The 70,126-nt window shown below is 37.2% G+C and overlaps 1 protein-coding gene across 2 annotated transcripts; it reads right to left on the reverse strand.

Moving 5' to 3' along the window:
* Nucleotides 1-13,667: 13,667 nt before the first annotated feature.
* On the reverse strand, nucleotides 13,668-45,897 carry SPOPL (speckle-type POZ protein-like). Of its 2 annotated transcripts, XM_006834570.1 has the most exons (10): nucleotides 45,820-45,897; nucleotides 45,475-45,596; nucleotides 45,042-45,193; nucleotides 42,360-42,487; nucleotides 34,263-34,440; nucleotides 34,126-34,181; nucleotides 31,958-32,080; nucleotides 18,755-18,897; nucleotides 18,615-18,668; nucleotides 13,668-14,333 (listed from the first exon to the last, which is right to left on the reverse strand). In XM_006834570.1, the coding sequence occupies exons 1-10, from the start codon at nucleotides 45,895-45,897 to the stop codon at nucleotides 14,189-14,191; spliced, it is 1,179 nt and encodes a 392-aa protein (XP_006834633.1). In that variant the 3' UTR covers nucleotides 13,668-14,188. The 2 variants fall into 2 exon arrangements, with proteins under 2 accessions (XP_006834633.1, XP_006834634.1); XM_006834571.1 differs by lacking the exon at nucleotides 18,615-18,668 and having other exon boundaries at nucleotides 14,189-14,333.
* Between the last annotated feature and the right edge of the window lie 24,229 nt (nucleotides 45,898-70,126).

Consider the following 70,126-nt stretch of genomic DNA (forward strand, 5'->3'; position numbering starts at 1 on the left):
AACAACAACAACAACAACCAGTCCCTGGAGAAGTACTTGGTAAAATAGAGGATCATCAATAAATAGGAAGACCCTGAAGGAGATGGATTGACACACTGGCACCAATCATGGGTTCAAACACAACAACAATTGTATGGATGGTACAGGTCTGGGAAGTGCTTCATGCGATTATACACAGGGTTGCTAACAACAACCAAATAGGAAGTGATCAGAATAAAATTTACAACTTAACAGAAATCAAGAGAAATGAATTGTGTTCCTCCAAAATATGTGTTGTAAACTCTGTGATTATAATGTCATTTGGGAATTGATTGTCTTTATTATGTTAATGAGGCAGGTCAGTGTAGAGTGTATCTTGAGTTAATCTATTTTGAGATATAAAAAGATTTAAAAAACAAGCACAAAGAGAGAGAGAGAGATGGGGTAGCTAAGTAGATTCCAGGAAGAAGATTTGAAGAGATAAGGACTTTCCTCCAGGGAAAACAGAGAAAGCCTTCCCCTACAGATAGTCCTCTCAATTCAGACTTCTAGCCCACTAAACTGTGAGAAAATAAATTTATGTTTTCTAAAGCCACCCACTTGTGATGTTTTTGTTATACAAAACTAGAACTAAGAATTAAATACTCTGAGAAATACAACTGTTCCTTATGCAAATGAAAAGACACTGAACTTATTCTGCATTCAAAATAATTATTATGCACTCAAAATAATACAGATACAAATTAAAACCACATTAGGATACTACTTTTCCTTAGCCCCTTACAATAATTTCAACCATTCAGCAAAAAATATCTCTGAAGAGGTATCAGATTCATTCACTATTTGGTGGGAGTACTCACTGCCATGTGGAGGCAACGTGGCAGTAACTATCAAAATGGCAAATGCATTGATCCCTTGGCTCAGCACCTCTATTTTTCAGAACTTATCTTTAAAATACTTCTGCACATCTATGAAATGGTAATGTTATTCCTACAACATGGTTTATAATAGTCTGAAGATGCTAAGCAGGATGTCACTTAACCTGAGACAATTTTAGAAATTGGTTCTCAGCACCCTTTTCTCTGAATGAACTCTTTAAGAAGTATCAGCATTGACCACTTGAAGATTAGATACACAGATAAATATTGTTGTATCAATAGATATCAAAGTAATAATACATAGAGTTAGCATTTAAGGGCCATTTTCCAGATCTGAAAAAAAGAAAGAAAAATTTTGGCAATGAATGAAATGCTTCCTGATTGGAACACACAAACAGGCAGATGTCTGATCTAGGCAGAAGGAAGAGAGACCATGTGAGGAACATTTAACTTACAGATTAGCAAAATGCAGCAGCGTCATCTGTTTGCTATTCTGGTGTTTCATTCTTGTAGCTTCTAGTTTAGGAAGCTGTTTCAACATGGTTTTTTTTTTTTTTTTTTGAGAGTTAAGAAACCAAAGCATAGGTCTTCTTATTAAAGGGACAGATTGCTTTAGTCACAATAAAGGAAATGAATGCCAAGTAGAAAAAAATTATATCTTCCCTAAATTGATCTGTTACTGTTCGCCTACTCTGTCTTCATAATCTGTGGTCTTGAAAGTCATTTTTCTCCTTGGGAAACATCTAGGGATTTGCCCTTAGAAAAGTAAGAGACAGATAACAGCAAACCCGTGAGTAAAGGAGATCGCAGCAAACTGCAAATGCAGAATAATAAGTGTCCCTTAAATAAGAAAAGATCAGATCACCAATTAATCTGTTAGTCTAACTTGTTCTTCACAATTTGAGGAGGAAAAAAATATATTGCAATGGAAGCAACCTTTATTCCTAATTTTCGTTTCTCAGTGAGCTTAAACAACTGACTCTTTGGTTAGCAGTCCAATGCTTAACTCATGGCACCACCAAAGATTCTTAAAGGCAAGTAACAGAGATAAGTTGCATTTGAAATATTACATTGCAAATATCAACATTTTATTTGCAACCAGTGCTACAAAGAGAACCTGTTTTGTTTTGTTTTTTATCTCAGAAGTAATTGAGACCCAATTTCTGCTTTGTGATAGGAATTTCTGGTGTGGCAATGCAGGATCAAACACTGGATCGCAAGGTCTGTTTGAACCTCAAAGTCAGCAGTTCAAACTCAACAGCGCTGCTTAGAAACACTGCGTGGGGTTGCTGTAAGTAGGAACTGATTCCATGGCACTTAACAAAAATAACAAACATCTGTTAAAAAGGGAGAGTCAGAAATTTGAGAAGGCTTCAAAATTTCATTCCATATCTGTTAGTTTCATTTTTTCACAAACTTTCTGCACCCCTAGCTGAGGGAACATTACAAAGTTTTCTTTTGGTATCTCAAGACCCTGTGTCCTGTGCCCCATATTGCTGGGAGGAAAACAGGGAGGCTTGAGAGGCCTCCCGCTCATTTAAAAGTGCAAGTCATTAAACACAAGCATGCCCAAAGGCTTTGGCCAACATCTGCTCTAGGATACAGCTGATCCATTATAGAGAATTAAGCGTCCATAGCTAGGCACTAAAAGCAAAAAGTCATTTCTGCAAGTACTTGTGTCTCTGGACTGATTCATTCGAGTTCAGTGATTAACTGGAGGTTCACAGATGTGTGAGGAGTGAACTAATATCCCTTTCTAGAAAAAGGGATATTTTTTATCCTGTTCTATCCTGCATTATCTCGTTGTCAGAGGAGGTTTCAGAGTCTGAGAGACTTGAAGTTTATACAATTTAGAGTGGGAGGGGACTCTTTAGGAACAAAAGAACTGAATTATTAATAAAATATTTGCTAGAAAAGTGAATATTTCTGAGAAAAGAAATTAACAATAAATTGCAAAAACTTAAAATCTGACAAGTACAGATACCACAAGATCAAGATCCGTAAGTTATTTTTTTCTTTCTTAATTGCTTGACACTCACTGTAAAGTACCTTCTCTTCCCCTGTCCCTACAGCTTTTTAGCTGCATAACACTTTTTTTTTTTAAAAACATTTCCTCATACTGATAACTTTATAATATTCTCTGACAGAGATAGAAACATAATGCAGCCTGAAACATAGCTGATGCAATTTATGTTATAATACTGTGATTTTAGGAGAAAATGTTTTCTGTTTCACAACTTGTTATTGGTAATGAGATGTAGTATGTGAGAATGCATGAAACATGATTATCATCCAGTTGGACCACTGTCTATAGTATTGCTATAGGTTTTATAGCCTACATACTCAGAAATTTTGATCTATTTCCACACAAGTCCCATCAAAAAAAGATAACAATTTTATGTATATAATAATTATGGAGTAAATTCTATACAGGATAGAATTTCCACTGTGTCTATGTATCAATGGGAACTGAAGTTGCTTCTTTTGATATTTTACATATAAGATGGCTGGAAGAATTTTTCCACAGGCAATTTGGCTCCATATATTTCAACATTGTTTCTCCTTCAATCCTCATATACTTCAATGTCAGGTACTTTAGAACATGTTCATATCCTGATACAACACCTGGCCCTGCATCTTTTGTCAGCGAATTGGCATGGTGGACAATAGGATTATTCCTGGAAGTCATTGTTTCAGCAGAACAGCTAGCAATACTTTCTGTGAATCACATATGTTGTTGTTGTGTGCCGTGGAGTCGGTTCCGACTCATAGCGACCCTGCACAGGCTTTCCGAGGCTATTAATCTTTACGGGAGCAGAAAGCCTCATCTTTCTCCTGCGGAACAGCTGGTAGTTTCGAACTGCTGACCTTGAGGTTTGCAGCCCGATTCGTAACCACTACGCTACCAGAGCTCCTTGTGAATCACATATACATGTCTCATAAACTTCAAACTAAATGTATTTCTACCTTAGTTTCCTTAGTTCTTGTTGTTGTTAAGTGCCGTCGAGTTGATTCCGACCCATAGCGACCCTGTATAGGGTTTCCTAGGAACAGCTGGTAAACTTGGAGCTCCCCAAACATCTATGACCAATCCAACGTCACTTAACTCTAGGGGAAGAATGGAAAAGTTGGAGTGGAAAGAGGCAGGAGTCTTAACATTTGCAATAAAATATTTTATTTTGCAAAGTTTATGAAAACATAAATATGTAATCACACTACCAGGGTTTCATTGAGGGACTTTGAAAGCACTTACCTGCACATGTGAGGGGCCTTGAAGTTTAAAAGTTACTATGGTAAATCACATTTTCACAGTGGCCACATGGTTGTTGTTGTTAGGCGCTGTCAAGTCGGTTCTGACTCGTAGCGACTTTGTGTCCAACAAAACAAAACATTGCTCAATGTTCCACAGTCCTCACAATTGCTATTATATTGAGCTCATTGTTCCTGCCCCTGTGTCAATCCATCTCTTTGGGGAACTTCCTTTTATTGGCCCTCCAGTTTACCAAGCATGATGCATTTCTCCAGGGACTGGTCCCTCCTGACACAATGTCCAAAGTACAAGAGACAAAGTCTTGCCACCGTGGCTTCTGAGGAGCATTCTAATTGTACTTATTCCAATACAGATTTCTCTATTCTTCTGGCAGTCCATTGTACTTGCAATAGTCTTCTCCAATACTATAATTCAAATGCATTAATTCTAGTCTTCCTTATTCATTGAACAACTTTCACATGTATATGAGGTGATTGAAAATCTCATGATTTGGGTCAGGCCTATCCTACTCTTCAAAGTGACATATTTGCTCATTAGCACTTTAAGAGGTCTTTTGCAGCAGATATACCTAATGCAATATATCATTTGATTTGTTGACTGCTGCTTTCCTGAATATTAATCATGGATACAACAAAACGAAGTCTTTGACAAATTCAATCTTTTTTCCATTTATCATGATGATTTTGTTTTTGGTCCAATTATGAGCATTTTAATTTTCTTTACAATGAGGTGCAATCCATACTGAAGGATTGTGTCATCTGCATACCACAGGTTGTTAATGAATCTTCCTCCTATCCTCATGCCATGTTCTTCTTCATATAACCTGGCTTCTTAGATTATTTGCTCAGCATACAGCTTGAATAAATATAATGAAAGGATACAATTCTGGCACACACCTTTCCTGATTTTAAGCCAATTAGTGATACACAGATGACACAACCTTGCTTGATGAAAGTGAAGGGACTTGAAGCTTTTATGGATGATGATCAATAACTACAGCCTTCAGTATGAGTTACACATCAACTTAAAGACAAATTCTCAATAATTGGACCAATAAGCAACAACATAATTGGAGAAAAGATGGAAGTTGTCAAAATTTTCTTTTACTTGGATCCACAATCAATGCCCATGATGCAATAATCTAGAAATCAAACTACCTATTGCTTTTGGCAGATGTTGTAAAGGACTTCTCTGACGTTTTAAAAAAGCAAAGATACATTGAAAGGACATAGGTGAGCCTGAACCAAGTCATGTTATTTTAGTCGCCTAGACAAATTTACAAAAGCTAGACAATCAATACGGAAGTCTGATGAAAATTGATGCATTTGAATTATGGTGGAGGTGAAGATTGTTAAATATACTGCGAACTGTGAGAAGGACAAACAAATCTGTCTTGGAAGAAATGCAGTCTAGAAGTGAGGAGGATGCTTTGAAACTTTGGACATGTTATCAGGAGAAAGCAGTCCCAGAGAAGGACATTATACTTAGTAGAGTGTCAGTGAAAAGAGGAAGACACTCAACAAGATCAACTAACACAGTGGCAGTAACAACATATTGAGACATAGCAATGATTTAAAGATTTCTCAGGATAGGGCGGTGTTTTGTTGTTGTATGAGCTGGAACCAACTCCATGACACAGAACCATCACCACTACTGAGTTTCAGTTACTCAAATCACCTTGTTTCTTATCTCTGAGACTTTAAACTTGTTCTTTCAAGAACTGTTGAGGTATGCTTCACCATACCCTCTATTTCCCCTTTCACAGTGCTTTACATTTTCTTCAGTTTCACCAGAACAGTACATGTCTCTGTCACTATTCTTACTGAACTAGAACAGTCTGATGAATGAGATCATTGGCAAATAAGTAAGTTTTGTTTTAGTAGGTGAGTTTGTTGTTGTTGTTAAGTGCTGTTGAGTCGGTTCTGACCCATAGCGACCCTGTACAGGGTTTCCGAGGGTGTAAATCCTTACAGGAGTAGAAAGCCTCATCTTTCTCCCGCGGAGAGGCTGGTAGTTTCGAACCGCTGACCTTAAGGTTCGCAGCCCGATTCGTAACCACTACGCTACCAGAGCTCCTTAGTAGGTGAGTTTAACCAACTACATTTGTCATACTAGTTCTGCTTGTTGTTGCTGTTTAGTGCTGCCAAGTTGGTTCCAACTCATGGGACCCTGTCTAAGGTTTCCAAGGAGCATTTGGTGGGTCTGAACCATAAACCTTAAGGTTAGTAGCCTAATGCTTATCCTACAACGCCACACCAAGACACTTGTAATTTCATCTTTGTCTTCTTTTTTTTTGGGAGGAGATGTATGACTACGGGACCAGGGTCAGGACAAAGGTAAGCCCAGGGCTTCATATAGGTTTATGAAAGAATTAAGGTAGTGTGAGTATAGAGGTGGACTTGGTCTAGTTTTAGGGTTACAATGAGGTTTTGATTGACTGAAATCTGTTTTCCTCTTCAATTGGAAATCTGGTAACTACCCAATTTCTTTTTACTTTGAGGCTTTTTGTTGTTGCAAATTGATACCTCTCATTCCCTATTTTCAATCTTGCAGCTTTGTTTTACTTTGGATACTTCCACATCTGGGTTGGAGTGCTGGCGTGGCACTATGGGATAAAGCACTGGGCTGCAAGATCTGTTTGAGCTACAAGGTCGCCGGTTCAAATTCACTAGTCACGCCTCAAAAACCCTATACAGGGTCTCTATGGGTTGGAATGGACTCAATGGCACATAACCACAAAAATCAACATATCTGGGTTAAATTCTGGGTGATGTTACCATGCATGTTAACCTCAGGCTATCATTTACTGTTGCTAGATCTCTGTCCAAAGAACTCCCCTTAGTACTTTTGGTAAATCTGGTCTAGTTTGTTTTTTTTTTTTTTGGTGGGAGTGGGGGTCGGAGTAAGGATTTAAGGTTAGTATTATAGCTAGATCTGTCCTGGTGTCGCTGTAGGATAAGCACTCAATCACAAGATCAGTTTGAACCACAAGGTTGGTGGTTCAAACTCACCAGTCCCTCTTGGAAACCCCACACAGGGTTGCTATGAGTCAGAACCAATTCATCGGCACTAAACAACAGGCTAGGCTTATATTTTGGTCACTTGTTTGAACTACTCTGCCTTCTTTGTGTAAGTTGAATTTGTTTGTTGTCTCAGACATGTGGTGTCGTATTTATATTTGATTGTTTGCTGGTGTATTCTTAGGCATTTACCATCTGTCTTAGTGGGTATGATAGACACTAGATGTGTATACACAGTTCATTTTCCACTGTTTGTGTACTGCAGTTCAGGAATAGTTTTTGCCATTGGCTGCTGATTATCATTGATCAGGTGGGACAGGAATGGGTAGTAGTACCTGCCCAATGGTTGGAGCTGCAGGCAGTAGCTGTGGCTGGGTTATGTAAGTACAAAGGTACAACTGCTATCTGCCCCAAACAAGCAACAGCAAAAAGAGATCTGATGAAGTGGAATCCACATGCCTGCAGTTTTGGGGGTAGTATGCCCAGTGCCCAAGTTCAGGTCGAGGTCATGCAGGAAGGGATGTCATTGGCTACTGGGTGGGTTAGAGTGGGGTCTACCCATGCTCCCAGGCACCACAAGGGCTTAGGGAACATGGGAGAACTACGCTTCCTTTGCCACCAACCTCTAGTATACAACCTGTGCCCAGTATTGGTAGATAGCTGCCTGCAAACACTAAAGATAGCTGTGTTGCGCCAGGCCAAATGACAGTTCACCCATCTCCTCTCTCTGCTCTCAGCCTCCTCTCCCAGTCAGCACTCCATACACCTCATTATTCCTTTCTCTGAAGCACAGATTTGCAGAATCACCATCCATGTTTCATTTGGTCTCCTGTATCCTTGTTGCAGAGATTCTACTAAAAAAATCTGGTACCTCACCTCACAGATTAGAGGACGTTTCCACTTAACAGTTTAAATTGCACTCAATCTCTATTTGGAGATCACTTCCTTAGAAAGGCTATTTGGGACCTTCATACCCACCCCAGATTAGGTTCTTCTCTTGCACTTTCATGAGACATTAACATACACTGTTATTATTTACTTGTGCCTTCTAAGACAATAGTCTTCATGAGGACATGGACCTTTTCTACTTTACCACTGTAAACAAAGAGTTCAACAGAGTGTCAGTCATTCCATATAGCCAATTGTTGATAGTAAACTGAGTAACTGCTTTCCTCTCCTTTTCTTGAGAAGCAAGTTTCAGTGTCTCTTCTGACATCTATTTTGATCTTTCCTTCTTTCTTGTCTTAATGACTTTTTGCTTCCTTCCTGTATGATGTTCTTGATGTCAACTCACAACTTTTCTGGTCTTGAAAGAGGACTGGAGTCAGAAACAAGATCATTGGAGAGAGAGATTACTGAGGCGATTTAATTTTTCTAATGTAATGGAAAGACAGATGAAGCTGATTTAGTTGTTGCAAAAGAAGCTAATGTGAACTGTCCACAGATTGGGATAGCATTGTATGAAAAGAGACTGACCCGGCATTGTAATACGAAGGATGCAGAAGATAAAGAAACAGCAAAGAGGTAATGGAGGTGGTCTCTGTCCTTTCTCTTTGTACATAATGCATTCACTTCCCTGCCTCTTTTCCCTTCCACCTACCTCTTTCTATCCTAAACAAATACATAAAAAATGTGCTTACCACTATGCTCCACAGGAGAAATGTTGGTATTGTCTCTCTTGTAACATAACGGATGGTCTGATTCATAGTTAAGTGTCTGTGGGAAATTTCCAGTCTTTTCCTTTGTCCTGATCTCTTCCTTCAGCTTTCCTGTGAATTCGAGTTTGAGTTCTAGCTTTTTAATCACTTTAGAGTCTTGACCTTTTCAGAACTGGACATTTTTAGACGGGGATTTTGTTACAATGATGGTGAGTTTTGGTTTCTTGCTTAGGTTCTTATAACATTTTGATGGCCACTGGCCTTTGTTTTGAGATGGTGGGATGGAAAGGATTTTGCCCATCTTTTCAAAAAGCCAAAAGTAACTGCTGACCTTTTGGGGATTTCCCCATCTTATTCAGCTTTACCCAGGAGAATACAGGGTTTCTGGTCTTTTGGGCCACCCTCTATTGTTCATCCTTACCCATCCTCCCAAAATAACTCTAGCTTTTGGAGGACTAGAAATTTTACAGTCAAGTTTGTTGAGTTACTTCTTTAACTCCAAGATTTCTGGCCATGTTTCTTAGCAATCCTTGATGCTACTTCTGCAAGGTGGACTCATTCCACCATAAAATGGCAAGATGATTAACTGGAGAGTGTTAGTGCTCATACATGATGATGAGGTAGGAGTAGGATATAACTGTTTCTATTATAATTGGAGTCCTGATGTGGCACTGTGGGATAAAGCACTGGACCGCAAGGTTGGCTTGAACCACAAGCTTAGTGGTTCAAACTCACCAGCCACTCCTTGGAAACCCTGTACAGGGTCGCTATGAGTCAGAACCGACTCAATGGCACTTAACAAGAACAATAGGAGAGCTAGGTAGAAGGTAAATGTAGGTGTTACATATTATTGGTACACGATGCTCGATTAAGTTATTCAGTATTGATGGTATGTATTTGTTTAAATAAATGTATGTGTAATCTCATAGTTAAGAAATGTCTTCAGTAGGTTTAAAAAAATACTGTATGTCCTATGTTGAAAAGATAAATAATATGAACAATTAAAAAGTTAGCATATCAAATATGGCTCTTTTGCAGGACATCATAATACTGTAAAAATAAAGAGTTCATATTTTTCCAAGACACAAAATAAACAAAGTCAGAATAAGTAGTAACAACTTTTATTTTAACTCGACGTGCTGAAATGCAAAAAATATTTTCAGCAACAAGATACAAAATGTATGTATCTCATCATTAACATTAACTGATTAAAAACAAGGCTGAAAAGTCATTTTAAGTCTTTATACATTTTCATCTTGAAAACCAATTTCCCCTAAAACTACCTTTTAAAATAATTCTAGCAGAGTTTTATTTTTAAAAAATGGGACTCACTTCAGTTATACCTTCATTTTCAAAACCCAAATGCAAAATTAACTGTGTTACAGTATACAATGATAAACTCTAACAGAAAAAGATTTAAATATAAGAATTCCTCTTCAAACACAAAGTCCACATACTGCAAACAGAAGACACAGTGTGGTGACTTCATTCCTAGTGAGGAGGAAGTCTTGCATATGGTAGGCACTCCATATTTATTCACTGGACCTAAAATTTACATCATTCCATGAACACTTAAATAAAGCATAGCTCATAATCTGTACAAAAAGGCTTCCAAAATATGTGTTTATGTGCTGAAAGTGCTGTCTTTATAATCTGAGAAAACTGAAACCTGCCCACCCACCAACCTTATTTTGTAAGAATAGAGAATATTTTTATTTTATTCATCAAAGGAATAGCATGAATGGTATTCAAGTATGGCTGGCTATGAGAAAAGCTTGTTGAGTTGGATTTTCACAAAACTTTACTTATTGAACAAAGTTCCTATTCTAGTTAGAAACACTGGGTAGTATTTATAACTTCATAAAGAATTCTTAGATTTTAAATTTATGCACAAAAGTCAAAGGGACAAATAAATTAGTAATCATACTTTCTAGTTTTTTAAGTGCTAACTTAGGTTTAAGTTTAAAATTAAGCCAATAATGTTCATGACAAGTTTTTAAGAGACTGTTAATATTTTGAAACCATTTTAAAACTGATGTTCTAAAAGGCACTATTTTCACATTTCATCATGCAATAAACTGGTCACATTTTTAAGAATTATAATTTCCTCTATCAATTGTCCCCCCAAATAAAGCACATTCAAATGAAATATTTCAACTAACCTGAACTTGCAACATTTAACTATTATCAGAAATTCACTCTTTGAAACACCACACACAAATGAATATGTATACACACAGACACGCACAAAAATGACCACATCATACATGCAAGGTTCTCCAATGACTATTTCAAGACAATGGCATATGAATATTCAAGGAGGTAACATTGGCAAGCCATAATATTATGGCACCTTCATATTTGTGCTCCAAAAACCAATGAATGTTAAAATTGAGAAAGAAAAAAGGCACAAATATAATGTTTCTATATTTTACTCTAAAAGAAGAGTTCCTCAATGGTTATTTTTACAAGCAACTCACTACATTTCTAAGAAGAAGCCCTATATAGGTGTCGTAAGAGAACCAGGAGCAGGCAGATAGTTCAAAAGGCAAGAGTGTTCTAGAGAAAATTTGTTCCTATTGAAAACAAATGTGTGGTCTAAAAGTTAAACAAAAAAGAAAAGAGAAAAGGCCATCAGAGCACTCATTTCAGAATACATGAACTTTTTTATCATTGCCTCAAGAACCCACAATACCAAAAATATACATAATAAATAAAAAAATAAATCAACTTGTATACAACTTTGTTAGTAGAATGGTAGGCATTATATTTTCAGAAAAGTGGACGTATCTACAAATGTGGATATTCTTACATTTATAGCACAGTGTTTGACATTTTTGGTAAAAAATGTGCTACCAAACTTAAAAAAAAAATCTTTATAATAAAATCCTTAAGATTTGCAATAAACATTAAAGTAAGGACAAGCTGAAATGTTCATAATACCATATTAATACCAAAGTCACTATGGTTAGAAACTATAGATTCTAGCAGGGAATTCATTCACAATTTGCCTGTGTGCATTTGATATAAACAGAGACACCAGTTGTTTTTAGAATATATGACAACAAAATTCTACAGCCTGAGGAATGAGTTTTTTTCTTCTAAGACCCTAGAGCATTATCTTAAAAATTTGTTTTAAATTTCACATTGTAAACTTAGTGGGCTCATTCTTATAGTGGAGTTAAGAAAATGAGCTTCTGAAACTTTATTTCTTACACAGAATGGAAGAGTCCATTAACATGTAAAAATCTTCCTTCTAGCCCAAGGGATTCTTCCCATTGCAAATTTAAGTTAATGCAGCAAAGATTCAATTAAGTTATACAGAAAGATGCTTAAGATATCTGAAAATATGAATTTTTCAAGTTCCAGTTTGTTGTGGATTAAAAATTACTAATTTGACAGTAGTTTTTCAAGGTAAATATGAATACTCTTTTGACATATTAGACACTACTGTGAGTACCTAATAACAAGATAGCAAATATCAAATCTAGTTTAAAACCTCAAACTTTAGTTTTTCCGTTTGTTTGGAATTCAAACAATAAATAAATTATATAAATTTCAATCTGGAGAATAAGGTTATATGGTCAAACATCCAGGCCTGTGCATTTGTTTGCAGTGAAACACATTTATTTACCTTGTGGTGAAATAGGAATCTCACCTCAGAAGTATACTGTCATATTAGAGTGACCTGACACTGATCTTGTCTGCTTGGCTGGGACAGTGCACCAGAACAGACTACCACTGTGAGCACTTATCAAACACTGAGCATGTGTATATGTTTAAAGCTTAAACTCATTTATAAGAAAGAACTGGCCCATGGGAAGCAGTTTATATAAATAGTCTATCCTGTTCACATTATGCAGAATTCCAATATCATCCACAATGTAAGTAAGGTAACTGAAACAGTAAGGAGAATTGCGGGGGAGTGGGGGGTAGATTCCATACTGAGGTATGACATATTCTAAGAACTCTCTCCTTCAGTGTACACACCCCACAGGCAAGTAATATGATTTCACTGTTTTTAGGAGGAGAGCAGACTGTCCAGGATTTCTTTATTGTTGAGGTGCCTTTTCCAAAGTGTGAACACACAGGAATCAATTAAAGAGTGAATATTTGAAATTCAAACCAATTTAACTATACTCAAGGATACCTTTTTCTCATGTTACCACAAACATTCCAGTTGCCTCCAACTGTCTTAAAAAATTCTCTCAAAAGTTAAGACACAATTAATTATACCTTATTAGTTCCCTCAAAAGCAAAAAAATATATGTACCATTCAGCATACAAAAGTTACACATTAAAAGTGCATATATATATCTTTCTTAATTGGCCCACTCATTAAGTTTACATTTGGTCATCCTTACTTTTAACATCTACAGAATTCTTCATATAAATGTAGGTGAAAACATAAACATTGAACCCCATTGCTGTTGAGTCTATTCTGCCTCATGGCTACACTACAGGACAGAGAAGAACTGCACCATAGGGTTTCCCAGGCTGAAAATCTTTACGGAAGCAGACTGCCACAGCTTTCTCCCACAGAGAGGCTGGTGGGTTCAAACCGCCGACCTTTCAGTTAGCACCCAAGCACTTTAACCAATGATAACTTAAAACAAAAACTTCTGCGCAAAATATGCTTTCTTGTTGAAACCTTACCTGCAATGTTTCTCAGTCACTGTAAACTTGGATTAATCCACAAAGAAACGTAAGCAAAAGTTTGTTATGTTTATCTTAGTTTGTTGAATAGGTAACACACCAACACCACAAATTTTACTAAAACTTCAGGCCAACTCATTGCATATTTGCCCCCTGATATGAGAAATAAATTAGACTGAAGCAGTGTATTGCCATAACTTACCTTGAAGGTAAGCAGGTTCACCTGTATTCATAGAACTTAGACCGGAGACATTCTCAGTAAATCTCCAATACAAGTGCTTTTAAGGAGAACCTAATTTCAACCTTTGAAAAGATAACAGGACAAACCCTATAAAAATTCACTTTGCTTTCCTCAAAATAATGGAAGATCCTTTTGAAACTTAATATCTTCAGTTATCAGTATTACTGCATTATGGAGCTAGTGCAATCCTGCATAGCCTTGGTCAAAATGACAAGGCACAATAAAAAATTAAAGTATTATATGAACAAGAGAAGTCACTGAAGATAATTTAAGGCCTTGAAGTGAATTAGAGTACAATCAGTCTAATTTAAAGCTGAAGAATAAACCATAAATTATCCACCCGAAAAGCTAGCAATATGCTTTTTCAGTTTCTGTTTTGTGGACAAGAAAACAGAAACTACTCTTGCTTGTGGTTCGTGTATTAGAATTCTTCTGGACCTGGAGTAGTAAAAGTCATTTCCATTTCCTAGAGTTCATGGAAGATTTCAGGACTGTTTTAGTCGTTTGCGTGGAATGCCAAACTGTGGACACTGTGCAGATGCGAGTGCTCGGAAGGCTTCTGCTACCAGATGAGGGTGAGACTGAACCATGGACTTCCAGCCTGCTGTTTCCATTATGTCTGTTGCTTGGCTGAAAAATAAAAATAAAAATGCTTATGAATATTTTCCAAAATGTATTGTTGCAATGTCATTAAATTTTTTTTTTTTTTTAAATTTCAATTTGTGTTCCACCTGTATTTATTTAAAACATTTTGAATTCATCTTTATCTTACTGGCATTTTATTTTGTAAATGAAACTATTAAAATTTTCTAGAAGTTCTATCCTGCTGAAATATGTGATACCTTTTTCATAATTCTACTCCCATTAGCACAATTTCTGTATCAGATCTTTCAAGAACATCTCTTTATCTGCTACATTCACCCTGGTTTTTCTCAGTTTCAACCTTTGCCCTCTGTTTTTCTCCCTTTGTGTAGCAAAAGGTTGGTGGTTCACATCCATCCAAAAGTGGTTGAGACCCCCACCCCCATCCTCCCCCCACAAAAAAACACCTGCTTCTCAAAGCTGTGCAAACCTATGTAGAAGCACTTGGCAAACATGAGTAGCCATGAATTGTAAATGACACAACAGTAACAAACAACTGTTATCTTTTCATGCTTTATCCAATCTAATTCACCCACTGTTCACAGTTTTAAAGATTTTATTTGATCATAACTGTTGGTTCTCAAACTCTCAGGATGCCGACAGGTTCGGTTCCTCCATTTGCTATCTCTAAGAACCATAAATTCAGGGTTGCAAGATAAGTACTCATCACCTCTGTCCCCCAAACCTATTCTTCCTCTCACATATCCAATCAGTTGTTTACACTCCTGGTTCTAATGATTCAAATCAGAAACCTGCAAATCATTCTAGAGTCTGTCCTCTCCAGTTAATTTTCAAAAACCTATCATATTCCTGAAGAACAACCTGAATCCCTGGCTAAGGCTGACATCATCTCACATCTGCATTATAACCACAGTTTCCTAATTTGTCTTCTCAACTGCTACATTGTTGCTCTTCAACCCAGCTTGCATGATGCTAGCAGCATACACAGGATCAGATCGCAGCCTCTGTTACTGCTCTCCATTGCCTGGACCCAAGTTCTCGAGGAAGGGAAACAAAGTCCTCTCTTATAGTTTCCTCTTTCCTCTTTCTAACTTTGCACTTTCATGTGTTGACACTTTATAATGTGTTACAGATTTGCTTATTATAATTGATGTATGAGGTGAGTAAAAAAGTATTGCTATTAGGATTCCAGTTCATACACACACAGGTTTATTCTACACAAATGTGTTTAAGTATCTCTATTGTCAGTGGATGGTTACAGACAAGTTCTTTCAGTAATACACTGATCTTAGTCTTGTTAGGATATCTTAAAAAGAAAAGAAAAAGGGTTCTTTTTGTGCCATAGAAAAAAGATCAGGGCTGACACTAAGTTTTTAATAAAACTAAAGCAGACATATCTTCCCAAATTATTGAAGCTTTGCAACAAGCTTACAAGAATCTTGTACCACATAAAAGAACAATTTTCAGATGGATCATCAAGGGTTTTAAGAAAGGTCAGGAAGAATAACAAAGATGAATTCAAGGCATCATAGAAGTCAGTTTGGAAATTTATGGAGACTGACTTTATTGGATTCCAAAGGGGAAATCATAACAGATTTTATCATAAGGACACAGGACAATTATGGGGGCTTATTAGGAAGAAGTTTAAGAAAATGGAAAACTGCATTCGTGAGAAAAAGGCCAGGAAAGTTGCACCAAGAATTTTTTTTCCCATTACAACATTGCACCTGGTTCTTTCTTCAAGTACAACAATGGCTATCCTAAAAGGAAACGTCATCCCAACACTCTACATCTCTGATATTGTCCCTTCAGACTAATTTGTTCTCAACACTCAGATAAAATTTCAAAAGAACACGATTTGAGTCCTTCAAAGATGCCAGAACTGCCATTTTGACGTGGTATATACAACTATATGTTGAGAAACAATAGCATCACCTTTTGATGTTTTTGTTTAATAAAGGTGTCTATGATTCTGTAGCTGTACTTATGACTCAGCCTTGCATAACATATTCTTACTAAGCAACCAAAACAAACCCCTAAATGTACAGATAAGAACCTAGTTACCCTTGCTTCCTCCCTTTCACCCAGCCACCATAACATAGTATCTAAATACTGCAGACTCTTCCTCCAGAAACATCAGACCTCCTTCGTTTGCCCAAGCCACACTGTCATTAATCAAATCGAATTTCATCCTTCATATCTCTTGCCTGAACTACTCCAATAACTTCCTAACTGGTCCACTTTGTTCCTCAACTCCCTCCCCTTGGCACCAATCTCTCCACATGCCCTGTGTAAATACAGACTGTTAAAAATGCACATCTGATCACATCCAACTTCAGGTTAAAACCCTTTACTGATTTCCATTACTCAATGCAAATGTCTAAAAGTCAAACTGTTATTTACATCGTCTTTCAGAATCTGACCTCTATCTGCTTCTCCAGTTTCGCATAACATCCGTCTCGCACACTGTTTCTTCTCATCATCTCACTGAAATCTTACCAAAAATTTGCCCATCTTATTCCCTTGTTTTCAGGATATACTCTCCATATTTTTTCACCTTTCCATCAGAATAAATGCTATCAATAAATACTGCAAGTCTCTGTCTACACATTTTTCTGAACCCTACATTAGGTTAGCAGTTTTTTTGTTATATGCTTCCATGCTATAAATGCCCTACCATTACACTTGATTAAAATTATTGTGTAATACCTATTTGCTGCTAAATCATAAACTCCACAAAAGCAAGAAAACACTGTCATATTTACCACCATATTCACGGGTCTGAGCAACATGTCTTGTAAAGTTACTGGACAATAAACAAATCTGTTCAAATGAATGATCAACTAATGCTTCTTGTTTTCTGACTTGTAATGAACATTACTTCCTTCTAAAGTTTTTCTAAATCCATTTCAGGTTTTAAGACATAGTTCAAATCATTTCCAGGAAGTCATTCATAAACCTCCAGGTTTAGCTAAATGTCCTGCAAATAGCCTTCTCTAATAGTACTTACCATATTATATTGAAGGGATTCTGTAGAAAATTTTCTCAAAAAGAATTTTCTCTCAAATTTCTTTTTATACTCAGCACCCTAGAATACTACTATATGGAGTACTACTGGTGTGGTGCTTCAGGATAAGCTGCTAACCATAAAGTTGGCAGTCCAGACCCATTTGCTGCCCCTTGGAAGTCCTATACAGGGCTGTTATGAGTTGGAACTGATTCAACGGCATTCAACCACAACAAAAGAAGAGTGCTTGAGACATAACAAATGCCCAGACAGATGTATGCAGAACTAAATAGTAGCTTCTAAAAACAAAATTTTAAAAAAATTTTTTACCTGATAGCAAATTGTCAATATGTTTAAAATTTCAATTAATTGTTTGGAAAAACATATATATATATACATATATCTTAATATACCTAATATTTATTTTCATTTATTTATTCAATAAAAACCTTTTTAAGGCTTGTTCACACAGCACAGCTTCTCCAGGGGATATAACGTAAGCTGAAACCAGGAGATCTAAAGTAAGCTAACACTTTTAACATTGAAAAAGATATTTTAAATTTTGTTGGCAGTATAATTAGAACTTGAAAGTAGCTAAGTAGAAAGAATTAAGTTGTTCATATTTATAAGATCCAAGCTTAGAAAGATATGTCAACTATTTCACCCTTTACAGTTTTACCAGGGAGCATACGTTATTAGCATTTTTGGAATATCAGGCACCTATCAATATAAGAGTCCTGCTGTGGTGCTGTAGGATAAGCACTGGACTGCTAACTGCAAGGTCAGCAGTTCAAACCCACTAGCTGTTTTTCAGAAACTCTAAAAAGGGTCGGTATGTGCCAGAACTGACTAAATGGCACTTAACAGCAACAACATCAATATCACTAAAAGCAGCAAGTTCACATTCCAATAGAAAGAGTTTCTACGCAAATCTGTAGAACACACTCCTCATGGGAAAAAAAAGTTTCCCCCACATTTTCAGGAAGACTTTTTTAAAGGGTAATGATAAAATCTATATCCTTAGAATACCTGGATTTGGATACATTCTATCTGAATATATGTGCTTAAAAAATAGAGTGCCTGTCCCAGTTCATATTCGAAGCTGATCTACACAGGAGTATAGCCTCAAGAATCTACCCGGTAGTCAAGTACTTCAAAAAATAACTGCTTGTTTTCTTCATACTGCTAAAATATAATCAACATCTGGATTCATATTTATTGTACATGAACCAAAGGCTATGCAAACATTTAATCTCAATTATGCAGATCAACTTTTAAGACAGAAATTGATGTCATCTTACTTGCTGTTCCAGTTTTTCCCATCTTTACACCCAAGCTGTCGAAGTACACTGCACCTGCATTGAAGATTGAAAAACACTTAAAAAAATCTGGTGGAAGATGTTGAAGGTGTTATGCCCACTAAAATACAAGCATAGCTTACCTATTAATAAAATCTATGGCTTGTGCTTTCAACTGTTCTGCACTGTGCAAATCAGCAAGGACAAGGGTATCCGCAACATTTTCTACTGAGAGGTTACTACACAGAGCTTCTTCACACATGACCTTCAGACGTTCCAGTGCATACTATCCAAAAGACATAACCATTAAACATTTACTCAAACTACTAAGTTTTCATATGCATATTGTTAATTCAGAAAATAAAGTTACTGTAGACTATTCTTTGGACTGAGGAACATTAAGTCTTTTAAATCATTGTTTTAACCTAATGTGAAGACAACATCAGTGGACACATTTGGGGAAAATATTAAAATTTCAATTTGCAGAAAGTGCACAACATATTCTCTTAGTAAGTACATGTACTTCTCTTTTCTACTATATCAAGTACCAGCTTAATACACTGAATGTTGTCACAACTCAAACTCGAGGAACTTATTATTTATTAAGCTAAACAAATATATTCATAACTACTACAACTTCCTGGGAATGTTAGTGTATGTGTTGTATACTTTATGATTCACTGAAGTCAAATAAACATATAAGAAACTGGATATATTTAAAGTTTATATTTTTATGTATTTTATCATATACAGGCGTTAAGAGTTTATGGAAAATGGAAGAGAAAGATAATGGAATGTTTCCATGAACTTTTCGAAGGCATATAGTCAAAAAATTATCAAATCAAGATAGTGAACATATACAACAATCATTTCCAAGTTTATTGCTGTTGACATACAATTCTTCTCTCCTATCTCACATCAGACACCACCTCTGATATGCTTTCTATCACTATAGATTTTTGCATTTTCTAGAGATTTCTATAAACAGTATTATGTTCTCATTTTTCCTCTGGCTCCTTCCACTTAGTTGTTGTTGTTGTTAAGTGCCGTCAAGTCGGTTCCAACCCATAGCGAACCTGAACAGTGTTTCCGAGGCTGTAAATCTTTACGGGAGCAGAAAGCCTCATCTTTCTCCCAAGGAGCAGCTGGTAGTTTCGAACTGCTGACCTTACGGTTCGTTGCCCGATTCGTAAACAAGGAGCTCTGGTAGCGTAGTGGTTACGAAACGGGCTGCGAACCACAATTTCAGCAGTTCGAAACTACCAGCTGTTCCGCAGGAGAAAAGATGAGGCTTTCTGCTCCCGTAAAGATTAACAGCCTCGGAAACCCTGTAACAGGGTCGCTATGAGTCGGAATCGACTCGACTGCACTTAACAACACCACTACCAGAGCTTCTTTCCACTTAGTATACTAGAATAATTATTCTGAAATTCATCTATGTTGTTTTATAATACTCCAACCTATTGCTATTGCTGAGTAGTATTCCCTTATGTCCTGGCTGCCACCAAGACAATTCTGACTCATTGCAAGTGTACAGCACAGGGTATAACAGCCACATAGGAATTTTAAGGCTGCAATTGTTATGGAAGCAGATTGCCCTATCTTTCTCCCCTGGCGCAGTGGATGGTTTATACTGAGGCCACGCTTTATTTTTAGTAGCCAAGCATATACCTACTGCACCATCAAGTCTCCTTAATCTATTGCATAGCTGTACTACAAGTTGCTTAGTCATTCACTTGATGAACATTTAGGTTGTTTCAGATTTTGATTAACAAAACTAAAGTCACTGGGACTAGGCAGATACATTACACAGAGCCTCTACAACAAAGATTGTTGTTGTTGTCATGTGCCGTGGAGTCGGTTCCAACTCATAGTGACCCTGCAGAGGGTTTCCGAGGCTGTAAATCTTTATGGGAGCAGAAAGCCTCATCTTTCTCCCGCGGAACAGCTAGTAGTTTCAAACTGCTGATCTTGAAGTTAGCAGCCCGATTTGCAACCGCTACGCTACCAGAGCTCCTTACAACAAAGATAGAAGAGAATAAATGAAACAAAGATGAAAATTCAGAAACCCTGGACTTCAGAGAAAAGGTTAGAGAAGTGGACTGAATGTTTGCTGGGAGAAGCTGAGCAGGGACGGTGAGAGAGGGCAACTGACTAGTCAACCCTCAGCTAGATACAGCATGACCATCTCATGAGCAGCTTTGGCGACAGAAGGTGACCTGTAAGAGTAGATTCACACAGACTTCACACTATTCACACACACACAAAAGGTGTGATTTCTTTTTTCCCCATGATTCCCTGGTGACCGGCGGGGTGGCCAGCCTCTATTCTCATCCATACCCAGTGCACATTCTACTCACTGGGAATTTGGAACCACGTGGTTGGGAGCCATGTCAGTGTAAGATGGGGGCTGGCTGCACAGCTTTGCTGTCTGGATTTAGGCGGACTCGGATCCAGACCTATAGAGCACCAGACTAGCATTTAACCAGTCACCTTGCCTGCAGCTGCCCTGTGGTCCTAACATAGCTCTCTCAAACGGCTTCCAAGAACTACTTCTGGATTGAGTTCCTTAAACATACATAACACCGAGGCTGTTAAGAATTCCATCTAGGGCCAGCAACTCTGCAGTCACATCCTTCCTACAGCAACTTTGTGAGCTTTGTCGATTGCAGGAGCCCCACAAAATTTTCTCACCTTTCAGTTCAAGAGCTATACTGTCTTGTTTGTTTTCAAGTTTGTTTTTATTTTGTTCATTTATTCTTTCTTCTTCTACTACTTTTCTAGCCATTCTCTTGAATTTTTATCCTTTAATTTCCACTTTTGTCTTTCCTTATTTTCTTCTGTTTCTCATAGCTCTTCTTCCTTTTTTCTCTCTTTGGGTCTTTCTTTACTATTTTCTTCTTTATCTTTTCATCTTCCCTTCCCTGGGTGTTTCTTTTCTTTCTTTTTTTTTAAATTTCTTCCTCTTATTGTGCTCTTATTTTTCTCTTCTATAGTTCCATTTCCCTGTCCCTCCTTTGTCTTTATACTTAGTAAAAAAATTTTTTCTGGTTGTTGCCTATTTTTCTTTTTTTAAAATTATCTTCTCTTTTTATTGTCAGTTCCTTATGTTTGTTCTGCTTTGTTTTCTTGCGTGTGTGTGTGTATGAAAGAGAGAGACAGAGAGAGAGAGAAGGGCTTTCTATTTCCTACCCAAGAGAAGACAGCAAAGGTTTCCATACAGCCCAGTCACAATCATATCCTCTTTAGTTCCACCCAATGGTCAAGAGCCAAGACCAGCACCTACACCACCTGATCAACAATAGACAGCAGCCAACACTACCCAAACCGCGAATGAGAATAGTGTACATGCTTCCGAGCTCTAATATACCTACACTAGATAGATGGTGAGAGCCTAAGAATAGATCAACATAGAACCATCAATTAAATACAAATATGATGACACCATAATGTCTCAAAGACAACAGACAATTTTAGCTCATATCAAGGAACAAGAGAGAATTAATAAAACAAATGACCAAGATGCAGAGCCAGAAAATGTTTCTGAGGAAGAAAAGGTAATAGAACTAACTGAAAAATAAATCAAAGGAATATTTGGGTACCTTCAAAGAATTGACAGAAAAATTGAGAAAAGCAACAAGAACACAGAAAAAATTGTGTCAAAATAAACGTAACTTTTGAAGCAACATAAAACCTGCAATTAGAAATCCAGAAAGTTATATCTAAGATTTCAGAAATAGCTTCAATATCTTCAAAGGGCAAAGGAGTAGATTCAAAGCAATGAAACCCTAAATTAGTGACCTTGAAGATAAATCTTCCAATATTAGTATGCTAGTAGAAAAATCACAAAAAAAAAGAATGAAGAAATCCAAAGAAAGTCAAAAAGTTAGGTGGGACACCATGAAGTGTAACAACTTATGTGTGATTGTAATTCCAGAACAGGAAGAAACAAAAGTATAAATATTGCATGAGACCAATATTGTAAAAATTTAAGAATAGGTTTCTTAAAATTATCTACGAAAGGAGGGAAAATGATTCTTGGGCTAGAGGGTTGTTGTTGTTGTTAAGTGCCGTCGAGTCGGTTCCGACCCATAGCGACCCAGTACAGGGTTTCCGAAGGGTGTAAATCCTTACGGGAGTAGAAAGCCTCATCTTTCTCCCGCGGAGCGGCTGGTAGTTTCAAACCGCTGACCTTGGAAGGTTCGCAGCCCGATTCGTAACCACTATGCTACCAGAGCTCCTTTGGCTAGAGGGTAGCAAACGTTAACAAGGAAGACAGGGCAGGCAATATACAACAAGAGGGAGGTTAGCAGAGAAATGAACGAAGCTATTGGGAGACACAGGAAATAATACAGAAGTTAAAGTGAATAGAAGTAAATATTGTTAATGGATGGTACATGGACGGTATTGCAAGGAGGGTATTGCTATCATTGTAATGAAGCAAAGTATATGATTTGCTGAATGTAAAACTGATGATTTGTTCTGTAAATCTTTATTCAATTCACAGTATTTTTTTTTTTTTTTTAAATAAATAAAAGTTGCTATGAACATTAGTATGTAAGTCTTTGCACAAACATATGCTGTCTTTCTCCTGGGTAGAATCACTGGATCATGAAAGTGTGTTATTCAGCTTTTTAAGAAGCTGCCAAACTGAGTTCCAAAGTGTTTTTGTTCTTAGGTGTTGTCAAGTTGGTTCCAACTCATAGTGACCAATGTACAACAGAATAAAACACTACCAAATCTTGTGCCAGCTCACAAACATTGCTGTTTTCAGCACACTGCTGCAGTTATTCGGTCAACCTATCTTGTTATTTAGGGTCCTCATTTTGCTGGTCATTTACTTACCAGTCATGAGATCCTCCTAATATCATGTCCAAAGTATGTGAGACTAAGTCTCACTATTCTTGTTTCTGAGGAGCATTCTGACTCTATTTCTCCCAAGAAAGATTTCCAAGGGAATATTCAACAGTATTCATCAACCATAATTCAAAGGCATCAATTCTTTGTCTTCCTTATTCATTGTCTAACTTTCACATGCATATGAAGCAACTGAAAATACCGTGAGTTAGGTTGTTGCTTTTGTTGTTAGGTACCATCAAGTCGGTTCCAACCCACAGTGACCCCCTGTACGGTTTTCTGAGTAGTGGTTGGTGAGCTTGACCCACTAACCTTTTTGTTCAAACTGACTTTGGAGTCCAGCACATTAACGCACAGCTCCACACTAGGACTCTGTGAGTTAGGCTATGCACACACCTTTTAGTCCTCAAAGTAGCAACTTTGCTTTTTAACAGTTTAGAGAGGTGTTTTGTGGCAGATTTGCCCAATGTAATAAGTTTATAATTTCTTGACTACTCTTGCATGGCCATTGATTGTGAAGCCAGGTAAAATGAAATTCTTGAAAACTTCCATTTTTTAAAATTGATGTTGCTTACTGGTCCAGTTGTAAGGGTTTTTGTTCTTTTAATGATGATGGGTAATAAATATAGAAGGTTGTAGTCTTTGATCTTCATCACTAAGTGCTTCAAGACTTCTTTATTGTCAGCAAGCAAGGTCATCTGCATACTGCAGGTTGCCAAAGACTCTTCCTTCAATCCTGATGCTGTGTTATTCTGGTATTTTACATTATCAACCAAGATCCGTTTGACCTCAACAATGATACCCATTTTTCCATATCCTCTTCTGAGTCCAGCTTGAACTGTCAATTTCATGTTGATATATTTCTGTAACTGTTTTTTAATTATCTTCTGTAAAATTTTACTTCCATGTGATACTAATGATATTATTTGGTAATTTCCATATTCCACTTTCCTTGGAATTGGTACAAATATGAATCTCTTCTAGTCAGTTGGCCAGGTAGCTATCTTCCAAATTTCTTGACATAAAGGAGTGAGTGCTTCCAGCATTGCATCTATTTGCTGAAATATCTCAATTGATATTTTGGCAGTTTGGATAAAAACAAATTATGGCTAACATTACGAAGACTAGGAATTCTAAAACACTTAACTGTGCTCATGTAAAACCTGTACATAGAAGAGGAGGCAGTAGTCTAACAGTGTAAGGGGATACTTCACTCTGTTCCAAAGTAGGTTTATCATTTTACATTCCCTCCAGCAGTACATAAATCCTAGTTCTTCCTCATCCTTGCCATTTGGTATGGTCTTTTTAATTTTAGCCATATTAATAGGTGTGTGAGGGAGCCTATGATGGACTTAATTTATATTTTCTAATGACTAATGATGAGCATCTTTTAATACACTTGACTTGCATGCTGTGTTTGTTTATACTTGACATTATCTCATGACGTGTTCTTCAAATTTTTGGCCCATTTATAAAAAATTTTTTAATATAATTGAGTGTTGAAGTTCTTTCAGAATACAAAAGTTGTGTATCAGATGTATTCTGATTAAAAGATTTCAGATAAATGCTTTGCAAATATTTTATTCCAGTCTGAGGCTAGTCTTTTTATATCCCTGTAACTTTTGAAGTACACACTGTCTTTATGCTCAATGCAGATTTCTAATGCACAGCATAAAAGGTTTTGCTATTTTGTCTTTGCTTGTCACGCAATCTTTGTTTTTATATGTTTACAACACTTAATATGGTTAGATTTAAGCCTGTTATCTTGCTATTTGTTTTGTTTCCTCATCTTTTTCTGCCTTCCTTTGGATTAATGGTATCCTTCTTACTCCATTTTATCTATATTTTCTTATTAGCTATAATCCCTTGTTTTATTATTTCAATGAATTTAAAGGTCATCAGTTTCACTATTCTTTTCAACCAAAATTCTTCATCTGCTGCTAGATCTAACATATTTCTCAGCTAAACAAACCTAGTTTGAAACTTGCAATTCAGTGAATTACTTCATACAGGTTTTTTTATGCATAGTCTTTATAACTCTCACCACACATTTTTTTCCCTGATGGGTCGGGGAAAGAGAATGGGGGAGAAAAGATGCTGATAGGATCATATGATTTAGTTGTGAATGGTTGTTAATAGGGTTAGCTTGTTATTCTAAAAACCTGAAATTCTAATGTGGCTACAAAATATGTCATCTTAGAAGTCAGAATGGGGATTTTCACTACCATCAAGTAAAAGGAGCCGGACATGGACTGCATCTTCTGAACCCTGAGAACACTGTGCATTGAACTTCCTTGACCCAGGGAAGGACAGAAAGCAGTGACACTGGAAGAGAGGCAGGAGTGGTAAAGGAGAAGCAACACCAGACAAAGTGGGTCCCAGTTCATGGAGCAAGTAAAGCTGAGTGCCTTTGTGAAAGAGGCTCAGTTGTGGAGTGGGGTCCTCCAAGCACTTAACTAGGGAACAAACAAGGTTTACTAACCCATGGAGCTAGGGCTGAGTGCCTCTGGCCTGGTGCTTTATTGGAGGGAAGTGCCCTTTGGGTACTTATCAACACCACTAAAAGAGTAACACTATCTAAGCAGAGCAGAGCCAGAGAAAGGCCTGCATGATGGCATGGCTGGGAAAAGCTGTCCTGACCCAAGACTGTGACCTAAGCATTTCTGATCCTAAATGGTAACCTACTAACTTCCCTAATTAACTCAGTAACTGTGAGTATGGTGTCTGAGTTGCATGGCCACTGAAATGAATTATTGAACCCAACTGAGTAAAAAGTGCTGTGGGAAGAAGGATGGTTATTATCAAATTTGGAATTGAAGGTTGTTGACATGTCTGACCTCAGCCTTATAAGAATCAGCCTTGGACTGATGCTGATTCTTTTTCATTATCTTGTGAAGTAAGAATCCAGACAATGCCCTAGTGCCTTTTTTGTTTTTATTTCAAATCTTTCATGTCTTTACTTAATTTGTGAACACTTACAATACAGCTTTAATGATTATTATCGTTTGCTAACTTCTGACAGTCCTTGGTTTGCTTCAATTGCTTTTTTTTTTTTTCCTCCCCATTACTTGCTGCATTTAACTGCTTCTCTGCATTCTTGGTAACTTTTTAAATCAAATTCCAGACACTGAATTTCATGTTGTTGGGTGCTACATATTTTTTAATAATCTATTCTTGACCTTTCTTCTGGAGCAGGGTATTACTTGGAAATGTTTTATTTCTTTTAACTCGTACTTTACAAATTTGCTAGGCAGGATCAGAGCAACATTTATTCCAGGGCTAATTATTCTTTACTACTAAGGCAAAGAGGCAACTCTGAAGCAAGACCATTTTTTCTTCTGTTTAGTCCCAGATAATCAATAAAGTTTTCCAGACTGATGACTATGAAGAGACAATATCTGTAGCCTTTATGAGCTGTCAGGCATGGCTATATGGAATTCACTCACATAGTTCTTTCTCCAGTCTGGGTAACTTGCTCACACACATGCATTGATCAGAACTCTGCTAATTATTCCAGGGAAGACCTTTGTGCAACTTTCTCTCTGTTAAGTTCTCTATTATGCAGTACTTTGTTCTGCAAACTCAATTCACTTTGTTCTTCTCCAGGACTCTCAGCTATGACTCCTCATCTCAAGAAATATGCCGGCTACTCACATGAATTCTTTCTCTGTGCTTCATGGCTTGGAAACCTCTCTCAAGGTAGTTAAGTGTGGACAATCATAGGTTTCCTAAGGATTAGTGACCATTGTTGCCATAAGTCCAATGCATTAAAATTTTTTCCTTATATCTTAGGTGTTTAAAAAAAAAATTATTGGGGGGGTGGGATCTTTTGCTTTATTTACTTACATAACATCATTTCAAGTGAGACAATAAATCTGGTTCCTATTACTGTTATCTTGGCAAGCAGTTGTTGTTAAGTGCCGTCGAGTTGATCCTGATCCATAGCAACCCTGTATAGGGTTTCCGAGGAGTGGCTGGTAAGCTTGAACTGCCAACCTTGCAGTACAAGCACCTATATCATGTTTAACTTCTAGTTGCTTTTTAATAATCTTTATCAAAACCAAATTAGTCTACAAAAATGATGAGGCATTATATTAATCATCTAGTGCTGCTATAACAGAAATACCACAAGTGGGTGGCTTTAATGAACAGTAATTTATTTTCTCACAGCTAAGGCGGCTAGAAATCTGTCTTCAGGGCACTGGCTCTATAGGAATATTTTACTCTCTGTGTGGGCAAAGGAGGGATGTCCCCGTCTCTATTCTCCTCCTGTTTATTGGTTCCTTGGAAATCTCTATATGGTTTAGCATCTATCTTCCCCCATCTGTTTCCTTAATCTGCTTCTTGTATTCTCAAAAGATTTATTCAAAACACACCCTGTTAAGTGTCATCGAGTTAGTTCCAATTTATAGGGACCCTATGCACAACAGAACAAACATGGCCTGGTCCTGCGCCATCCTCATATACGCTGTCATGTCTGAGCCCATTGTTGCAGTCACTGTGTCAATCCATCTTGTTGGAAATCTTTTTGGCTGACTCTACTTTGCCAAGCACCTCAGTCCTCAAAGTGATATCTTTACCCTTTAACATTTTAAAGGAGCTCTTTTGCAACAAATTTGTCTAATGCAATATGCTGCTTGTTTTAACTGGTGCTTCCATTATGGTTGACCATTCCTAAATGGGATTATAACCATAGGTATGTTGTTGTTGTCAAGTGCCACTGACTAGGTTCTGACTCACAGCGAGCTTAGTACAGAAAATCCTGTATGGGGTTTCCAAGGAGTGGCTAGTGTGTTTGAACCACTTGGTAACTTGAGGTTAGCAATCCAGTGCTTATAGTACAGCACAACACCATGACCTCACTATAGGAACTGTGGTGGCTGTGTACCGTCCAGTCAGTCTGACTCACAGTGACCCTGTATAGGGTTAAAAAAGCTGTAAATCTTCATGGCAGCAGAAAGCTTCATCTTTCTCCTGTGGAGTGCCTGGTAGACTCAAACTGCTGACTTTTCGATGAGCAGTCCAGCTGGTAATCCACTATGCTACCAGGCTCCTCACTACAGGAATAACACATGTTTTGAGGGAACACAATTCACTCCATTACAACTTTAGATAATGTTGTTAAGTGCCGTCGAGTCGGTTCCGACCCATAGCGACCCTGTACAGGGTTTCCGAGGGTATAAATCTTCATGGGAGTAGAAAGCCTCATCTTTCTCCCGCGGAGCAGCTGGTAGTTTCGAACCGCTGACCTTAAAGTTCGCAACCCGATTCATAACCACTATGCTACCAGAGCTCCTTTAGATAATAGAAGGCATTAAAGTTCAATTATTTAAGGTAGTAAATTTATAAATTCTGATGGTAATCTTTATAAGAAATAAAGAAATAACCATAAGGTCTATTAAGATACGAAATGATAATGTTCACTGTTGCCTAATCAGTGATCAAATATTTATAAGAATCAAGGCCATTAATTTTACTGATTTATGTTGGCATGACAGAATTTTAATCAAAACAACAAGTAGATGCAGACTTTTAAAAAGAGACTTTTTAGTTTAAGTTTTTCTTCTTCTTTCTTTTTTTTTTTTAAAGGAAAGCTAACGCACTTTTGCTTTGGAGAAAGCAAAGTTGCTGACAGCAAATGAGGGAAAACAAAAATACAAGTGAAAGAATAAGACTATTCCCAAACCGGCACTAAAATATTTAGGAAACAAGCAGTATTTCCAACCCTATGTAAGTGCTAGACACTGTTACACATTATCTTCTCAGACCATTTCCAAGCCTTAAGCTGAAACGCATAAACAAACCAATTTTATTAAAACCTAAAAATGTAAGAATGATATTTTCAGAAATTCAATAGTTAAATAGAAAATTGTTGTTAGGTGTCATCAAGTCAGTTCCAAATCATAGCAACCTAGTATAGAGTTTCCAAGAAGCAGCTGGTTGGTTTGAACTGTCAAATCTTGTGATCCACAGCCCAGTGTTGATCCTATGCTTTTCTTAAGTATTTTAATTGTCTTCAAATCTGAACTATCTTTTTTAAGTAGCTCAAATAGAAAATATTCCAAAGGCAATACAAAGAACAATTTGTATAGTACTTCATTTAAGTTTATAGACTTGTTAGTAAAATGCCTCTTAGGATTAATTTCAGTGATGAAATACATAATGTTTACATTTAGCATTTTCCAATCACAAATAAAATATAACAAATTATTACTGCTAAGAAATTAGCATGACATTTTCATAAAGTTTTTCTTGTAAACTTTTAAGAATAATGCTGTTTAGATAATATAGTTCTAGATCAAAGATAAAATAATTCAAAATTTCCAGAAATCGCTCAAATTTCACCTATCTTTTCTCTATGCTATGAATTCAGTTTAGCAAATAGACAGAAATTTGAGTAAGTCACCAAGTGGGCTGACTTGTCAATGTATGTGTTTGTATTTTTTATACGTCTATATCTGGGCTGCAAGGTCAGTTTGAACCACAAATCAGTGATTCAAACTCACCAGTCGCTCCTTAAAAACCCTATTCAGGGTTGCTATGAGTCGGAATCGACTAGACGGCACATTAACAACAACTACACACACACACACACACACACACACACACACACACATCAAGGAACCCTGGTAGTATTTGTTGTTGTTGTTATGTGCCATGGAGTCGGTTCTGACTCATAGTGACCCTGCACAGGGTTTCCAAGGCTGTTAATCTTTACGGGAGCATAGTGGGTTACAAATTGGACTGCTAACTGTATAGTGAGTACTTCGAATTTACCAGTTGCTCCATGGAAGAAAGATGATTTACAGCCTCACAAACACTATATAGGGTCACTATGAGTCGGAACTGTCTCCATGGCACACCACCACCACTACCAACAAATATATACTAGGCAGCATTTTGTTCTATTGAACATAGGGTAGCTGTGATTTGGAACATACCCATTAGCACCTAATAACTAAAACATCCATCCATCCAGCTCTAGAGCTATATATAAAATGTTGGTAATAAAATATAAATGATAGATTTTCAAAGCATTAATCATGCTAGAATATAAATTAGGTCATCAAAACAAAATCTGTTCATTTATTATTTGTTTTATTTTAACATTTTCTAGTGAGAGTTCCTAAATGACACAAATGGTCAAATATTAGGCTACTAACCAAAAGGTTCAAGCCCACTAGACTTCCAAAAAAGAGGCCTAGCAACCTGCTTCCAAAAAGTCAAGCCATGAAAACCGTATGGAGTACAGCACTACTATGGAAACCATTGAGTCACAGGAGAGAGGAATGACGCCGTTAAGCTCTCCAAAATGCTATTTTTATATACTGTGTATAGACTGTTAGTTCCACATTCCTTGTTTTTTTATACTTAGTATCCTTTTGGTTCTTTTAGTCAATTTGGCCTAATAATTGATTTATATGCACGAGATAAAAAGAACATGAAATGGTTTAAAAGAGTTCAGAGCAGTAGTTCTCAATCTTGACTAAACCTCAGAACTACTTGACAACTTTTAAAATAAGTATTAACGCCTAAGCCCTCTCCCTCTCATACTATGAACATATTAGCAGGAGGAACTAATCCCTGGAGAAGTACATCATGCTTGGTAAAGTGGAGGGTCAGTGAAAAAGAGGAAGACCCCCAATAAGATGCATTACAAAGTGGTAGCAGCAGTGGGCTCCAATATAACAATGATTGCAAGGCCAGTGCAAGGACTGAGCAGTGTTGAGTTGTTGTGCAAAGGGTCACTATGAGTAGGATATGACTCAACAGCACCTAACAACAACCACGCCCTCTCCCCACATGAATTAAATCATATTTTAAAGGGAAAGGGCAGCGGGAAGCAACATGGACATCAGTATTTTTCTAAGAAGTTTCCCCAGGATGCGTGCTTTCAGATTACAAACCACTGACTTTGAGACTTTCTGATATTTTTGTAGCTTCCCTAGCCCTATGAACCACTATTATAGACGATCACCATACAATCCATAATACTGTCTTTCCTGTTTCTATGCTGTGCTATTAAAAGATATAATTATATAACAAAGGTCCAATATTCTATACTTTTGAAAAAACAAAGGTCATGCACTAGCACATCATGTTTTTGAAACAAAAGCCTTTTTTTGGAGGTACCTCTCAAAAACAGATTAAAGATACCTGAAAATTACAGTAAGATATATGCTACTGGGTATGTGTTCTTATAAAGGGGAATAAAGATTGATTTAAAACTATTTTACAGTTTGAATTTCCATGAAATACTTATTCTTTTCCATATGCTCTAACTAGCGCAAATTACATCTCCTTGATTTACATGATCTCATTTCCGTATTATCCCTCTGTATGCCAGTTCATAAAATCCTCAAGAACCATACACAAACAGTACAAACTAATTCAATATTTCAAGTTATTTGGGGTTTCCATAAGATAACAGCTTTCTATATAAATCAAGCTTGAGGACATTTTAAGTTGCATACGACCTAATTACTTACTTTGTCTGCAGCTGCTAACAAGTTGTCAGCCATTTTGTCAAGGTTCGGGGCTTTCCCTGTGTAAATGAATCTCATCATTTCTTTAAAAACCTCAGGATCTACATCATGTATTTCCACTCGATTCTGTGATTAGAAAAAAAGGTAGTATTTAAAGAACACACAAATAAACCAGTGACTCTTTGGCAGTAATTTAAAATCCTCAAAACTGTACTAAACTACTTTACAACTCAAATGTCAAATTAGAGATATTTCTCAACCTTATAAACATAGTGCAGTGAGCAGGTCTAGTAGGAGAGGCACATACTGCATGAGACATGGGGGCTATGACCAACTGAAAAAGTCAGGCCAAGCACTGCCTTATGGGAAAATGAGCCCCAATCCCTCAACTTAAAGCAGTTAAATTTTTTTTGTTTTTTTTAAAGCCAAACAAAACAATTCAGATTTTGGTATCTCAAGAAGATGAGGGCAGTTAACTTTTTCTAAGATATTGTAACACACGGTTCTATTTCCAACATTAAACAAAAGTAGGGCCAGGAATTGCAAAACACTGTCTTTTGCCAAAATGGCATGCTTTCTTCTTGTTGTTGTTAGGTGCTGTTGAGTCGGTTCCGACTCATAGCAACCTTATGCCAACAGAACAAAACACTGCCCGATCCTGCACCAACCTCACAATCATTGTCAGCCATGACTAGTCTACCAGTTTGCTGTACTGTGGTGGCTTAAGTGTTGTTGTGAAGCTGGAAGCTATAACACCAGTATAGAAATACAAAATGGCGGACATGTTTCAGCTGAGCTTCTAGACTAAGACAGACTAGGAAGAAAGAGTAGCAGACCACTTCCGAATGTTTAGCCACTGAAAACTTTATAAATAGCAGTGGATCCCTGACACATAGCAGCAGAATGTCTACCTGAATTGAGGCATATTCAAGTCCAAAGAAGGAAAGTTACTTTTTGTTCTTTGTCACTAGTTTAAAATTCCTTCCTGGGAAATAATAATCCCACTAAATAATCCCAAACTTTTCTGATCCTTGCTGCCATTAAATTCTGACATCAATGATACCTCCCCAATTAGAAGTTTATCATAGCATTTGCCAATACCAATCATCAGAGGAAAGAACACAGTTATTTTATCATGGCACAAGACCTCTTTAAAGTGTTCAAGAGCAAAGATGTGAGTTTGAGGACTAAAAGTGTACCTGACCTAAACCATGATATTTTCAACAGCCTCATATGCATGTGAAAACTGGACAATGAATAAGGAAGACTGTAGAAAATTTGATGCATTTAAGTTATGGGGCTGGAGAAAAATATTAAAAACACCATGGATTTACAAAATAACAACGAATCTGTTGGAAGAAGTACAATCAGAATGCTCCCTAGAAGCCAGGATAGTCAGACTTCATCTTTCAACTTAGGACATATTAGCAGGAGGGACCAGCCCCTTGAGAAGGACCATCATGCTTGGTCAGCAAAAAAGAGGGAGACCCCCAACGGGATGGATTGGCACAGTGGCAGCAGCCCTGGACTGAAGTGCAGCAGCAATTTTGAAGACGGAGCAGGACAATGTAATGTTTCATTCTGCTGTGCCAAGGGTTGCTATGGGTCAGAAAATACTCGAGGGCACCTAACAACTAGTTCTGTGGAAAGGACAAGGCGAGTCCAAAGAAAAAGCTCTATAGTTATTCAGAAGGACATTATGCAACCAGCAGAGACTAAGCCTCTAATCTAATCTGACTACAATTCAAAATGATAGGTGAAAGAGATATCTGAAGAAATCAAGGTAAGTCTTCTTTAGTTATGAAAAGACTATAAGGTATTTTTTATTTCTAGAAAAAAATTCCAGAATCAACCCACAAAGTCTAGAAATGGGGAACATACATTTTAACCATAAACCTCTTAGACAGTTACGGCCCAGAACAATCCTTTTGGATAACTTTAGCCATTATGGTGGCATTAAAATAACTGTTACTTGGAATAGTTACTGACTATCCACATTGGGCTACATCTATTATTCTATTGTAAGAACACAGGCTTTCCATCTTCTGTTTATTTCTAAATTTCCCCCCTTATAGTAGTATGACAACGAGACTTTCCTGTTACTTTAAAAATTCATATTCTGTTACTCTAAACTTAAACAAATGAAATATTAGCCTTTGAACTATGTTTACCTTTTTGCTTTCTTCCATTTCATGTTCAAACATTGCACTAAAAACTGGGGAACGAGCTGTAACAAAATTGAGTATCATTATTTAATGAACAAGTTTATAGAAAAAAATATTCTCTTTTACTCAAAAGTAAAAAGTACCTGCAAGCACAGATTTATGAGCTTTAAATTCTTGTCCTCTTAGAAAAAAGCTGCAATCTGTAAATCTTGCATTTTCCCAAAGATTACCTAAATCTTCTGCTAGATGACATTCAGGTACTTTTAAAGTATTTGTATTAGTATGTCCTGATATATTTATTGAATCTTGGACCACACTGACCTAAAAAACAAAGGACAGCAAGAAAAACACAATTATAAACTGCTATCAATAATCGGTTATGGAATATATCCCTATGTTTATGTTTAAAATCATTTAAAAAATTCAAAGTACTTTTGATAAAAAATCCCATTATCTGGAAACTGAGATTGAGGATACTATTTAAAGGAGAGAAATGAGATAAAGAAAAATTAGAAACAAAGTAGATTTGTTTCAATAGTGACATACTATGTAACTAAGTAGCTTAACAATTGAATGAAATGTTTATTATGTTGTTGTTTGTTGTTAGGTGCCATCGAGCTGGCACCGACTTATGGCAACCCTATTCACAACAGAATGAAACACTGCCAGATCCTGGGCCAAACTCACTACTGTTCCCACACTTGAGCCCATAGATGCTGCCACTTGCCAATCCATCTCATTGGGGGTCTTCCTCTTCCTCGCTGACCCTTCAGCTTACCAAACATGTTTATCTTTCTCCAGTGACTGTTCCCTCCTGACAATATATTCGAAGTATGAGAGATGAAGTTTGGCCATCCTGGCTTCCAAGGAGCATTCTGGCTGCACTTCTTCCAACACAGATCTGTTGGTTCTTTTAGCAGCCCATGGCACTTTCAATATTCTCCTCCAACACCATTAACTCAAATTCATCAATTCTTCTATGGTCTTCCTATTCACTGTCCAGATTTTGCATGTACATGAGGTTACTGAAAATACCATGGCTTTGTCCTGAAGCACCTTAGCCCTGAAGCTGACATTTTTGCTCTTCAACACTTTAAAAAGGTCCTGTGCAGCACGTTTGCGTAATTCAATACATCGTTTGATTTCTTGGCTGCTGTTTTCATGAGTGTTGATAGTTGACCCAAGAAGAATGATGTCCTTGACAACTTTGATCTTTTCTCTGTTGATAAGAATGTTGTTTATTGGTCCAGTGGTGAGGATTTTTGTTTTCTTTACATTGAGATGCAATCCATACCGAAAGCTGTGCTCTTTGATCTTCATCAGTAAGTATTTTAAGTCCTCTTTACTTACAGCAAGCCAAGGTTGAATCATCTGCATCTCACAGGTTGCATTTTAATGAGTCTTCCTCCAATCCTGATGCCACATTTTTCTTCATATAATCCAGTTTATAGGATTATTATAGCATTATAAAAATTATTTCTCAGCAAAATTAATGTCATGATGTAAGTTCAAATGCAAATAGGGAAAAGACATTTACAGTTAACTATTTACAGTTAACTGTGCAAAATACAATGATTAGTTAAAGTAGACCAAACCCTAATATGCTAACACATAAAGTAAAATAATACAACCCAGTAGAAAATATTTTGAGAATATTAATTCTCAGAGGTCCCCATTTATCTTAATGTACAAGCATGTATCTTGTATGAATTAGTGAACACTTCTAAACAAAAACTGTATTTGTATAGAAATCATGTAATTCAATAACCATGTTTTATTAAAAAAAAAAAAAAGTAAAGTGCCTTAAATCACACTATTGTTATGGGGATGTAAGATAAACATTGGACTGCTGAACCAAAATGTTGGTGGTTCAAACACATCAATTCCTTCTCAGTACCCTATACAGGGTCACTATGTGTCCTAACTAACACAATGGCACTTACCAACATCAACACAAATCAAAGGAAGTTTGTAAAGGAAGACTGGACCTGTGTCTCCAGATTCCTTTTTAGGGTTGTATATATTGTGGCACTGTAGGGTAAGCACTGAACCACAGGTCGGTTTGAACTGCAAGGTCAGCCATTCCTTGGAAATCGTATACAGGATCACTATGAGTCTGAACTGACTCGAAGACTCTTAACAACAACAACAAACTGCACAATACTTCTTGGCAACATTTTTAAAATATCAATTTTATTACTTTAATACAACTATGATTCATGAAATATTTATTATAGTAAACTTCTGAAATATTTTTCTAAATATGGGAGCTAAGATATCATGTACATAAATAAATATACCAATAAACATTCTCCTGTCCTAGTGAGTTTTTAATCTAGTTGTATCTAAAATTTTAATAACTGTAAAACAAGTTTCCAAAACCTCACACCTAACTGCCCTACCATACATGACAACTAATGATACACAAACCAAAATTGTGGGTGTCGATATACAGGGTCCAGTCAGGATTGTTTTTGATTATATACATATTTATTAACAGCGGCACTGCTCTTGAAATACATAAAAATTAGGAACTGGACTTAATTAATCACCTGCATAAAGTAAGTACTAGAGTTGTAAAAGTGTGAACCTATATTTAATTTTCAAAGTATAAGGTCTCTATGGAGTTCTGATGTTGTGCTGCGGGTTAATTTTCTGGACTGCAAATTAGTTTGAATCACAAGGTCAATGGTTCAAGCTTACCTGCCGGTCCTTGAAAACCCTACAAAGGGTTGTTATGAGTCAGAATAGACTCAACAGCACTTAACAATTACAAGAATAACAACGTCTCTATATAAAGAGCCCTGGGAGCATTGATGGGTTGCATATTGGGCTGCTAATTGCAAGGTTAGCAGTTCATATCCACCAGCTGCTCCGTGAAACAAAGAGGAGACTTTCTGATCCTGTAAATATTTACAGCCTTGGAAACTCTATACAAGGTTACTATGAGTGGGAACTGACTCCACTGCACACCATCACCACTAGGGTCTCTATGAGTCAGAACCAAGTTGATGGCATCTAACAAAAAATATTTAATTTAAGAAGGAATTATTTATTATCTATTAACCAACCTGTCGTGGTGCTGTAGGATAAGCCCTGGAAAGCCAACCTCAAAGTAAGTGGCACAAATTCACCAGCCATTCCTTGGAAACGCTATACAGGGTAGCTATGAGTCAAAATCAACTAGATGGCACTTAACAACAACAGCCTAACTAAAAAAAATTTATTTAACCTGAAAAATTTGGACCAAATCAAGTGACAGAAGAAACAAACAAATTTAAAAAAGGAAACAGACTTATTATCAGGCATGTTGTTTTTAAGTGTTATCAAGTCGCTTCTGACTGACTCATAGCGACCCTGTATAGGGTTTCTGTGCTTTTAAAATTTTTGTGGAATCAGAAAACCTCATTTTTCTCCAGCAGAGCAGCACTAGGTGGGCTTGAAACGTGGACCTAGTGGATGACAATCTAGTGCTTATCATATGGAGCCACCATGCTCCCATTATCAGGTATATTCTTGTTACGTTCCACCAAGGTGATTTGGACTCAGAGTGACCCTGTATAGGATTTTCCAAGGAGCAGTTGGTGGGTTTGAAATGCTGACCTTATTGTTTGAAGTCCAATGCTGATCCTATAACACCACACCAGGAATCTAATTATCAGGTGGCACTGTAGGATCAGGAAACGACTGTGAATGACACGGTTGGCGGTTCAAACACACCAGCTATTCTTAGGTAAGTCGGATCCCTATGAGTTAATATTCTGAGGCTATCTGAATTGGGTGAAGGTTTACAGGCAAGATTACAATCCCCTCCTTTCCTCATATTCCTAAGGTTTTCAGTGACTAAATATTCAGAAGTAGTCTGCCTCTCCTTCTTCCTAGTCTGTCTTAGTCTGGAAGTTCAGCTAAAACCTGTCCACAATGGGTGATACCCTGCTGTATTTAAAATACTAGTGGTATAGCTTCCAGCATCACATACATCAACATGCAAGCCACCACAATAAGACATACTGACAGACGAATGGTAGGTATTTTGCATAAGTAATCATTCAAAAGTCTTTATATTACTGACATGTACATCTATATATGCACCTACAAACACACCCAAGAAACACAATGAACATTTCATACATAAAAGAGAATTTAAGGGACTATTATAAGCAGAAATTAATAATCTAATTAAGAATCAATATACACTTAATTTTGAGAACTATGTTCTTGATACCTGTGATTACAAAAAATGCAGTCTTAAATCAAAGTAAAAATTTTGTTTTCTCTAGTATGTATTTAAATACAGGTAAGAAACATCCACTTCAATGAACCTAAAATGAAAAATTCAGAAAAGAGGCTGACAGTCTCCCTGAGATTAAATTGAGTGTTTTTCCATTAAAAAAAAAAAAAAATGCCTATGTCTAGATTTCCTTCGATGCACAACTGTTTCTAATTTTAAAAATCAGTTTTTGTTTCAAACTGTTTCTGAAGGCTGAGAAATTACCAAAGCAGAATGGTATTACAATTGTGCTATTTGAATCAATTACCTAACCCCTACCGCCAATTAACTACAGTGAGAAATTTTTAATAATCCAACTTTACCGTTTTCTAGAATAATGGGTCCTAGACTTTATGAATTTCATAGAGATTATTCTTTAAAAAGTAAGTGACAGGAGCAGCACTGTCATCTTTTTACTTAAGGGTCTTTTGGTGCTGTAGGAGAAGCTCTGGACGGTGAACCAAAAATGTGGCAGTTCAAACCACCAGTTGCTCCTTGGAAACCCTGTACAGGGTTGCTATGAGTCAGAATTGACTTGACAGTACTTAACAACAAGTGGATATAGCAGCATTCACAGTCACAAGTCTTTTAAAACAGAAAGGCTATCATAGTAACATGAAAAAAAAAAACAGATGGAAAAAAAGATGTGCTCTTAAAACTGAATTAGTTTATTTAACTTTACCAAAAAGTGGTGTTGGTGGTGTGCCATGTAGTAGATTTCAACTCATAGTGACCCTGTATAGTGTTTCAGAGACCGTAAATCTTTACAGGAGCAGAAAGCCTCATCTTTCTCCCTTGGAGTGCCTCAACACATAACCTACTGTGCTACCAAGCCTCCTCCAAAAAATACAAATCATATGTATGTCATGTAAATGGTACGGGTCTGCAGACTCATTATTAATACATTTAGAATGATTTGATTTCAAAAGATAAGTTTATTTTAATAGTTTTGTGATTTTTCCAATGTATCCTTCAATTTCAGTTTTCCAATCACTTTGTGGGAGAGAGTGTGGAGATGTTTATACTGCTAGAGGTCTACTGATCTCTGTCTGGCCTATTGAAATAGTGTATGGAACTTGCAAGATTAAGGTAGATCTTGCACAAAAAGGGAAGCACCAAACTGCCTTACCTGTCTACAGCACCACTTGCAGGGGAGGGGGAGGAGGCAGTTCTTTAGGTAGGTACTCAGTGCAACGCTTCCTCCTCTTCTGCAAGCAGTGCAGGGAGGCGCTGAAGAAGGAAGGGGCATCCATGAGGATGGTAAAGAAATGACAGAGGGCAGGAGGAATATGTATTCAAAGTACTTTTTGCCCAGCTATCTAAATATGGTGTCTAGAGTGTAAATATCTAAAGCAATAAAAAGATGCATGTTTCGGGATACAAAAATGAATCAACCCAACTGAAAAATATTGTCATGAGTCTTTAATCAGAGTCATTAGGGTGTATAAATACAGCATATGAATAATAAAAATATTTTTTAAATATGTATCAAAAAAGGACCTCAATCTTAATTCTAAATTTCTTAGTCATCTAGGTTCCAATGATATATGCTAAAGAAAATATCTGTAAACACTATTTCAATTCTAAAAGAAGGGATATATTCTAAAGAGGTTCATTCATAAAAGATTTTTGCTGCATTTAATTTCTTTAAATTGGATTAAATGGCCTTTAAGATCCTTTAAATTATAACACATGATTTTTAAACTTTAAAACATTGACATTTAAGATAAGTGCTAAAATTCAGGGAGTTTCTGTAACAAAGATGCTAAAATTTTAAATAGCACATAAACTATATTTATTTAGAATGTCTGTACATTGACAACAAATGCTTCAATAGTCCGTCTCCAACCCCCCCCCCCCACCCATATTGTTTAAGGAGTCCTGGTTTAGCTCAGTGGGTTAATGTGCCAGATAGCAAAGCCGTTTGAATTGCAAGGTCAATGGTTCAAGCTCACCAGCTGCTCCTCAGAAACCCTATACAGAGTCGCTATGGGTTGGAACAGACTCAATGGCACTTAACAACAACAACATATTGTTTAAAGGTAAGTCGTATTCAGACACTTGTATGTGCTTTAGCAGCCAAATAACTGTATTCATAACAAATTTATTTTACAGTTCATTTAACTTGTCTAAGTGAAATAAGATTCATTTTATTTGCACTATGCAATCTCCAGGGCTGTCTTTCAATTATTATTATGACACAAAATAATTACATACAATATGTTGTAATCTTGCCAAAAAAACACATTTTCTGTAAATAGATTAAAGATATCTAAATAAGTAGTTAAGGAAACTATCATTCAAAGACACTCATCTGTCCACAATAACCTGTTAAAATCTAACACTGAGTTTATAGACTCGTGCGTAATATTGAATTGCAACCATTTTCCCTTTCACTGAAACTTAGCAATACATATTCTTTATAAGCTGTAGTAGTAAAATGTTGTGTTGTTGGTAAGTGCCATTGAATCAGTTCCAACTCAGTGATCTTTTATAGGGTTTCTAAGAAGCTGGAAGGTTTAAACTGCCAATCTTGCAGTTAACAGTCAAGTGCTTACCCTACAATGCCACACCAGGACCCCATTAGTAATATGCTTTTGTTAAGTGTCACCAAATCAGTTCTGACTTACAGTGAACCTGTATAGAGTTTCCGAGGAGCAACTGGTGGGTTTGAACTGCCAACCTTGTGGTTAGGAGGCTAGTGCATAATATAATAAATTACTTCAAAAAGAGTCTCAAAAATTTGTATAGCTAAAACTACTTAATGATAATAATGACTAAAGCAAATCAAAATTTCAAATTTTTAAGGAAAATCTTAAGTATAAACTATTTAATAAGGCAATGCTGCTACCTTTTAAAATATGATGTTTTGTGCATGTAAGTATACCTCTTAAGTTTGTCAACAGACACAGGCATCTCTTAAAATTTTGAGAAACTACTGATTAGAATAAAACACAAAAACCTGTTGTCATGGAGTTGATTCCGACTCATCGCCTTATGGGAAAGAACAACTGTTTGCACACCATTTCCAAGCTAACTGCTACATCTTTCTCCTGTGAAGTGGCAGGTGAGTTTGAACCACTGACTTTTTCAGTTAGCAGTCAGGCACTTTCATCATTGCACTATTAAGGATGCTTATGTCTTAGAATACTAGTATCTTAATTGGGTAAATTAAATTCAATTATTTCAATTCATAAAATCTTTCCCAATCTTTTTCAGGTACTTTTTCTTTGTTGTTAAGTATGGATTCACAGTGGTAAACTTTTATTAGAGTAGTAATTTTTAAAATGACCAATACGAATATGACAATATGTCAATTATTCTGGATGAAGAAGAAATGTAGAGCTTATCATATTTTCAAAAGGAAGAATTGTTTATTATAAGGTAGGATAACTGTAGGAACCATGGTGGCACAATGATTAACCACTCAGCTACTACACAAAAGGATGGCAGGTAAAACCCAACTGTTGCTCCATAAGAGAAAAAACCCTGGCAATCTGCCTTCTCATAAAGATCACAGCCGAGTAAACCCTAAGGGTCAGTAACTATGATTTGGAATTGACTTGAAGGTAGCACACATGCATTTCCACTTAAAAGCCAGAGATATGACCATATTTTTCTCAGTAATTAATTTTTTATTATAGCACTGTATTGATTTGTTAAGACACAACCTAGTCAGTTATTTCTAATCAAACATTTTCAAATAAACTTTACTATTAGACCAACTGGGGTCCTGGTGTGGTGCACTAGGATAAGCACTAGATTGCCAACATCGGTGGTTCAAACCCACCACCTGCTACCTGCTCCTTGGGAGACCCTATACAGGGTCATTGAGTCAGAACCTACTTGACAGTACTTAAGAACAATATACAAATTAATTTTTAAAATATATATCGTATCAGTACAATTTCTATATTTGATAAATCACTAAAGTTAACCATAGAGTTCCTTAAATGAAAAAGGTACTTACCTCACAAAATAATGTAAGCTTGTCATCTGGTAAAAGACCATTAGCTTCATCAAGCAAAAAATCCCTTCTAATGAATTTTTTAAAACCCCAGTCCTTCCCTTGTACAAATCGATAGGCTCTTTGGCTTTCTGGTGAGAAATAAAATATGTTTAAATCAAGCAAATATTAAACATTTTTCTTAATAGTAATACAGATTAATACAGTGTGCAAAAAAAGGGGTTGGCCAATACATCCATCATAAAAATTACAGCTATATGTGTTCATAAATGAACAGGTATTAATAGATCACACCACATTGCTACTCAAATTTGGCTATCATGAATAAGTTCAATTTGTGGGTATCTAAAAATATGAAAAGCCAGATCACATCTTATGAAGAAGGAACAAATCATTCTTAGCAAGTTAGGTCCTAGAAGACACTATAAGTAGAATCAAATACATTGGCATGAGAATCCTATTCAAACTATACATCTAATTTTCTGCTTCTCCTTTTAATAACAGATGCTTGCATTCACTATGATATCCTTTAAGCTTTCCTAGGATACTCATACTACTGATTTAAGTTTTAGTCAACTATAGGTAAACCCATAAAGTGGAGAAAAAGCTCATGTTCCCTAGCACTCATCTATCTTCAGACATTTATAATTCCTTCATGTCCCCCTCAAAATTTCACTGGAGTCTAAATCACACTTTAATACCTAACATGCCACATAACAACTATATACCCTCAAACAAGCAAAATAATAAATAGAAAGTGTTCACTATCTGATATACAAAGAATTAAATGGAGGTGAAAAACTAGTAATATGAAGGTAAGTAAAAAAGCATTGCTACTAGGGTTCCAATCCAAATGCATGGGTTTATTTCAAACAAAATATATTTAAACATGCCTCTGGTATCAGTATATAGCTGCAGACAAGGTTGCTCAGTAATACACTGCTCTTAGTTTCTTTAGGGTACCTTATAAAAATGTTTAAACTAAACAGTGGCTTCCAAGGGGATCTGCTGAGCCAGTTCAATTCAAGGCAGAGAGGTCAGCTCATAAGGTTATGATGACTGTTCTTTAGGATTCCAAAGGGATAATCTTGATAGATTTTCTCAAAGAACACATGACGATCCAAGAAGTTCATTATAAACAAGTTCAGTATGAAGAAGTTTTAAGAAAGCTGAAAACTGAGTTGGTGAGAAAAAGGTCAGGCAAGATGTGCCAAGGAATTTTTCTCATCACAACAATGCACCTGCTCATTCTTCTAGGGTAGCGAGGGCTGTCCTATAAGAATTTCATTGGGAAACCTTACATCTGCCCCTACATCCCTGATCTTGCCCCTTCAGACTTCCTTTTCTTGCCAAACTCAAAGAACATTGAAAAGGAACACAATCTGAGTGCAGAATTTTTCATTGGAAAGGTTAGAGATGGAAATACTGCCTTCAGAAGTATATAGATCTAGAGGTATGTCAAGGAATATTTTTACATTTTGATATTTTAATAAAGGTTATTATGATTTTGTAGCAACTTTTTGACTTACACACATAAGCCTAACTCTGAAACATACTATTATCTTAAAGGTGAGACAATGTGAAAATATGCATTACTGTGAAATGAAAGTATTATTTTTGAAAATGTGTGTAGTAGGTTTTCTGTGATTTGATGCATTTCCCTACTATGCACATGCTACACTTTTTACAATGCTCTTTATATTATGAAGTTCCAGATTACATAATTAAAGCTTGCTATATACTGTCGCTATAGGATCAGCACTGGACTTTGAACCACAAAGTTGGCAGTTTAAACCCACCAGATGCTCAGTGGAAATCCTATACAGGATTCACTATGAGTCATAACCATCTCAACAGTACTTACGAACAACAACAACATATGTGAAGCGCTGTGGGTTAATGTGCCAGACTACACAAGGTCTGCAAGGTCGGCGGTTCAAGCTCACTAGCTGATCCTCGGAAACCCTATACAGGGTCGCTATGGGTCAGAACTGACTGGATGGCACTTAACAAAAACATATGGTGACGCTGTAGGATCAGCACTGGACTGTGAGCCACAAGGTTGGCAGTTCAAACCCACCACCTGCTTAGTGGAAACCCTGTACAGGATTTGCTACGACTCAGGACCTTCTCAACAGCACTTTAGAGCAACAACAACATATGTGAATCTTAAATGAAATTTAATAGATCCTGTGACATAGGAAAACGGATTGTCTTCAAGTCCCTGCTTAGTTCACTGTTCAAAAAAATTCTACTGATATATCTATACAAAATATCAAGATATTCTATCTCCTTTTGCATTACTCTTCAGATTTTATTACCTGGCAAAAACAGTAAGGAAGGAAAGAAATATTCCTTGAACACCTATTATACACTAAGCATTGAACAAGATACACTGCCTGAACAGCAGTTATTTCTTCCAAAGTGATAAATGGCATGTTATTTTAGTGCATGAAATTACAATTTAAACACAAAGTCTTGTGAGGTCCAAGATTTAGTAAAACAACCAACTACATCTTCACTGGCATTCAAAGCTAATTACATACTGGCCAAATTACATTTTTCAAGGAAGCAAATTTTAGTGGGAAAAAATCAAATACCCCAATTTTCTTGGTACAAGTGCAGAAAAGTCACGTAACATAGTTACACAAAGACTTTCTTCACTCAGTTTGTTAAGTCACTTACCCATTGCTTTTGTTTCTTCCCTTTTAGCATTCAGAAGAGAAAATTTGAATTTTGCTCGAACTTCACTTTTTGGGCAGCTGACTAAAAGCAAATATAAGGACAAGTAGTCTTTACTTTCATCATCTAATCCCTTTGGGTTTACCCTCAGGCACCTAAAATAAAACAACAAGTTTACATGGAGGAATATAATACTTTTAGCTTTCAAAATAAAAGAGGCAATAATAAAATCATTCATTAAATTCATTCATTAAATAGTACTATAAAGAGCACTCCTGACAATCAATACACCCACAATTCTTCACAATTCTCTCTAGAATACTAGGAACTCATTATCAATCTAACATAAACTTAAATTAACATCCACTCAGGAACAACAATAAAACCATACAGCAGTTGATGTCACATAAAAAATAAGTTAACACAAAAATCTCACCATTTCATTTTGTCATTTGGGCCAGATGAAAATGTTGAACTTTTTAACACTTCACCCATTTCCTCCCGACAAAAACTGAAGTTATTAATGGTCCACATGTAGGAAAACTTTACCACTTTAACCTAAGAGATTTAGAAAAATAAATGATTTAATAAAATTTAAAAGATTTAATAAAAATCATTTAACAATGATGTCTTCTATGCTCTTTTATTTAAAAGTCATATTCTATGATCCACTTTTCTAGTACTTCTAATAACTACACACAGAATTTTCACAATAATATTTTTAAAATAGTATAAAATTTATAAGTGATGTAAAAAAGCAAGGCATTTTAACAGCATTTACCTGTGTATAACACCAGCTTTCTGCTATAGGACCAGCAGACATGTCTCCAAGTAGAGGCGAGGTGGGTTCCTGAGACATTGCCACTTTATTTGCAGTCTTTTAGGATTTATGCAGTATCCAACAAAATAAAGAACTTTACCTATAAAAAAAGTTCCATTTACTGATCAAAACAACTGACTGAAACCAAGAGGGAAAACATCTGAATAGTTATGAAACAATTATTTTTCCCAAATTAGATTATGAAACAGGTGATGGGGCAGAGAAGGTGGGGGAGGCTGTTGGTGCAACTCTTCCTCATGTCACCTGAAAGTTGCTTTTTCCTACTAGAGGCTGCAGTTCCAGGACCAGGGATGCAGTTGTGAGTACCAGAAGCAAAAGTGATTTCTCAGCAATATACTGTAACTACACCCAAGTCTGTATGCCAGAATTCCCAAAGGCCTGATGAAATGGATTCTATCATCCCACCAATCTGGCAAAACTGGAATTGAAAGTGAATAGTACCATACTGCCTGGTAGTTGAGATAATCCACTAATACTGTATCTGTGTAATCCTACCCAACATTAATGGGAGTGGATTTAGAAGGAAGCACTTGCTAGATTGGTCTTGCTACCAGAAATCTGGACTGGCACAGCAGCTGAACCTGATATTCCTCCCCAGAATGGAAATGTTTGGGTAAAAATAAATAACAAATGGAAGCAAAGAGAACTATTGATGAACTTGATCATATCAAATGAACATCTACAGCAGACGTGAATGGCAGATATGTTTGTAACCTCACCCTTAGGACTCTGTGCCATACTGAAGGACTTATTGTTAGTGACTGTTTTAGACTGGGAGGGGAAAATTAATCTTTCATATATGAAAAGGATATGGCTAGAAGAACCTGGGGGTGGCCAATAGTTTACTGAATTATTTATTATGTCTCTTCTAGTCATGTCTTTGTATCTTGCACCAAACAAATTTTCCTGATGGTTCTCCTTAAGAGAAAGCTGAGGAAGATGATGACAGATTGTATGGTTCCATTGTAACTGTTAACAGGGTTAATTGTGACTGTAAAAACTTGGAAATCCAACCAGGGGCTTGGCCAGTTTTGCTATCCTGCTGGATATAAAATGGTAGCGTGGTGGTTATGAAACGGGCTGCTAACTTCACAGTCAGCAGTTCGAAACTACCAGCTGTTCTGTGGAAGAAAGATGAGGCTTTTTGCTCCCGTAAAGATTTATAGTCTCGGAAACCCTGTGAGGGTCGCTATGAGTCGGAACCGACTCCACGCACATAACAACAACAATCTTGGTGATATGAGTTGGGTTGTGTGTTTCGTTGCCTGATAAGAGATGCTGTACCAATTTGGGTCACCATGTTGTATGTTACCAGATCAAGGAGCATACTTTAACCCACGAATTGCAACAATGTACGAAGAAACATCCATTAAACGCACATACCATGTTGCATGCGACCCTCAGGGTAATGGTTTGATAGAAAATTCAAAAGGGCAATAGAAAATTAAAATGGGGGGCGGAGCTAAATTTGCTGACCCATGGAGCTGAAGCTGAATGCAAACTGAGTTGAGGTTTACAGTAGAGTGAAGTGTCCTGACTTTTGTAAAGGCATAAAGGTCTCGCTCACACACCTTCATGAGTGTGTACTTAAACTCAACATGAGAAATGCAAAGGGAGGGTCACTGCTGGAGATTCCTATTGTTTTGGGGAGCAATATACCATCAACAAGAAGAACCATAAGTGTAATACATCATTTGGATCCCATGATCCCTATACACTGAACTTCCTCAGCCCAGGGACAGAATCTGTGACACCAGAGGAACAGCACAGGAGTAGCAAGAGTGGCAGAGGAGAAGAAGGAATAGAAATAAAAGCATGAGGCAGAGCAGTGGACTTCCTGGTCCATGGGGCAAGTAAAACTGAATGTCTTTGGGCAGGAGCTCATTTGCAAAGTGGGATGCCTATAGGCAGTTAATCTGGAAACTAAGTTTGGGTTTGCTGACCCACAGAGTTAGAGCTGATTGTGTTTGGGCTGAGGCTTATAGTAGAATGTAGTGTCCTTTGGATGTTTATCAGCTGCCCTGAAAGAGTTTTGTATCACTGTCTGAGCAGGCCAGAGGCCAGGCTAAAGAGCCAAGGGCCAGAGAGAGGCCTGCCTGCGGGTACAGTAGAGGAGACAATGTCTGGCCCAAAGAATTGTGCCCTAAGCATTTTGGACCCTGAACTATAACATGATACCTTCCCTAATAAACCCTTTACCTGTGAGTATGGTGTCTGAGTTCCGTGTTGCCAATGCAATGAATTAACTTCTTCAGAAGTGGATCGCCGATTCCTTCTATGTAGTCTGCCTTTAGTTTAGAAGCTCCACTGAAACCTGTCCACCATGGGTAACCCAACTGGTATTTTAAAAACTGATGGCATAGCTTATAGGATCACAGAAACATGCAAGCCATCACAGTATGACAAACTGATGAATTACCATTTACCAAGAAGAGTCAGGAGTGGAACATCGGACACTTTTGGACTCAAGATCCCTGCACACTGAACTTCCTTGACCCAGGGACAGAAAGCTGACACCAAAGGTGTGGACAAGGAGCAGAAGCAGTACAACCAAGAACCAGACCATGAAAGACAACAGTGGACTTTCCAGCCCATGGAGCAAATAAAGCTGAGTGACTTTGGGCAGGAAGCTTACTTGTATAGTGGGGTGCTTCCAAATACTTAAGTGCGGGAAACAGGTTTGCTAATGCACAGAGCTAGAGTTGAGTGTCTTCAGGCTGATGCTTATAGTGGAGTGGTGTGTCCTATGGGCATTTATCAGCAGTTGACTGGAGTAATTGTGCCCTGAGCATTTCTGTTCCTTAATTATAATTCGGTAACTTCCCTAGTAAATCCCCTAACTGTGAATATTAAGCCCCTAACTCTGAATTCTGTGTAGCCACTGCAATGAATTATTGAACCCAGTGGAGTAGAAAGGGTTGTTGGAGGAATAGTTTGGTTCATTTTTTGCAGGTGGTATGTTCTATAGCCAACCCCAGCCTGATGAGATATTCTACTGTCTTTTCCCACAGATGCAGTAATTTGACTCCTGTGTATTCATTCCATTTGATGAGGTCCACAAGAAAAATTTCCATTTATGTTGCTGTAAAAAGTGTTTGTAATGAAGAAATTGTACATTCTGCAAAATTCTATGCAATGTCCAGCTTCGTTTCTATCACCAAGACCATATTTTCCAACTATCAGTCCTCCTCTTTGTTTCCAATTTTCGAACTCCATAGAAGTCACAATCAGACTAATGCCTTAAACAACAGCTAGAGGGGATATAAGTAATGAAAGAAAATAAGAGTGCCTTTGTTGTTGTTGTTATGTACCGCGGAGTGGGTTCCGACTCACAGCGACCCTGTACAGGGTTTCCGAGGCTGTAAATTTTTACGGGGGCAGAACACCTCATCTTTCTCCCGTGGAACAGCTGGTAGTTTCAAACTGTTGACCTTGAGGTTCGCAGCCCAAATCGTAACCACTAAAGTAAATACATAATACATTTTAGTAGTACTGCATACAATTTGTGATTTTAACAAGTATCTACTGCAGTGGTGATTTGATGGTAGAATTCTCCCCCTCCATTCAGGAGATCTAGGATTCAATTATCAGTCAATGAACCTCAAGGGCAGTCACTAAGCATCAGTCACTTAAGGGCAAAGGTGCATGTGACCTAAGTCATGGTACTTTTGACCGCCTCATCTGTATGTGAAAGTTGGACAATGAATAATGAAGACCACAGAAGAATCAGTGCATTTGAATTATGGTGTTGGAGAAAAATACTGAAAGTACCGTGAACGGTCAGAAGAGCAAACAAATCTGCCTTGGAAGAAATACAAGTCGAATGCTCCTTAGAAGCCAGGATGGCAAGACTTCTTGTTTTATACTTTGGACATATTATCAGGAGGGACCAATTCCTAGAGAAGGACATCATGCTTGGAAAAGTGGATGGTCAGTGAAAAAGAGGAATACCTCGCCAACAAGATGGCTTGACACATGGTAGCGAAACTGGGCTCAAATATAACAATTGTAAGGATGGCATAGGACTGAGCTGTGTTTCTTCCTATTGTGTCTAGGGTCCCCAAGTTGGAACCAAGCAGACGGCACCTCACAACAATAACAACTGATATGGACTGTTAACCACAAAGAGATTCAAATCAACCAGCCACTACTCAGAACCTATACAAGGTCACTATGAGTTGGAATGGCTCGAATGCACATAACAGTAGTAGCTAGTGAGTCTTTACTTTGTCTATTAAATAACTGTCTCCTATGGTTGGAGAATGAATAACATGAACTAATAACCAAATGATGGTACATATTTCATAAGCATTTTTTTGCCCCAGTGGAACCATTCTACTTTGGTCGAGTAAATATTTATATATTATAAATATTTACAGGTTTAAAAATTTTAGAATTGAACCATAACAATGTGAAAAAGAAATCATTATAATTTCAGAACAGTTTGATGATGCAAAATAAACAACTAAAAATAATGAACAAGACTCATCTTTCATAGAGGTGAGTACTACTGTCTAAAACTAGTAAATTAAAAACACAAAACATTATGATAGAAACCACACACAATAAAACGCAGGCACAGATTCCAATCACAGATGGAACTGGAAATAGAAAGTTGAGTTCCTAATCAATCTCTTTACTTTCTTACGTAATGTGAACCTCAATACATTTTTAAATATATATATATATATATATATATATAAAGAAAATTGCCACAGGCAACTCACATTAAACAATTCTACCACCACCATTTTTTATTATTCTCTTTTGTTCACAGTTTTTATATAATTTGTGTTCTTACCTAAAATATTACTTCAATGAAGAGTCTAAGTTTCACTTGTGACTATAACAGAAAGTTTAGCACAATGTTTGTTTAAAGAAGGGAAAATGGGGGAGGGTACTAATTATATGAGCTGAGGGAATTAATTCTGACCTAGACATGAAATCTTACAATTCTAGTTACTTAAATGGAGTGTCCTGGTGTGGCACTGTAGGATAAACACTATACTGCTAACCACAAGGTCAGTGGTTCAAACCCAGGAGTCACTCCTTGGAAACCATACAGAGGATTGCTATGAGTCAGAATCAACTGGACAGCACTTAAAAACAAGAATTTTGTCTAAAATTAATTAAAATCTGTACTAAATAGAGAGACAGTTTCCTCTTTAAGTTAGAAAATAGTGACTCTCAGCAGACTGGCTAGATTTAGTGGCAGCCTATCTAGGCACAGCTGCTACTGAGAAAAGTCTCAAAAGGAGCAGGACCAGGGGATGGTAAATATTGCAATAAAAATAAATAAATAAATAAATAAAATGGGTAGAGACAGGGAGCATAATCCACCTTCCTGCCTATCTACACTCGGACATAAGCAAACATATATAGACTATATTTAAAGTTAACAACTGGCAAAGTAAGGAGCCCTGGTGGCACAATGTCAAATGCTCAGCTGCCATCCAAAAGGTGGTGGTACAAACCCACCAATTGCTCCAAAGAAGAAAGATGTGGCAGTTTGCATTCATAAATGTTGTAAACTTGGAAATCCTACTGGGTAGTTCTACTCTATGCACTGCATTTGATTTGATGGTGGAGGGCTTGAACTTTTAAACATCTGGTAAAGTACTACACATTTACAAAACAGTAAGGAATGTACTTCCTCCTAAAACAAGCAAAGCACCAAATATAATTGAATACTAGAGAATGACTTAGGAATTGTCATCAAAGTTAAGAGTTTAGATTCTGAAGTTAAATTTGAGGGTTCAAATCCTGAAGGAGCATGAGCTCTTGTGCCTCAGTTTTCAAGTCTGTAAAATTGTAATAATAAATGGTAAGTATTTCCAATGATTGGTGGAAATATAAAGACACGTAAGTAGTGTCTCACATATAAAAAGCACTCAGTAAGTTAGATTTATGTTCATGAATATCAATATGAAACTCAAAATAAAACTAGTCTGTTGTTGTGTCCCAGTGAGTCAACTTTGACTCATAGTGACTCTGTAGAGGGTTTCTGAGACTGTAAATCTTTACTGGAATAGAAGGCCTCATGTTTCTTTGGCGCAGAAGCTAGTGGATTTGAACTGTTGACCCTGGGGTTAGCAGCCCAGCTAGAAACCCATTATGCCACCAGGGCTCCCCCAAACTAGTCTACAAGACAATATCTCAGAAACTATGGAGAACAGGGTTAAATTTGCCCAAGTATGTTTCTTGAAGTTTTCTTTTTGCATTTTCAGTTTGAGTCACTTGCTTCTTCATCAGCTATTCTACCAAAAATTAACTCTACTGATCTCATACTGCTTATCTCTAGCAGCTTCCATCTCCCTTTTAATGCATGCAGTGTGGTGGCTCAACTGAGAAGCTCCATACCATAAGCCAAACCAAAGCCAGGGGGACACTGCGGAACAGATCACCAACTGCTCATGTGCAAGCTCAGACTGAAGTTAGAGAAAATTAAAACAAGGCCTCAAGCTTAAACGTAACCTTGGATATATCCCACCTGAATTTACAGATCATATCAAGAACTCAATGCGTTAGACACTAATGACCCAAGACAAGAAGAGTTGTGGGATGACATCAAGAATACCATACAGAACAAAAGCAAAAGATCATTAAAAAGACAGGAAAGGAATAAAAGAAAAAAATGGATGCCAGAAAAGACTGAAACGTGCTCTTGAGTGTAGAGATACTAAAGCAAATAAATGAGATAAGGCATAAACAGAACATTTCAAAGGGCAACTCAAAAAGACAAAATATTACAGTGAAATGTACAAAGACTAGGAGTTATAAGACCAAAGGGGAAGAACACACTCAGAATTTCTGAAGTTAGAAGAACTGAAGAAAACACTCAAGCCTCGATTTGCAATTTTGAAGGATTACACGGGCAACATATGTGGAGTCCCGATGTCAGTGGTTCAACTCAACCAGCCAGGTCACTATGATTTGGAACCAACTCAACAGCATTTAACAAAAAAACATGAGCAAAATGCTGAATGATGCAGGAAGCATAAAAAGAAGGAACTGTACCAAAAAGAAATGGTAGATGTTCAACCATTTCAAGAGATAGCTTATGATCAAGAACCAATGTACTGAAGGAATAAGTCCAAGCTGCACTGAAAGCATCGGCAAAAAAACAAGATTCCAGGAATTGATGGAATACCAATTGAAATGTTTCTACAAACTGGTAAAGCTCTGGAGTCACTCTCTCAAATATCCAAGAAATGTGGAAGACAACTACTGGTCAACAGATTTGAAGAGATCCATATTTGTGCCCATTCCAAAGAGAGGTGACTCAACAAAATAAGTAAACCATCAAACAATATCATTAATATCAATACAAATAAAATTTGTTGAGATAATTAAAAAATGGTTGTAATAGTACAATAAGGAGGCCCCAGAAATTCAAGCTGAATTCAGAAAAGGATATATATAGGGTAGGGCTATACTTGCTGATGTTAGATGGATATTGGCTGAAAGCCGAGAATATCAGAAAGATGTCTACATGTGCTTTATTAACTATGCAAAGGCATTTGCGTGGATTATGACAAGGTACGGATAACATTGTGAAGAATGGGTATTCTAGAACACTCGATAGTGCTCATGAGGAAACTGTACATAGATCAAGAGGCATTTGTTAGAACAGAACAAGGGGATACTGAATGGTTTAAAGTGAGGAAAGTTGTGTGCTAGAGTTGTATCCTTTCACCATACTTCGTGTGGATGCTGAGCAAATAATATGAGAAGCTGGATTATATGAAAAAGAAGATGGCATCAGGATTGGAGGAAGAATCAATAACATCCTGTAATATGCAGATGATACAACCTTGACTGTTGGAAGTGAAGAGACTTAAAATACTTACTGATGAAGATCAAAGACCACAGTCTTCAGTATGGATTGCACCTCAATGTAAAGAAAACAAAAATCATCACAACTGAACCAATAAATAACATCAAAATGAATGGAGAAAAGACCGAAGTTTTCAAAGACTCCACTGTGCCTGGATCCACAATCAACTATCATGAAAACAATAGTGAAGAAATACAATACTACATTAGGCAAATCTGCTCCAAAAGACCACTTTAAAGTGCCAAAAAGCAAAAATATAATTTGAGGGTTAAGGTGCACTTTACCCACACCAAGGTATTTTTAATTGCCTCACATGCATATCAAAGTTGATCAATGAATGAGGATGATCCTAGATGCCTATGAATTATGGTACTGGAAAAGAATATTCAAAGTGCCACGGATGGCCAGAAGTACAAACAAATTTGTCTTGGAAGAAGTACAGTCAGAATGTTTCTATGAAGCTAGGATGACGAGACTTTGTTTCTCATACTTTACACATGTTCATCAGGAGAGACTAGTCCCTGGAGAAGGACATCACACTTAGTAAAATGGAGCCTTAGCACAACAGAGGACGCCCTTCAATGAGATACTTTGACATAGTGGCATCAGCAATGAACTATAACATAACAACCATTATGAGGATGGCCAACTCAATGGATGGCCAACAACAACCCTGGAGACATAGTAGATTACAGATTGGGCGGTTAACTGCAAGGTCAGCAGTTTGAATCGTCATGGGAAAAAGATATGGCTTTCTGCTCCTGCAAAACTTTACAACCTAAGAAACCCAATCAGGGTCACTATGAGTTAGAACTGACTCAAGGGCATACAGCAACAACATTAATAGTTCTTGATTAAAAATTAAATATCCAATCCATTAAAATTTTTAAATTGTATTATTGGATAGCAAGCTGGGTCAAAAGCTGTACACTGATATTTTTCTAGCTAAACGGTGAACATATCATTATACTGAAAAAATAAAAAATAAAAAGGACTGTTACTTTTTAGACCTCTAAGTTACAAAGTTCAAAATCAAGTACATCTGTGTGATGGAGAAAGAAAACTCAAACTCACTGCCATCGAGTCATCCTAACTCACGTAGACCCTGTAGAGAGAGGGTTTCTGAAGCTGTAACTCTTTACAGGAGCAGAAAGCCTCATCTTTCACTCATGGAGCAGCTGGTGGTTTTCAAAAGTATCATTTTTGTCATACAAAACCCCTTGGTGCTTGGAAAAGGTTATTATCAGTCAAAACAGGGCCAGGGGCTGACTATGGAACACACCATCAGTTGCTAATATGCAGGTTCAGGCTAAAGCTGAAGAAAATTAAAACAAATTCTCAAAAAGTCAAAGTATGACCTTGAATATATCCTACCTAAATTTAGAGACCAACTCAAGCACAGAGTTGATACATTAGACACTAGAATATCATACAGGAAGGAAGTAAAAGATCATGAAAAAAGACAGCAAAGAAAAGATAAACACAGATTATCAGAAGAGATCTGAAACTCCTTTTTTTTTTTACACATTTTGTGAATTCTGTTAAGGTTTACAGACAAGATCATTAATTTTACATTCAACAAGTCTTGTACTTTGCTTCATCTCAATGATTATAATCACCTTGATGAATCAAGTTATCCAGCTTCCACCCTGTGGTTCGTATCTGCATTTCCATTCCTTCTTAACTTTGTCCTTAGGAAAATGGTGGTCTTTTGATTTTGAATGACTGACCATTCATGGTTGTTGTTGCTAAGTGTTGGTTCTGACTCATAGTGACCCTGCACAGAGTTTCTGAGGATGCAAATCTTTAAAGGAGCAGAAAGCCTCTTCTTTCTCCCGCAGAAGAGCTGGTAGTTTTGAACTGGTAGTTTTGCCTCCTTCCCCCAATCTACTGGTTGGCTGAAAACTGGGCCACATGGGTGAGTTCCTTTACAGACTTGAAGAATGGCTGAAAGCTAAAGTCTCAGGTTCCTCCTGAAACTGGCTCATATAGAGAACTGAAGCAACTGGAAGAAATAAGAAAGTGAAAGCGCTTAGCAGAAAATTTCAAAGGACTGCTCAAGAAGACAAAGTATTATAATGCAATGTGCAAAGACTTAGAGTTAGGAAACAAAAAGGGAAGAACACATTCAGCATGTCTCAAGTTGAAAGAACTGAAGAACAAAATTCAAGCCTTGACTTGAAATATTGAAGGATTCTGTGGGCAAAATGGAATCATGGTATGGCACTGTGGGTTATACACTGGACTGCAAAGTCAGTTTAAACTGCAAGGTCAGTGGTTCAAGTTCACCATCCACTCTTCAGAAACCCTATACAGGGTCGCTATGGGTCAGAACCAGCTTGATGGCACTTAACAACAACAACAGGAAAAATACTGACGCAGGTAGCATCAAAAGAACATGGAAGGAATACAGAGCCACTATATTAAAAATAACTGGTCGATATCCAATTATTTCAAGAGGTAACATATAATCAAGAACCAACAGTACAGAAGGAAGAAATCCAAGCTAAAGTGAAATCACTGGTGAAATACAAGGCTCTAAGAATTCAAGGAATACCAACTGAAGTGTTTCACCTAAATGATGCAATGCTAGAGGTCCTGCCTCATCTATGGCTAAGTCTGGAAGACAACTTGGCCAATAGACTGCCTAAAATTTATATTTGTGCCCATTCCAAAAAAAGGTGACCCAACAGAATATAAAAAGCATCAAACAATGTTATTAGCATCATTTCACTGGCAAGTAAAAATTTTTAAAAGATAATTCAAAAATGGAACAGTATGTCAACAGGGAACTACCAGATATTCAATCTGGATTCAGACAATATGAAACTAGGGATAACAGTGCTGATGTCAGATGGGTTGGTCTTGGTTGAAAGTAGAGATCCACAGAAGGATGTGTACTTGTGCTTTATTAATTATGCAAAGACATTCAACTATGTGGATTGTAACAAAGTATGGATAACAGGGTATTCTAGAACTTTTAAATTATGCTCATGAGGAACCTGTACATAGACCAAAAAGCAATCATTAAAACAGAACAGAACAAGGGCATACTGAATGGTTTAAAATCAGGAAAGGTATGCACCAGTGTTGTATCCTTTCATCATACTTATTCAATATGTATACTGGGCAAATATTCTGAGAAAGTGGATTATATGGAGAAGAAAGTCAACATCAGGATTAGAGGAAGACTCAAACATCTGCAATATACAGATGCTTGCTGGACGTCAAAACTTAAAATACTGATGAAAATCAAAGACTACAGGCTTCAATATGGAATGCAACTCAATGTAAAGAAAACAAAAATCTTCACAACTGGACCAATATATAGCATCATGATAAATGGAGGAAAGACTGAAGTTGTCAAAGACTTTATTTTGCTTGGATCCATAATCATGGAAGTCAGTCAAGAAATCAAATGATGTATTGCATTAGGCAAATCTGCTACAAAAGACTTCTTTAAAGGTGTTAAAGAGCAAAGATGTCAGTTTGAGGACTAAGATGTCTCTGACCCAAGTCATGGTATTTTCAATAGCCTCATATGCATGAGAAAGTTGGACAGTGAACAAGGAAGACCACAGAAGAAGTGATGCATTTCAGTTATGATGCTGGTGAAGAACATTAAAAGTACCATGGAGCACCAAAGAACAACAAAAAAAATCTGTCTTGGAAGAAGTCTTTAAACATGTTGTTAGGAGAGATCAGTCTCTGGAGAAGGACACGATGCTTGGTAGAGTAGAGGGTCAAGGAAAAAGGAAGATCAACTGAGCTTCTGTTTGACTAGCAATGGGCCCAAACAGAAGAACATTGTGAAGATGGCACAAAACTTGAGTGTTGCATTCTCTTGTGCATAGGGTCACTCTGAGTTGGCCTTGATGGCACTTAACAAGTTGTTACAAACATTCTAGGGTAAAATATTAAGACAAATATCTATTCTTTTATATTTTATACACCTTGCATGTCCCAACCATTAAAATGGTTTACTTGTACTTAAGGAAAACATTTGTACTGTTTTTGTTGTCGTTAGGTGCCATCGAATTGGTGTCGACTCTTAAGAGACCTTATGCACAACAGAATGAAACACTGCCCGATCCTGGGCCAACCTCACTACTGTTGCCACGCTTGAGTCTATCAATGCTGCCACTTGGCCAATCCTGTATAGCTGCTTAATTTAAGCAGGGTAGAGAAAAAGAAAAAGAAAACAACAAAATGATCCATGGAGACCAGTGTGTTATAAAATCTCAGGATTTTAATCTAGCCTTTTCTGAAATGATGTAACAAATGGCTAAATGAGATTTACTAGAATGAGGTTTCTTGCCATCCAAAATGTAACTATCAGTCCTACTTCTATAGTGTAACTATTAGCTCTACCTCCCTCACATGAATTCTATGTAAAATGCTTTTTATAAAATAAACTGAATTGTTCTTGTACTTCACAGGAACATCTCAGCTTTTCTGAAGATAATTCCTGTGACCATCAATATCAGTAACAACTTGTAAATATGTAAGGCACAATTATTCACCAAAAGATTGCTCTACTTTGGACCACCTTACTGCAGCAATAAAAAAAAACATTAAGTATAAAAGTATTAGATTAAAAAAAAAGTTAGACATTTGAAGCATTAAAAAGGGAAAACTGTAGATGTATCTGGAATTATGAGTCTACACATAGAAGAAATCAACAACTAACTGTGATCCCTAAAAAGTCCAGGAAAAGACCTTTTACCACCTAAGATTCTAACATGATTTACTTTCACTGAGAAATGAAAAGCATTAATTGAAGAGATGATACTAAACACAGTCCTAACTGAAAATGATTCGCAGGCAGAGAAATGCTTTGCAATCTTGATTTTTATTTTGTAATTAATAATGAAAAATACTGATGAGCAAAGCAAAACTTCACTTCCTTCTGTACCATTTATAAACTAAACTCTATAAATGACAAATTAAATATGTGGGCACATATGACTTATATTTCTCTTACTTTGAAATTCTGAAAACTGAAAAAATTTTGCTTTGTGGATAATTCTACCCACAACGGATTACCAGTTTACAACCACTTGAATGGCCAATTAAAACAAAATCAAGCAAATGTTGCAGGTAGGACAACTGGAATTCCCATTTACTACTGATACTCTAAATTGGTATAGCTGCTTTGGAAAACACTGGAAATATACACTAAAGCTGTTACAAGCATCTATCATGCTCAACTATTCCACTACTAAGTAATGTTGTTGTTGTTATGTGCCATCGAGTCGGTTCCGACCCATAGCGACCCTGTACAGGGTTTCCGAGGGTGTAAATCTTTACGGGAGTAGAAAGCCTCATCTTTCTCCCGCGGAGCAGCTGGTAGTTTCGAACCGCTGACCTTAAGGTTCGCAGCCCGATTCGTAACCACTACGCTACTCTACTGAAATATATATGTGTGCATAAAAAGATATGCACCAAAATATTATACAGGGACACTATTCACTATGGTCCAAAAATAATCTAGATGTCCACCAACAATGGAATGGATAAATTATGGTTTATATAGTCATATAATGGAGTGCTACAGAACAATGAGATGGTCCAAGGTGGTGTCATCTGGTAACATGCTCAGCTACTAGCTGAAAGGTTGGAGGTTGGAGGCTACCAACAGGTACCTTGGAAAAAAGGCCTAGTGATCTATTTCCAAAGATGCAACCACTTAAAACACTGAGCACAGTTCTACTCTCACATTCATGAGGCTGCCACAGCTGTATCTAAAAAAAATTTTAATACACTACATGGATCAATCACATAATAAACATTGAGGAAAAGAAATCATATACAAAAAAATGTATGTGCTATTTGATAATGCCACCACTCGTCTGTCAGTGTGTCGTACTGTGGTGCCTTGTGAATTGCTGTGATTCTGAATGAAAGCTATGCCACTGGTATTTTAAACACCAGCAGGGTCACCCATGGTAGACAGGTTTCAGATGAGCTTCTAGACGAAGACAGACTAGGAAGAAGGAGTGATGAACTACTTCCGAATATTTAGTCACTGAAAACCTTATGAAAAGCAGAGAAGAACTGTCAGATATAGTGCCAGAAAACGAGCCCATCATTGGAAGGCCCTCAAAATGCGACTGGGGAAGAGCTGCCTCCTCAAACTAGAGTTGACCGTGATGACGTGAATGAAGTAAAGCCCTTGGGAGAAAAGCCACGGGACCTTCATCTGCTGATGGGGTACAACTCAAAATGAAGAGAAACAGCTGTAAACATCCACTGAAAATCGGAACATGGAATGTACAAAGTATGAATCTGGGAAAATTGGAAGCTGTCAGAAATGAAATGGAACGCATAAACATCGATATCTTAGGCATTAGTGAGCTGAAATGGCACCTAACAACAACAACAACATTTAATAATGAGTCTATCTTTAAATTTATACTTCAATAAAAGTTTACTTAACATTAAAACAAGCAAAGCTGTTCACAATAGCAGAATGAAAGACGCAACCTCAATGCTCATCAATGGAAGATTAGATAATCAAACTTTGGTACATACACTCAATGCAACATTAAATAATAATGATGAATCTGCAAAACACCTTATAACGGATTAATCTGGCGGTCATTATAACGCATGAGGCCACTATTATAAAAAGTCAGAGAAAAGTTTTTCACAGTGAAAGAGACATTCTAAGGCAGTTACCAGGGGAGGGAAGAAAGGAGAGAGTGGACCAATGGTTGGAGGGTAGATATGTGTTAACTTGGGGGAAAAGGAAAACAGAAGTTAATAAAATGGGTTTTTGTTTTGTTTCTTTCTATTTGGAAAAAAAAGCAAAGAAATAACTAAAAAAGGTAACCTTGATGTCTTGATGTTTATAGTAAAATCCTGCCAGGTCAGGATACTTTGAATATTTTTTCTCATGATAACTTAAAATCTTCTCAGGATTAAACAAAGGCTATATTAAAATAAAAGAATGCAAGAGTCACCATTCTGGGGGAAAACAAAAACTTGAAAATTATAACAATACCCTTCCCACATCAATACCTTGACCACATTACACAAGTTCTCCTCCCTTCTCAAATCTTTAGAGCTCACTCTTCTTTGCCATTTAGTAGAAACACTTAAGCAGTACTGAATCCTTAGCACATGTCCAAGAACTGTTGTTAAGTGTAACCGACTGAGTTCTAACTCACAGCAACCCTATATATAAGGTCCAAGGCTTTGAACCACCAACCTTGTGGTTAGCAGTCCAGCACTTGTCCTACAGTGCCACAACAGGCTCTGCCCAAGAACTAATGAGTAGAAACTACTGAGTTCCAAATGAATTCTTCTAGGTCAAATACAATGTCCGGTTCACTATTGCAAACACAGAACTGCTCACTTAATAGATGGTCAATAACTATTTGTGGCGTAAACGAATGGTATAAGCTTGGGGGAAAAAAGGGGGGAACAAAGTAAAAACAATACAAAAAAGTAGCATGGAGGGAAAAAAACCAAGAAGTTTAAAGGAGGGTCTTAACTTATTTTTTAATCAGGGTATATAACAAGATTTAAGATCCAAAGAAACAGCAACAAGATTAAGGACATACATATAGGACAAGGAGTTTCTCTTTATACATAGGTGCTTCAAAAAGTTCGCAGTAAAATTAAATGAAAAATAATAGACTTTTTCCATGAACTTTTTGAATCCATCATATATGTCGCCATTTTGGCCTTGAGGTTTTAATTCTGCCACCGTAAATGTCTGTGTCACAACCTGTCAAAACACAGTCAAGTTTACTATGCAAAATAGATATGTAAAATTCTTGCATGAGTTCCTTGATTTTTATGGCAGAGTGGATGATTTGGGGGTCTGCTGATGGTAGTTTGCAATCTTACTAGAGAGGGAGGGAAAGGGGGAGGCATATTTTGAAACTGATAAGGAGACGTATATATGTATATATGTATATATACAGTTTACCCAACTGAAGTTTTTAGAGAGAAACTAAGAGAAAGAACAGGTGCCGTAATACTGAAGATGGCAACAAATATCACAAGACAGTGAGAAATGGCTGAGAGGTGGCAACAGGCCCAAGCAGGGTCCAGCAGAAGAAGCAAAGGGTCTGCCTATGGGCATGGCCAAGAAACTGAACACTGTCTTGGTTGGAAGTTGTCCTGACTGATGAACCATCTCCCTGTCTCCTGAGCTGTTCCTGTTACTTCCAAGTTAATCTTGATCCCTAGTGCCATTTAGTAGAAACACTGTTTCTTGTTGTTGCTGTTAAGTGCCATTGAGTTGGTTCCGACTTGTAAGGATCCTGTATAGGGTTTCAGAAAAGTGACTGGTGACTTTGAACTGCCTACCTTGCAGTTCAAACTGATCCTGTGGTCCAGAGCATTATCCTGCAGTCACACCAGGACTCCACTTAACTCTAAGTATAGTCCATGAGTTCTGTCAACTGATGCAGCAAACCATGTAAAAGAGAGGTACAGTAACCTGTGAAGTTGGACGTTTGAGACATCCTTTTTCCTCCTTGTAAGACCAGCTTCGTGATGATTTTATTAAAGAAATTATTCATTTAACAAAAGCACTAAAATGAAAATATGCCTCAATATTACCTTTCCTCAATATACTTCACAATGCAGAAATACTATCTTTAACTAAACTTATTATTGAAGCACTTTTAAAATATTTCTGAATGAGTTCCTTATGAGGCTGACAGGAATCATATCACAGGTTATTTTCAACACATCTATCACAGTACATCCACATTCTGAAGATATGTCATAATAGAGATGAAAGAAAAGCACATTTCAGCTGAACATTTTTTTTGTGGAAAAAAGTAATTTAGATACCAATGTAATCCCATACTGTAATTTATATTTACTCTAATAAAATAACCAACAAAATGCTGTAATCTTTGTATGCAAAAAATATCAGTGAACCATTTGATATGGTCCTTTTTCCTCCTTTTACACATATTATCTATTTATCAGTTTTAAAACTATTTAATCCACATTAACACAAATCACTTATGTGTGAAAAGCATTATTTGAAATGTAAATATAACTGATTTAATTTTTATAACAAGAAGCCAGGTGGGATAGTGGTTAATTGGCCGCTATCTGAAACACAGGCAGTTTGAACTCATCGCAGGAGAAAGATAGGGCAATCTGCTTCTGTACAGATTGTTGCTGTTAAGTATAGTTGAATCGATTCAGACTCATAGCGACCATCTATAGGTTTTCCAAGGAGTGGCTGGTGGGCTTGAACCACTGACCCTGTGGTTCAAACTGACATTGCAATTCAGTTCATTATCCTATAATGCCTTAGAAACTCTATGGGGCATTTCTACAATGTCCTATAGTTGCTATGAGTTGTAATTGATTGGACAGCAACAGGTAATTCTTACAGTCACACTATTAGGCAGAATTATGATCATTTCCATTTTACAGAACAGGAAACAGAAAGAGACTGCTGTTCTGTAACTTGACTAATGCCTGTGGCAGACTGGCTACATGAGCTAACATATATGCTATGCTTCCACAGAGCTCTGGAGTAAAGTAGAACTAAATTTGTTCTGACTTCATTTGGGATGCTGGGTGACTAGTTGTTTTGAGAACTTGAGGCAATAACTATAAAAGAAAAAACAAAACTTTTTTTTTTTTTTGAGACTATTCCGACTCATAATGACCCCATGCATTACAGAGCATAACTGCTCCTTGGAGTTTTCTTGTCTGTAATCTTTATAGAAACAAACTGCCAAACCTTTTTCTGCACTGCTGCTTTATGGGTGCCAACCACTTTTATTTTAGTAGTTGAGAACAACACACTTGTACCACACCAAGGCACCTAACTATAAAATATGGTAGGACTAATTTTGCATTTCACTGATTTTAAGATACCCATATTTTTCAGATTTAAACATTTCTGAAATTTTACATTTTACATACACCTCATGAGTTAATATGCAGTCCTGGTTAGGTGCTGTAGGATAAGCATTGGACTGCTAACTACAAGGTTGGTGGTTAAAACCCACAAGTCACTCATTAGAAACCCTACAGAGAGTTGCTATGAGTCAGAACCAACTTGATGGAACATAACAACAAGAGTTATTGATAAGAAGTACATCAGAAAATATCTAAAGTACTTGAAACAGTATCTGGTATAAGTGCTTTAAAAGTGGTCGTTCTACACGTCAACACCTCAACACAAAAGACAACCAGTAAAGGTATGTATTGGGGTTGCAACCTTTCACCCTACTGAGCAAATAATCTGAAAAGATGGATTATATGAAGAATGCAGCATCAGGATTGGAGGAAGACTCGTTAAGAACTTGCAATATTCAGATGACACAATCTTACTTGCTGAAAGTGAGGAAGATCCAAGGCACCTTGCAGATCAAGATAAAAAAATACAGCCTTCACAGTATGGATTACAACTCAATGTAAGAAAAATCGTCACAACTTGACCAATAAAAACATCATAAAAGAGAAAAGAGTGAAGTTGACAAGGATTTAATTTGACTTGGATCCACAATCAACTCTCATGGAAGTAGTGGTAAAAAAAAATCAGAAGACATATTACAATAGTCAAATCGGTTACAAAATACCTCTGTGAAGTGTTAAAGAGCAAAGTTGTCACTCTGAGGACTAAGGTTTGCTTGACCCAAACCATGGTATTTTCAATCACCTCATAAGCATGTGAAAGCTGAATAATGAATAAGCAAAACTTGAGAAGAACTGATGCATTAGAATTGTGGGCTGGCAAAGAATATACAAAGTACCATGGACTGCCAGAAATACAAACAAATGTATCTTGGAAGAAGTACAGCCAGATGTTCCTTAGACTTTGTCTCACATCCTGTGGACATGTTATCTGAAAAAGCACATCATGCGTTGTAGACTATTTGTTGTTGTTGTTAAGTGCCGTCCGAGTCGATTCCTACCCATAGAGACCTTATACAGCGTTTCCAAGGAGCTGCTGGTGAGCTTGAATCACTGATGCTGCAGTTCAAACGACTTTGCAGTCTGACGCATTAGCCCACAGCGCCACACCGTAGAGTACAGGGGTCAGCAAAAACAAGAAGATTCCCAAGGAGATAACACTGTCACAGTGGCTACAACCAAGAGCTCAAACTAACAACTGTGAGGATGGCACCAGACAGGGCAGTGTTTTGTTCTGCTGTACATGGAAGGCTACGAGTCAAAGCTGATTCCACAGCAACTAACAACAGCAATCATTATAAAAGTAGATGACCAAGTCTTTCCCCTGTAGAGCCACAGGGTGGATCTGAACCGTCAAACCAAACATTTAACCACTATGCCACTAGGGTTCCTTCTGACAACATTAAATTACATTATATTGTTGTTGTTGCTGTTGTTACGTGCCACAGAATGGGTTCCAACTCATAGTGACCCTTATAGGGGATAAGAAAACCTTATCATTCTCCTTAACAGTGGGTGATGGGTTTGAACTGCAGACCTTGCAGTTAGCAGCCCAATGCTTATCCTACAGTGCCACCAGTCCAGTACCTGGTAAACAGTACTTAAAAGAATACATTCTTAATGAATGAACAAATTGTAGACAACATGAGCTTTGAGATACATCCATAACATAAAGATGATCATAAATGGAAATAGGACTTTGAAGCTCAAGGAGGAAGATATGGCTCATGCTATAAATATAATTTTATTTTAAATTAAAGGTTCCAATTTTCACAGAGTAAAACAAAATATATCATCATACAATTTCTGGATATACCACTTGTCTGTCAGTTTTTTGTTCTGTGGAAGCTTGCATATGTATGTATGTAGTTTTAATGTTGGAAGCTATGCCACTGTTATTTCAAATACCAGCAAGGCAACTCATGATGGACTGGGATCAATGACGCTTCCAGACTAAGGCAGACTATGAAGAAGGACCTGACAATCGACTTCTAAAAATTCTTAGGAATAGCAGATCATTGTCTGACACAGTGCCAGAAGATGAAACCCTCCGGTTGGAAGGCACCTATAATACGACTGAAGGGAAAACCGCCTACCTCCTCAAGATAAAGTTGACCTTAATGACATGCTTGCAGTAAAGTTTTCAGGATCTTCATTTTCTAATGTGGCTCAAAGTAAGAAAAACAGCAGCTAACATCTATTACTGGAATGTGGAATGTATGAAACAGGCAATGAACCAACAGCGTTGGCCATTTTGAATAAGACAATATGGTCTACTGTGGCAGGAACGGAGTCTTGGCGTGTGCTATGTACTGCTATTCACAAGGTTGGCGGTTCAAACCCACCAGCCTCTCTTCAGAAACCTTATGCAGGGTCGCTATGAATCAGAACTGACTCGACAGCACTTAACAACAGAATGGCAAAAAAGTCACACTGAAAAGTGTTATAATTATCACCAAGAACATTTCAGGGCCTCTCCTGAAGTAAAAACACTATCAGTGATAGGATAATATCCAGACACTTACAAAAAAGACTAGTTAATGACTATTCAAATTTGCACCAACCACTAAAGCCAAAAGCAGCTCTGGTAGTGTAGTGGTTATGAACTGGGCTGCTAGCCTCAAGGTCGGCAGTTCAAAACTACCAGCAGTTCCACTGGAGAAAGATGAGGCTTTCTGCTCCGGTAAAGATTTACAGCCTTGGAAACCCTTTGCAGGGTCACTATGAGTCGGAACCAACTCTAAGGTACTTAACAACAACTAAAGCCTAAGATGAAGAAATAAAAGATTTTTATAAACTTCTGGTGGTCTGAAATTGATCAAGCATGCAATCAAGATAAATTGAAGATAAACTGGTGATTGGCATGTGAAAGCTGGAAACAAGAAAGGTCAGTAGTTGAAATTTTTGGTTTTGGTGATAGAAACAATGCCACACTCCATGATAGGCTTCTGCAATACCAATTAATTATTCACTGCTTTTTTGTTTAAAAAACAATGTAAGTGAGGAACATGCAAAAAAACAAAAAAAACAGAAAACAAATCAACTACACCTGTGGAAAAATACAATGATGAAAAAGTTCCATATCAGTCAAAACAAGACAAGGGAACATACCATCGATTGGTCATATGCAAGTTCAAATGGAAGCTATAGAAAATTAAAACAAGTCCACATGAGCCAAAGTATGACCTAGGATATCTCACATAAATTTTGAAACCATATCTAGATTTGATGCATTGAACACCAATGACAGAATACGAGACAAGTTGTAGGATAACATCAAGGATGACATCATACATTAAAAAGACAGCAAAGAAAGAAAAGACCAAAATGGGTGTCAGAAGAGACTAAAAACTTATTCTTGAATACAGGATAAATATAATTGGAGAAATGAGTATGCAGTAGAGCGGAACGAACAGTGGAGGCTTGGGGACACCATAGTTAATTGGAAAAACAGTCCACAAAGACAGTGTTCTACATTCTACTTTGGTGAGTAGCAACTGGGACCTTAAAAGCTCATGGGCAGCCATCTAAAGTACAGCTATTGGTCTTTCCATATGTGGAAGAAGAATGATGAGAAATGAAAATGCTTGGAATTAACTGGTCCAAAGGACAAATGGAGAAGGTGAACATCAGTCACCATGACTCTGAGACCAGAATTTGATATTGCCTGGCTACTACTAACAATTGCTCTGAAAGGAATCACATTAGAAGGTCTCTGACAGAGTGGGAGAAAATTTGGAACAAAACTCAAAATTATAAAAACGACTAGAGTCACTGACTGAAGAGAAATTGGACAAACCCCAGACTATGACCTTCGACTACCCTTTAGGTCTGGAACAGAACTCACTCTCGTGACCCAGTTTTCAGTCAAGAAGTAGATAGATATACAAGGAGGACAACAACTTTAGTAAGGTATGCTCACCATGGAATCAATGGTCAATCATTCAAGATGAATTGAGAAGGGATGGGGAAAAAAAAAACGAATGGAAACAGAAACCACAGGGAAGAAGTAGGATAACTGTTGATGCATGTAGGGGGTTGCAATAGAGATGAAACAAAGAGTATGTATGATTTGCCTGAATGCAAAGCTGATGATCTTTTCTATAAACCTTCACTCAATATATAATTGGGGTAGTATGACTGTGTGCCGTCTCAAGTTGGTTCCGACCCATAGTGACTCTATATAGGGTTTCCAAGGCTGTAAATCTTTATAGGAGCAAAATGCCTCATCTTTCTGTTGTGGAGAAACTGGCAGATTCAAATTGCTGACTGTAATTAGCAGCCCAGCTCATAATCCACTATGCTACCAGGGCTCCTTCAATTCACAATTCAAAGGTTTTAAAAAAAAAAAAGAGTGAACAGAAGATTTCAGTGGCTAGCTCAAGAAGATACAGTATTCTAATGCGATATGCAAAGACTTAGAATTAGAAAATCAAAAATTAAGAACATATTCTGCATTTTTCAAATGAAAAAAACAAAAGGCAAAATTCAAGCCATGAGCTATAATATTCTATGGGCAAAACACTGAATGAGGAAGCATCAATGATGGAAGAAAGGCATCGATTTGTTGTACCAAAAAGAACTGGTAAATGTTCAACCATTTCAGGAAATAGCATATAAACAAGAACCACTGACAGTGAAAGAAGTTCAAGGAGAACTGAAGACATCAGCAAAAACAAGGCTCAGGAATAGATGGAGTACCAACTGAGACATTTCAACAAATGAATGCAATGCTGCAAGAGCTCACACATCTATACCAAGAAATTTGGATGTGACCTACCTGGCCAAATGACTGGAGGAGATCCAATATATGTGCCCATTCCAAAGAAAGGTTATATGTCAGAATGCTTAAATTATTGGGAAATATCATTTCTAGACACATGTAATTAAAATTTTGCTAAATATAACTAAAATACGATTGCAGTGCATTGAACAGGAAAATGTCAGATATTCAAGTTGAATTCACAGAAGAGGATGTGGAGCAAGTAATATTACCGTTGATGTCAGATAGATTTTGACTGAAACCTGAGATTACCAGAAAGGTCTTTCTTTACCTGTGTTTCACTGTGTATGCAAAGGAATGCTGTTGTTAGGTGCCATCGAGTCTGTACCAACTCATATTGAACTTATGCACAATAAAACAAAACACTGCCCGATCCTGGGCCAATCTCACTATTGTTGTCATGCTTGAGCCCACTGATGCTGCCACTTTGCATATCCATCTCAATGGGGGTCTTCCTCTTTTTCTGACCTTCCACCTTACCAAACATGATATCCCTCTCCAGCGACTGGTCCCTCCTGACAATGTGTCCCAAGTATGAGAAACAAAGTTTGGCCAACTTGGCATCCAAGGAGCACTGTGGCTGCACGTCTTCCAAAACTGATGTTGGTTCTTTTGGAAGCCCATGGTACTTCCAATATTCTCCTCCAACACCATAACGCAAATGCATCGATTCTTCTATGGTCTTCGTTATTCACTGTGCAGCTTTCGCATGCATATGAGCTTACTGAAAATACCATGGCTTGGGTCAGCCTTTGCATAGTCAATAAAGCACAGGTAAATATCTTTCTGATATTCTCTGCTTTCAACCAAGATCCATCGGACATTAGCAATGATATCCCTTGTTCTACAACCTCTTCTGAATCTGGCTTGAACCTCTGGAAGTTCTCTGTCAAAATATGCTTGCAGCCGTTTCTGTATTACGTTTAGCAAAACTTTACTCGCATGGGAGATCAAAGATAATGTCTGATGATTTCCGCATTCCGTTGGGTCAACTCCTTTAGAATGTGCACAAAATACGGATCTCTTCCAATCAGTTGGCCAAACAGTTGTCTTTCAAATTTCTTGGCAGAGATGAGTGAGTGTCTCCTGTGCCGTCTCACTTTCTTGAAAGATTTCCATTTTTATTCTATCGATTCCTGGTGCCTTGTCCTTTGCCAAGTCCTTCAATGCACCTTTGACTTCTTCCTTCAGTATCATTGGCTCCCTTTTAATCATATGCTCCCTTTTGAAATGGTTGAACTGTTGCGGACCGTGTAAGACTGGTCAGAGGTTCGAGGCCTTATAGGCCTGAGTGTAACAAATGAGGCCACTGGCAGTTAATGGCAAATTGCTTTCATCTTAATATTCAATTATATATATATATTAAATTAATACACAGAGCCTTTGATAATCCACAGATAAATGTGATATTTTCCTAGAGCCTAAGACTAAAGATTGCAAGGTCAAGCCTTTCTCCAAAGGATTAACTAAAAACATCTTAACTACTTCTCAGTTCTTTGTTCTATAGACAAAAAACCCATCCTCCCTAATCCTTTTTTCAGGTGCAGCCCATTCATCCTTATCTTTCACCTTCCCCCACCTGAGCTCAGGGGCTATAGATATGTTAATTGGGCCTGAGAATCCAAGTTGCTAGCCTGGGATTTGAACCAGCGAAATATGATGTAAAGTTACCTGAATGTCTGGAAAAGTACTGATGTTAGCTGTATCCTGTTTTGGTCCCT

The sequence above is a fragment of the Chrysochloris asiatica genome, unplaced genomic scaffold, assembly GCF_000296735.1.
Source record: "Chrysochloris asiatica unplaced genomic scaffold, ChrAsi1.0 scaffold00012, whole genome shotgun sequence".
NCBI lineage: Eukaryota > Metazoa > Chordata > Mammalia > Afrosoricida > Chrysochloridae > Chrysochloris > Chrysochloris asiatica.

What these genes read in the sequence shown, in the direction of transcription:
- SPOPL (XM_006834570.1), bottom strand. Translation starts at nt 45,897, where the DNA reads ATGTCTCAGGAACCCACCTCGCCTCTACTTGGAGACATGTCTGCTGGT. An exon ending in TGTTAGCAGCTGCAGACAAA is followed by an intron (nt 18,898 to 31,957) that starts GTAAGTAATTAG and finishes TCTTTTGGATAG; the next exon opens with TATGCACTGGAACGTCTGAA. An exon ending in GCCATAGATTTTATTAATAG is followed by an intron (nt 18,669 to 18,754) that starts GTAAGCTATGCT and finishes TCTTCAATGCAG; the next exon opens with GTGCAGTGTACTTCGACAGC.